At 43.3% G+C, this 70,980-nt stretch overlaps 5 protein-coding genes across 8 annotated transcripts; 3 read left to right on the top strand and 2 right to left on the bottom strand.

Annotated features, from left to right (window-relative positions):
- The first annotated feature begins 10,294 nt into the window (after positions 1–10,294).
- On the top strand, positions 10,295–14,269 carry LOC101778191 (glutathione S-transferase T3). Its single transcript, XM_004956506.3, has 3 exons — positions 10,295–10,523; positions 12,159–12,928; positions 13,005–14,269. Exons 2-3 carry the CDS (start codon positions 12,437–12,439, stop codon positions 14,121–14,123), a joined length of 1,611 nt encoding a protein of 536 aa, XP_004956563.1. The 5' UTR covers positions 10,295–10,523; positions 12,159–12,436; the 3' UTR covers positions 14,124–14,269.
- A 23,336-nt stretch (positions 14,270–37,605) lies between these two features.
- Positions 37,606–41,549, top strand: LOC101777782 (plant cysteine oxidase 5). The gene is made up of 6 exons (XM_004956505.3): positions 37,606–37,760; positions 38,281–38,497; positions 40,184–40,332; positions 40,472–40,619; positions 40,857–41,060; positions 41,169–41,549. The coding sequence occupies exons 2-6, from the start codon at positions 38,383–38,385 to the stop codon at positions 41,282–41,284; spliced, it is 732 nt and encodes a 243-aa protein (XP_004956562.1). The 5' UTR covers positions 37,606–37,760; positions 38,281–38,382; the 3' UTR covers positions 41,285–41,549.
- A 2,861-nt stretch (positions 41,550–44,410) lies between these two features.
- On the top strand, positions 44,411–50,016 carry LOC101777370 (rab3 GTPase-activating protein non-catalytic subunit). The gene is made up of 8 exons (XM_004956504.3): positions 44,411–44,932; positions 45,724–45,858; positions 45,987–46,175; positions 46,353–46,414; positions 46,671–46,828; positions 46,901–47,049; positions 49,335–49,478; positions 49,723–50,016. The coding sequence occupies exons 1-8, from the start codon at positions 44,546–44,548 to the stop codon at positions 49,894–49,896; spliced, it is 1,398 nt and encodes a 465-aa protein (XP_004956561.1). The 5' UTR covers positions 44,411–44,545; the 3' UTR covers positions 49,897–50,016.
- Positions 50,017–50,261: 245 nt separating this feature from the next.
- On the bottom strand, positions 50,262–53,668 carry LOC101777238 (pentatricopeptide repeat-containing protein At2g45350, chloroplastic). Of its 4 annotated transcripts, none has more exons than XM_022824516.1 (3): positions 51,249–53,668; positions 51,118–51,174; positions 50,262–50,707 (listed from the first exon to the last, which is right to left on the bottom strand). In XM_022824516.1, exon 1 carries the CDS (start codon positions 53,366–53,368, stop codon positions 51,581–51,583), a length of 1,788 nt encoding a protein of 595 aa, XP_022680251.1. In that variant the 5' UTR covers positions 53,369–53,668; the 3' UTR covers positions 50,262–50,707; positions 51,118–51,174; positions 51,249–51,580. The 4 variants fall into 4 exon arrangements, with proteins under 4 accessions (XP_022680251.1, XP_022680249.1, XP_022680250.1 ...); XM_022824514.1 differs by having other exon boundaries at positions 50,262–50,704; XM_022824515.1 differs by having other exon boundaries at positions 51,436–53,668.
- Positions 53,669–53,802: 134 nt separating this feature from the next.
- LOC101776962 (phosphatidate cytidylyltransferase 1) lies at positions 53,803–59,039 on the bottom strand. The gene is made up of 11 exons (XM_004956503.4): positions 58,609–59,039; positions 58,241–58,494; positions 58,012–58,163; positions 57,095–57,236; positions 56,205–56,361; positions 55,622–55,669; positions 55,296–55,382; positions 55,065–55,193; positions 54,925–54,981; positions 54,343–54,426; positions 53,803–54,258 (listed from the first exon to the last, which is right to left on the bottom strand). Exons 1-11 carry the CDS (start codon positions 58,699–58,701, stop codon positions 54,181–54,183), a joined length of 1,281 nt encoding a protein of 426 aa, XP_004956560.1. The 5' UTR covers positions 58,702–59,039; the 3' UTR covers positions 53,803–54,180.
- Positions 59,040–70,980: the final 11,941 nt, after the last annotated feature.

The following is a 70,980-nucleotide window of genomic DNA, read 5'->3' as shown; positions in this document are numbered from 1 at the left end:
AAGTATCAGTATTTGGTCTGAACTCAAACAACTACTAACCTCATTCTCGCAAAATAGGTTCCAGTTTGCATAACTAGGAAAACAAATCTAAAATACAAGAACTCAACTATTCATGGTGCTTGCAATCTAAGAATAGATCTCTGTTAGCTGTAAGGCCACGGATTAGAACCACAGCTAAAGCTGCGTGTTGGAGCTTGTACCGGCAATAACACCAACCGGTACCAAATGATATTGCCTGGTACTAAATGGTCAAGGACTTTTAGTACCGGGCAATAACACCGACCAGTACTCGGTGTTATTGCCCGGTACTAAAAGGTCTCCGAGGACTAAAAATTTCTACCCGGTACTAATTTCGCACGTTAGTACTGGATGAATGTCCGGTACTAACATCAAGACTGAATGTTCATATATTCTAGTAGTGATTATTAATCTACTAGGGATATGATATTGCCATCTATATAATAATATAGGTAAAATTTGATAGAGGATATGTATAGTGATGCTCGATGCTAAAATCACTCTTTCTTTGTGCCAATTTGTTGAAAGACACCAGCTTGATTTAAATAATATTTTTTAAGCAGAGGAGGAGAAAGAAATTAAGTGAAATGTCGTCTTCTTCTTCGCTCCTTCCTTCTCCCCTTTCTCCAATTAGGCCCTGTTTGTATACGCTTTTCTAGAACTCGCTTATCTGGCAAGCAAGCTTATTTGATAAGCCTGCTGCTTGGAGAATCTGCTGTCTGAATAAGCAGGGTGTTTGGCAATCCTGATTATTTTGTGTCGATTGTCTGTCCAGGTTGGTAAATTGACCTGAATGCCCCTAAGGCTGATAATAGCTCATTTTTATTGTGAATATGAGGGGCTAAGCCCGGCGGCGGGGGCTAAGCCTGGCGGCGAGGGCCAAGCCTCCAGGGGCCAAGGCCGGCGGTGGAGGCTAAGCCCGGCGGCGGCGGCCAAGCCCGGCGGCGGGGGCTAAGCCGCCAGGAGCCAAGCCCGGCGGCGGGGGCAAGCCCGGCGGACGGCACCTGCGTCGGTTGCAGGGGCGGCGGCGGTGGACGGGAGCCGGCGGCGGGGGCCAAGCCGCCAAGGGCCAAGCCCGGCGGCGGGGGCAAGCTCGGCGGACGGCACCTGCGTCGGTTGCAGGGGCGGCGGCGGTGGACGGAAGCCGGCGGCAGGGGCCAAGCCGCCAGGGGCCAAGCCCGGCGGTGGGGGCAAGCCCAGCGGACGGGAGCCGGCGGCGGTCGCGGGAGGCACGGGGGCGGCGGCGGTGGACGGGAACCGAGCGCCGGCGCCGGGATTTGCAGGCGGCGGGACCCGGCGATGGGATCTGGCGGCGGACGGGATCGGGCCCCGGACGGGAGCCGGCAGCGCTCGCAGGAGGCGCGGGAGCGGCGGCGGCGGACAGGAACCGAGCGACGGCGGCGGGCCAAGCCCGGCGGCGGGACCTGGCGATCGACGGGAGCTGGCGGCGGTTGGGAGGCGGCGGCGGTCGCGGGAGGCGCGGGGTGGACGACTGGAGCGTCGGTGGGTGAGGGGCAGCGGGGGGAAATTTCCTTCGCTTATTGGAGAAGCGTCTCCCGGCCCGCTTACACAATAAGCCGGATGCCAGTTGTTTCCCAGCTTGTGCACTAAGCGGCTTACGTAGCAAGCGGGAAATAATCAAAGCGTTTGGGTGAGCTTATGGCTTATTTCCACCGATAAGCAGGAAATAAGCGGATACAAACAGGACCTTAATCCTCTCACCTAGCCACATGCCTCGCACCACCCAAAAAAGACATGTCATTCCATTTCTCTCTCCTACTCCCCTTTCTCCAATTAATCCTCTCGCCTAGCCACATGCTCGCACCACCCAAAAAAGTCATGTCACTCCATTTCTCTCTCCTACTCGGACTTCAAATATTATATTAATCAAGACAATGTCTCGTAGAAAGTTGGCATAAAATAGAGTGTCTTGGAGCATCAAGCGTCACTTTACATGTTTGCCAGCAAATCACCATCACTTTGCATGTCCTCTATCAAATTTTCCCAATAATTTGTGTATCAATCGAGTTTTTGTTTGAATGCTAACAGAAATCGAAATTCTAGATATACATATAAAATTACAAATCTATTTTGGGATTTTAAGACCAGTTCTATATTCAGATTATAAGCTCAAGAAAGATAATTAATTGATTGGAGATTGGACTTAAGATCTGAGCATGGAGTTCAATTGATGCGTAACTTGAAAAAATTCTTCAGAAAAGGATTAAAGTGGGGATGAATATACGATTAAGGTTTAAATAATGAAAGTTAAAGTTTAAATTTAAACAGGGAAATATAAAATTTAGTTAAGCTCAAATGCACAATAATAAGAACCCAAACCGAAACGAACAATATACGTGATGCTTGAAGCCATATTTTAATTATGTGCTAACTCAATCACATACCTTTTATAGATAGCGACCAAATTTGATAGCAGCCAATTTTTAAAGTGTTCTAATTTCTGATTTTCTTTGTAATGCAAAGAGTTACCCTTGATTTCTTGATGCTTAAATGTAAACATACGAAGGGTAGAAGACTATGACCAGGGATCTAATTGAATAACATGGGTCCAATTTTCTACTCGAGCTAATGCGGTTTCATGGCTTCATGCCCTCAACGATTTTCAATACTGTAATGGCAAAGGACGGTAGATGAGGCACTAGGAAATAGGAAAGAAAGTGATGATGTTATCACACGAAAGATAAGTTATAATCCAGACCTCTTACAACAAAACTGAAAAGTACTTGCACCGATCCTCTTAGCCCAGAAAACTTATAAATTCCACTATATACCCTGGCATTTAGTTGAAAGGCTCAGAAATAAAGCGGCTATCAGTGTTCAATCCATGACCGTCAGGCTTGTGCCAATTTTCCAATACATACCCTGGCATTCACAGTTACACTAGGCCATTTTCCAATTTTCCAAAGTGAAGGTGTTCAGGGGGTGAAAGACATTTGTTATTGTACAATTCACTGTTTCCCAATGCCTCCAATGCCAAGCTCTCAGCATTTCTCTGTGGTGTCAGCTGCGTATCGAATAAGTAGGATATCAAGAAAAGCAGTTACAAACCCTACCTGTGAATCTGTGATGTGGTTGCCTGGAGTCCTATAGTTGTGAAACAGGGCAGGAAACTAGGAGTTCACTATATATGAAGACAAAGCGTACAAAATTACAGCTAAAACGTGGACTATGTAGATGCCGGACTGCCAAGGATATATATATGACAGAAAACCAAATCGAGACTGAAAGAAAACAAACAATGTTTTTATTTCACGACAATTACAAGATTGCGCTCAAGAGAAATTTGCAGTTGAGGCAATGCAAGTGGAGGTTTGTGCATGGCATTTAAACCTTTCTGGTTCAAAAAGATCTAAGCAATTAAGCAAATTGTTGCACACAAATTTATTTCACAAAGCATTATGAATCTTAGGCAATTTTGAGTTTTCTTTTTACAAAACATAGTACATATTCATAAGTGTTGTTTACAAACTATTAACCATAAGAATGCACGCATGCACTACTGAACACAAAGCATTATGCTTCACTATATGCAATCTCGAATTGATTCTACAAAACACGATACATACGCAATACAAAGACACAAATGCACTTCTAGTCACTACAAGTTTTAATCATCCATATAACACAAATGCAAGACATACTTATTAATTTACAACAAGTTATAACCGGCAAAATTGTGACTAAATTACTATCTCTTTCAAAAAGAATAAATTACTTTTGGTATTGTAAGTAGGTGTTGGTGCAAATTAATGTGAATTATCTTCTCTAGGCCGGTATTATAGTAAGCATTCCCATGATGCAACTTTTACTTTGTTGCCGGTTATGTCTTCTCTGACGTTCGCCTCATGGTGGTCACCGCCATCACCCTAATGAGGCCCGGAGATCATCTTAGTTGCATGCCCGTGGCCTTTCATTGTACCACATGCAAACCCACCCACAACGCGTCTGCACTGCTGGCTGGCCGCCACCAAAGAGCCTCCCTGCTCCCTCTATCGACCTGCTTTTCCGCTAGAGATCAGTCCCATCAGGAGCGGATCAGAACGAGCGTAAGACCCGGGTTGAATTTTTAGTTTGTACTCAACTGAAAATAGGCTATTAGCCAATAATGAAGCCAATGAGTCCCCCTCAATCTTTGGCGTCAGGAGCCTGAGCTAACGCTGGCATCTTGGGCCTCATTTTCTTTACCTTGAGATAATCTCATGTGCTTGGACTAGTGACTAGTGAGTGAATACTACCACACAATACAGGGTAGTACACGGGCTGGACCCAGGCTGCAGCCCCCAGTCCGGGTCCTAGACCCGCCCCTAAGTCCCATGCCTCCTTCAACCGAAACTCTTGGAACCCTAATCCTGATGCAGATGCGATGGTGCCAGTACAAGAAGAAGAAAAGGAAATGGAGCAGAGGAACAAACGAGTAAATGTTATGTTTGGTTCATGACCAAATATATAAACACATATTTAGTCTGGTATTTGGCTTAGCCACAACTACAGCTTGCCATGCCACATTTTTCATCCACCGGTCATAAATCCAATACTTTGCCAAATCATGCCTTAATAACCTTTGGTTAAACCTTTTCTATGAGGTACAAAAGTTTTAGACAAATTTAGGCAAACAGTTGTGCTAATGTTTTTTTTTTGACAAAAAGATGTGGAGACTTATACTTAATTTATTTTACATTAAAAAGATGAGCAATGAAAGATAAGATTGTATAAAAATTATAATCAAAATTGATAAAGTCTTTTTTCTCCGCTGCTTCCATTGTAAGACATGGATGATCTCCAATCGTAGGATAACTTTTGGAGACCATAATAGTCACTGCCTCACCGGTCGAAGAATACATTCATGATTAAGCCTGTTATTGTTGGGTATCCATAATTCATACCCAAATCACACCCACCTCAAATGGAGATGGTATGGATAGAAAATTATATACCCAATAGAAATAGAAATAGGGAGGATAGGGTATGGGGAGGGTATAATTTATACATTGGATATACATAGTATCTAGTACAAAATTAATTATCATTGGATATGGGTGAGGATGGAGAGGGTGAGAATTGGATAATATATATTTAGATTTGGGTATGAATAAGAGTGAGTTTGTCAATACCCTCGAGTGGCATACCCTGTTCAGGGAACTGTGTCTCGTGTGTCCACCTTGCCCTGTTGTCCTGGAAGGAAAAAAACTTGAGACGGCTTGGGCTCAGGACAGCCATGGGCCCGTGGCCCTTTACGACCTTCCCACTCATATCATCATGTGCTGCAGTCCGTCTTTTTTTTAATTTAGCCCTTTTCATGAAAAATTTTCACAAATAGATCCCTGGCGGAACTAATTCCAAAAATGGATCCTTAGCATGGCGCCAGGAGCTACAACGTCTTGCGCCAGCCTCCATGGCGCCAAGGTCCCCACCATGGCGTGGCCCTGTGGCGTGGCGTGGATTACGTGGCGAGCGGGTGGGATGGCTGGCGCCAAGGCTTCGCGCCACCGATCTTGGCGCCAAACCTTGGCGTCAGGGAGCCTAGCGCCAAGCCTTTTACCACAACACCCCGTCCCTTCCTTTTGCGCGTCGCTTTGTTTTTTTCATCTTCGTTCAAACCCGCGCCGCCGCCGCCATCGGATCCCGCCGAAGCCGCCGCCGCCCTCGGAGCCTGCCGCCGCCGCCCGGTGCCCGCGGCCACCCCGCCGGTGGCCCCCCTCCCGCCCGGGCCCCTGCACCTGCCCCACCCACAGGCCGCCCGCCCCGCCCGTAGGCCGCCTGCCCCGCCGGTGCCCCCCACCCGGGCCCCCGCGCCTACCTCGGTCGGAGGCCGCCCACCCCTCGCCTGGGCGCCCACAGCCGCCCCCACCGGTGGCCCACCGTCCGGCGCTCGCGCCCTCCCTGGCCGGAGGTCGCCCGACCCCCGCCCGGCGCCCGCCCCCACCCCTTGCCGCCAGTGTGCACCACTCAGGTATAACTCTAAGAAGAGTTATAGTTAACTAGATAGATAAAGAAGGTAGAATAGTTAGGTAGAATTGTTAGATAAAATAGTTAGATAGATAAATTGAGAGTTATATAGAATTGTTAGATATGAAAACTAATTTAATTTGGTAGTTTTTTGTATGAATTGCAGTGATAGAAGGAATAGAGAATACTCGTGACACTATTTAACTAGGTGGATGTGCAATTTTGTTTGCGTAGTTAGATGTATAGTTAGTTACATAGTAATATAGCTATTACGATATTTTGTTAAGTAGTTGTATAGTTAAGTACATAGGTACATATTAGGTGACATAGTTAGTTAGTTGTATTTAGTAGTTAGTAGTCAATTGATAGTATCTCATTTCATACTAGAGACCTTGTACTTAGAATGCTTCATTTATTATGGACTAAATGAATTGTTGTCTACGGCCAGCTTGCAAATAGCCTTAGTTAGGAGATTTTGTCATTTTTTGCATCATCGGCCGATTCCTTCCTTTCACAGCATATTTCCAAATTTTGGTGTTAACAATTGTGCATCGTTACATTGATGTACTAGATGGACAACGTAGTGAGCATATATTATGGAGGCACCGTGGAAAGGGATGACTATGGATGTGTTAAGTTTGTTGCCATGCAGTGCGAGGTTGTGATATTCGATGAGAAACCCTCGTTTAGTGAGTTGCTTGCAAGGGCTCGGGAGGAGCTACATTGTCATGGAGATGATGATATCATAGTCGAGGGCATATTTCACCTAGGTTCCCCTCTCAACATTCAAAGGAAGATGGTCCCAATTCGGTGTGCAGGCCAGTGGGAAAAATATGTGAGAATGGTTATGAACGGTCATTCCTCAAGTGTTGAAGTGGTTGTTCGTCGGGTGTTAGTTGATCCAAATCCTCGTCGGTTTTCCTGACCAATGGGTCAACGGGCACACTTCGATCCTCCGTCCCAGAACCTGTTATGGTCGTGGAGGTTGCACCTACGATTCCCGATGCTGAATCTGCCCCCAATGAAGTAGTTGGAGATGTTTTTCGGATTGTTGATTATGTGGCAGACTCTCCTAATGAGTTCTTTTTCACACAGAATGATCCAAGTAAGTGTCTTATCAGTTTCTATTGTTGGGATGTAACCCCCTTTATTCCATCAATTTGTTCTTTACTCATATTTGTACTTAATGTCGCATGAGACATTCCAGAAAATGTGGATGTGCCCCTAATTGCTGCGCAAGTGCAATGTGGAGATGGATTGCGTGGCTCCAATAGTGTTGAAATTATGAATGATGAAGATGCATATGAGATGGGAGTGGATCTTGATTCTGATGATGATCGCCCTACTGGAGAGATGACAGAGAGTGATATTGAGATGTTCAGGCGTATCTTCCCCGGACGTCGTGATCCGATAGTTCACGAGTTTAGCGATCTTACTCTTTCCAATCAGGCGTTTGCAAAAGGATGTGATGATGAGCTCCTAGAAGCTCCTGAGGCTGGTCCTAGTATGGTTATTGAGAAGGGAAGGGTATTTAAGGACCTTCCCGCATTGAAGAGGTGGTTGCAGGTGTTTGCGGTGATACGGAAGAGACCTTATAAAGTCTTGCATTCATATGCGGAGCACCGTTACACAGTTGTGTGTGACAAGGAACGGTGCCCATGGAGGGTTTGTGCAAGGAAGCAAAATATCACTGGGAAGTGGAAGATCATAAAAGTTGTCGGTCCACACAATTGTGCTGACCATGAGCTTACAGTGAGACATCGGCAGTTAACATCTACCCTAATTGCCAAGCGGATGATGGGAATATTCAAGAAACAATCCAACATGAAAGTTAGAACAATTATCATAACCGTTGAGAAGATTTATGGAGGTTATGTGATAACTTATGGTAAAGCTTGGAGAGCTAAGCAGCGAGCGTGGAGGATGATATATGGGGATTTGGAGTCTGGGTATAAGAAGCAACTATCAGTGCTTTTCAATGCAATAAAAGCGGTGAATCCAGGCATGCATTATGAGTACATCTCCAAACCAAATGCTTGGAAGGATGGGAGGCAGATATTCGGGCGTGCGTTCTGGTGCTTCCCTCAGTGTGTGGAAGCCTTTAGGCACTGTCATCCTGTGTTCTCTATTGATGGTACATTTTTGATTGGTAAATACAGGGGCACACTTCTTATTGGTTTAGTGACTTAGTGACTTCTGGAAATTTGTTGCAGGGCCGTACGCTGCAAAGCTCGGTTAGAGATATTGAGCATTTTCGTCCTAGAGTTACGGACCCTGAGACGCGAAGTTTTCTAGACTCAAATTATTCTTTCAAATACTTTGTTAATACGTTACATTATTTCATTTAACTAGTTTTTTCACAACAGCGACTGTCAAGTTGGCTTCGCCGTGCGGCTACTCGTTGTGATTGCAGGACTGCCACGACGCGAGACGTGCACGTTCCATCCCCACGCGAAGGAGGCGTTGGTTCGTCTAGGCAAGGCCCCTCAGGGTCGAAAGCAATTGTGTCCGAGGATGAGGATGATGACGACAACGATGATGACGATGACCAGAGGCCCGAGGAGCTTGGCCCGTCTCAGCTCCACGACGCTCCCTTGACTCAGCCTACACAGGTTGTAGGCACTAGACTACGTCACCCACGTTCTCCTTACACTCCAGGCACCGACGCCCTTGGTCACAAGGGTAAGGGTAAGACTAGGAGGTAGTGAGGGTACTTATTGCGAACTTTGTGGTATATGGACTTTGTGTTATATGGACTATTTGTGTATATGGACTTTCGTTCCGAACTATTGTGGATTTTATTATGAATGTGCCATATGCTTATATGTTTGTATTTATGTTAACTATTCATCTTGTAATTTTGTATGGATTGCATCAAAAAGTAGGAAAAATTCTGCCAAAATTTCACTATAGAGTACAACTTCGAAGTGCATTACGTCACAAAATAAACATAGGTCGTGTACCACTTGCATGCCCATACTTAAAGTGCATCATTACATGACAACATAATAAAAATCTCACAGTAGAAAATATTGTTCATAAATAAACCATAGAACTAGAAACTAATTATGACTAATGAGTGCAACAGGCCTCTTTCCCTTCCTCAAGGCATCAGGATCCTCCTCAATCGTTGCTTTCGCTCGGCGTGCACGCTCAAGCTTCTTCTCCCTCTCCTCCCTGTTCGCAGCAACACGCCTCCTTTCCTCCTCTTCCTTGTGCTCCTTTTCTGCAGCCTCCTCTCTGAGCCTCTTCTCCATCATCTCCTTCCTCTCTGCATCCCAGCGCAACATATACTCCATCATCTCCTTGTCTTCAGGATTAATCTCAGTGTCGATCCACTGCTCAAAATCACATAGCGTGGAGGGGTCTACAACAAATGCAATTGTTAGAAACAAAAAAAAATATGGACAATAATTATAAGAAAACAACAATTCCTTACCAACCTGTTAATGCGGCGCTGACGGAGTGTATGTTCAAACACAAAGTTGGAACACATCCAATACCTATGCCTATATGTGTCATGCTCATCGGACTTGACTACCTTGCAAGGATCGCCGCAAAAGCACATAGGCACTGGAACACCACTAGGCAGAGGCAATGGATCGAAGGCATTTCCGGTCAGCTTGGTGCCATAACTACAATTTAGTTTATTTCGTTGTAAGAACCAAACGCACTTAACAATAAACCTACAATTAAGATTTTTCATTTGATCCACAACAATGAGCACATAACATAACTACGTACGCTGGGGTTACCTTGGTTTCTTAGCTTTTCCACGCCTCGGCATCCTACAATTGCATGAAACCCTAAGTTAAAAAATGCAATTAAGATACAGTGAATTGATGTGAAAAAAAGCTACAATGGAGAGAGGATACCTTGGATCCACGGATCAAATGAAAGTTTCCTAAGCTAAAATGTCGATTCGTAGTATAGGGCGATAGGGAGAGTAAAAATCCGAGAGAGAGGAGAAGGATGAGGAGGAAGGTTTGGGCAGGTAGAAGGGGCGGGGGGTTTATGTTGGGAGGTTTGGCGCCATGCAGCATGGTGCCAAGCCTTGGCACCAAGATCTATGGCGCCTTCAAGCATCTGCCACGTCAACTGCTCGGTTAGCGGCGACCGTGGGGACCTTGGTGCCACGATGGCTGGCGCTAAGATATTGTAGGGTCCATTTTTTAAATTAGTTTCGCCTAATTTTTTGAAAAAGAGCTAAAATAAAAAAAAGACGGTGCTGCAGTCGTGTCCCGGCTGGGCCTGGACCCAACCATGTAACCAAACCAATCCCCCGGGTGCGTCCCCAAAACAGAAAAAAAAGACCTTGCTAAAAAAACAATACAAAAAAAAAACCCACACCGCAACCTGGTCTCCGCCCTCCGCCGGCGCCGGCTAGGCCCTCCACTGGGGCTAGGGCTACCCGCCTCTTCCAGGGCAACCGATTTGTCCGTGCCGCTCGCGCAGGCCTCTCACTACCTGGTGGCGCCGCGCAAGCTCACTCCGGTGGCACGGTGCCCTGCTTCTCCGGTCGCGTCGTCCCGCCTGTGGTATGGTTCTTCTTGGTTGTTGGATCAGCGTTCCCGTTCCGCGTTTCATGATTTGATTTACCTCTACAGATTGGAGTAAATAGGTCGTTTCTGTTGAATTTTTGTGTCATTAGGCCTCTGTATCTCCGGATTGTAGAGATTGGGGATAAGTTGTATTCAGGGACTGTGTTCATGTACTGTTCGAATCGCAATGTTACTCATAGCAGTTTGCCTTAAACAAACGATCTCGTAGGGATCACTAGGTTAATTTCGTCCATCCTTCTGTTGGAATGCTTACACACAGAGTATAGATGTTGAATATTTCTCCCTGTAATCTCTGTGAATGCCTTTTTCTTATCTTGCACTTTAGCCCCTGTCACCTCGAATGTTTGGACATTAATTAGGAGTATTAAACATAGGCTAATTACAAAACCAATTTCACAACCCCTAGGCTAAATCGTGAGACGAATCCATTAAGCCTAATTAGTCCATGATTTGACAATATGGTGCTACAGTAAATATTCGCTAATGATGGATTAATTAGGCTTAATAGATTCGTCTCGCGATTTAGCCTAGGGGTTCTGCAATTAGTTTTGTAATTAGCTCATGTTTAGTCCTCCTAATTAGCATCCGAATATTCGATGTGACACGGACTAAACTTTAGCTCCAGGATCCAAACACCCCCTAAATGGTGGAATTCACCAAGCTGATGGTAGAATTCACTTAGGGACTCATGCTGCCCTAAGTGCTGGGTTGATGTGAATCGTGGAATAGGAGCAGTCAGTCATGGATAAATTGGAGAAGTTCCAACTGGATTGATTGAATATTGCAGATTCCGTATATGATAAGTATCACACTGCTAATTAGTTGGAGAAGTTGAAGCTTTGCTAGTTTGCTGCTCTTTTTCTCGACCTCATTATTAGAACATCTTTGCTTCTCAGCTGATATTTATTTCTGTAGCCAGATGCATGTTACATGTGCAAATGCTATGACTTGTGGAACCATTTACCTTTTATATACAGATTATTATCTCCAAAGTAGTTGACCGAGGCCTTCAACAACTGTTTCTTTTGTTGTTCACCCAATAAAAGATGATGTTTATGACAATATCTGTAATCTATAATTAAAGTAAAATGCTTCAGAAATGTTGTACAAGAACCTGACGTAGAGTTTTTTTACAACATGAGTGAAAAATATTGTGCTATAATTGGGCAGTTCTTCGAAACCATTAGTACTACTGGAGTAGCTGCAAACCAGTTATGAATCTGGTCCTAGAAAAGGCATTTACAAAGCGCATAATGCATATTAATTGTCTACCTTCCAAGGAAGATATACCACACTCTGTTGGCATATAACAGTGCATTTTATTCACATATTTTACAAGTATGAAGAGTCAAAACACATTTGGTTCTGGTTTATTGTGTTAATTTTCCAATCCCTGGATCTGACTAAACTTTTTGTTCTTTTAAGTACTCTATGTTGCTGGAAAACAAGATTAGTGGTGGTCCAAGAAAACATGCTTAATTCAGTCTTACTTCAAATAGTTTTTCACATCTTAGAATAGTATAGCTTTTCATATTAGTATAATACAACTTCTTTACTATGTCTTGTTTACCAATCTAATATTCTTACAAAATTCAACATATTTTTGCCCAGGGATTTGGCATCTACCAACACACAGTTACCAGCAATACTACTGTTTTCTCCGAGCAGCTTTGGTTTAGCAGTCGTGGGTTCTGGATTAGAATAAGGAAATCTAGAGGTGAAAACCCTCCATTGCATATAGCCATTTCAAATATTTTATCTATACCTTGATGGAAATATCTGCAGAATGTAAGAGGCAAACAGTCCTATCTTCCTTATTTACCCTGGATTCCCCTGCCATTTGACCGCAGCAAGTTTACTTACTGCATAGCATTTCCCATTCATTTGGAATGGATCCTCGTCTTCCTAGTGGGTTTTCAAATTGTAAGAGTTACCCAAATGGACCACCAGGAATGCCCAATCCTGCGAACTTCCATCAACCTCAGTTTCCACAGCATGTCTCATTTTCCCATCCATCGTATGCCATGAGTGTTCCACACCAGCAATTTCCCCAGCAACACCTATACCCACCAAATATCCAGTATGTTGTTGTTCAGCCACAATATGCTCCATTCTCACTGCACCAACCACCACCTCAGCCTGCTGGGGCAATGTCAGCACCACCGCCTCCAACAACAGGAACTATGCCACTACCTGCACTACCACTTCAACCTCCACCTGCTGGAGTTGTGCCATTTATGTCTGTGTCATACTCGGGGACCCCACATTCTGTAACTGTTCCAGATGTTCAAGACACTGTTAGTGTAGACAATGATGAGAATGCTGAACCTGAAAGAACTGCTAGGAGACTGAACTGGTCAGAAGTGGAGGACTTAAGACTGGTAAGATTTTTTTAATCAGTTCATGATGTTTGGGCCCTGTCTCAGTTTTTTCTTACATATTTGTGTGGAACTGCAGATTCATGCTTGGTTGAATACTTCCAAGCCAAATGGTTCCAAGAAGAATGATGCACATTGGGGAAATGTTGCTAAGCTGTACAATAGCAGCACTCCAAAAGATCGGAGAAGGGCACGGAATCAATTGAAACTCCACTGGCATAAGATTAACAAGAAAACTTCCCACTTCTATGACTGTTGGTGCCGAGTTGAGGAGAAATATTCCAGTCTGCAGTCTGGCAAATTGAAACAGATGGACAAAACATGGTCAAAGTATGATGAGGAAGCAAGGGCAATGTACCTTGAGGAAGCAAAACATCGTTTCACTTTGAGCCATCTTTGGAAAGCTGTCTGGGACCAACCCAAGTGGAAAAATTATATCTCTTCATTATACTCCAAGGGTACCAAATTGTCTGAATCTGGGGACGGCACATCATCCTCTGAGGATGCCAGTGATACATCTGAAAAAGAAATGGATGAACAAGAAAGCATGCCTGCAAAAAAGAAATGGGAAGGTGAATGCAAGGTTGCCTCTCCTCCATTAGAGTTGCAACAAGATATTCGAAGCTCAGTGGATCCTCAAAACATGTTTGAGAAGAATCCTTTGATGGCAGACACTTCAAGGATACATGAGTTTCAGCATGGAAAGGAGAAACTGATGCCCGACACTTCAAGATTCAATGAATTTCACAATGAGAATGCAGTTAGGGACAATATGCCTGAAAAGGAAAGACATCCACAAGGTTGCAATGCAAGCACTGTGAGAAATAGTGCTCCTGAAAAAGAAACACGTCAACAAGGTTCCAAGATGGCAAAGTCCAAGAGGAAACGTAAAGGGAACGCATCAATTCCTTCCTCAGAGGTGCAGGAAGACATTAAACGTGCAATGGATCTGCAGAACATGCTTCAGAAGGATCGTGAGAAGATGTCAGAGGTACAACTCCGTCTCTCAAAAGAAAAGCTTGAGTTAGCAAGACTAAAGCAGCAGGAAGCGAAGGACAAAAAAGAAACAACACTCTATGAGAAGTACACCGAGCTATTGATGGCTGACACTCAGCGGTTCAACGATTTTCAGAATGAAGAGCATAAAAAGGCAGTGAAGCGCATGGGAGAGATGCTATTCGGTAAAGATGGCATGTAATTTTTTTGTAGCAGGCTCCTCTGCATGTAATGAATGTCTGAAACGTACCTTAGGTGGTTATACTCTGTTGGTTTCGTTGAGAACATTTACTAATTCGCTATCCTGAGAACCTGTCTCCTTGGTTAATATTTTCTGATTTTACTTTCCGAAGACTTATTACTGATGGTACTGGGAGAACATCATCAGTTTCTTTACGAATCTATCTATGCCATGTACAACTTTGACACCTGCAACAGTACACGTTCACTTGAAGAAAAATGGATATGATTGCTTCTGGTAATGTTCACAGGTCTAGCTGTTTCTTAAGCTGTACTGAGAACAAACAAATCCACGAGAGACGAGACATTTGAGAAAAAAAAAAGAGCAAAAATATGGTTACAAAGATATTAGTTACAAAGAATATGCGTGGTTCTTGTTAGTAAATTCAGCTGTATATCCTGGATAATCTTAAAGCAGCATGGGTGATTCTGCCTTCCTGAGTCACGAACAGAAAGCTTCACCGCCCTTAAATCAATCCTGCAGTCTCCATTCAAAACTCTATGCTGCTAAAAAAAATGTGCGATGGCTTTTATGATTATGACATTTTTCTGACTTTACATCTGTACCGAAAGTTTCATACCATGAATGCTGACATTGGTGGTGAAAGACCCATGGAAATTCAACAATGCAACTTCTTTGGAAATGTTCCACTGCATGAATGAGCTCCTACCATGTCTTAACTGCGAATTTGAAAGATTTTCCAAAGAGCTTTATACAAGCATGCCTTCTTTATTTTACAGTGAGTTTTGTCCAAGCATGCCTACTTTATTTCCCAAACGCCACCCAAATCAACCTACCACCCCTACAGACGTAGAATTAGTGAGAGTAGTAGTTCAGTTTGACATCAACTCATCTAGGGTTATGTTGCATTGATCAAAATATGCACCTTGAGCCCAAGATGCATCCATGCTCAAAGGGCTGAAGTACACAATCCTTGGCATGGCTGCTCCATCCTCAAGTTGTTATGAAGAACAATGCTGCATGCTGTTAGATCGTGATGCCAATACAAGACCATTAGGAAAATCAAAGCCCGGTATCCTAGGCGTCAAGGTGAAAGCAAAACTGACGCAGCAGTAACCAAGCTTATCATGGTTGACTGCCTTTTCCAGAGGCCTCCTACGCCACAATTTTTTTCAATGGTAGAGAAATATGTTTATGTGAGCCTATGCAATGCTTACTGGTCGTGGGAAAATATTGCGTATATTTGAACATCACCAATATATATACCCATGTGAAATGACTATGCCTCCGACCACAAGGTCCGGTTGCCATTGTGTATGACTGCCATAGACTTGCTTCTTGGAATGGGCCCGAGTGGATGATTTATGAGTACCATATGTGTCTGGCTGGTATGGGATAAATGATTAAATGGATCGGATGCAGGTTGTACCAATACATCGTAAGTATAGAATTATTCATACCCCCTTGTTTTTGTATTTGGGGAATACATATCAATATGGGAGTATGGGACCTTTTGAAGTTGATACGATTGACCGGCCTCTACAGCCAATTGTTATTAAAAAACTCAAATCGAGAGAGAGATCAGTGGTTTAGTGCTAGGTTCCAAATTGTAAGTTCCAACTTTCTTTGAAAGTCAAAGCATCTCAAGTTTGATCAAATTTATATAATAAAGCGCTACCATTTATGATATCAAATACGTACTATTACATTCTTTATTAAATATATTTTTTATAGTATATCTATTTGGTGTCATAAATCTTCGTAATCATCTTTATAATTTTGGTTAAACATAAAATACTTTGATTCTCTAAGAAAGATGGAATGACCTACAATTTGGAACGGAGAGAGTAGTCAATAACACTGAGGCACCATGTGTAGTTCAAAGTAAAACCGTTGGTGTCAAGAGGAGCTAACTTTGGGGGATGACGGCACTGCACCTGCAATAAAAGAGATTATAAAGAAGTTTATAACATCTGCTATAGATAGCCCTATAGATAACCTTTACAATGAACGAGCTATAGCACACTCAAAAGTTAATATGGACCTTTATGTAATTGGCGTGTTAAATGTTTCATATATAGTGCGCTGAAAACTAAGTATTTCATCTTCTGTACTTCTCTTTCACTGATAACATTTACTAATTCAGTATCCTGAGAACCTGTCTTGTTGCCTTGTTGGTTAGTATTTTCTTATTTTAGTTTCTGAAGACTTATTACTGAAGATACTGGAAGAACATAATCAGTTTCTATAATCAGTTTCTTTACTAAAATCTATCTATGCCATCAATAACTTTGACACCTACAATTATACGTGTTCACTTGAAGCAAAATGGATATGATTTGCTTCTGGTAATGTTCGTACGTCTAGCTGTTTCTTAAGGCATACTGAGTTGAGAACAAACAAATCCACGAGGAGTTTGAGACAAAAAAAAAGAAGCAAAAATATGGTTACAGAGATATTAGTTATACATTCTGAAAGCAATGCTATTACTTAGCTTCCTTAAACAAGTGACAAGAACATGCGTGGTTCTTCTTAGTAAATTAAGCTGTATATTCTCTTGATTATCTTAAAGCAGTATGGGCGATTCTGGCTTCCTGACTTACGAACAGAAAGCTTCTCCACCCTTAAATCAACCATGCAGTGTTTGTATAGTGCATTCAAAACTTGTATGTGGTAAGAGAAACATCTAATGCGCTGAGGAAAAAATGTGCGATCTCTTTTAAGTTAGCACATTTTTTCTGAATTTTGCATACCATAATTGGTCACAGTGGTTGCGAAAGAGACCCATGGAAAAGAGCTTCATCAGTGACATCTAGATGAAGGGGTGGTGGGAAAGCATAGTGGAACATAGATAAGGAGATAGGTTGGAATGACCCAGTATTGATAAAAGTGGTTGTAATGTTTTTATGCATCAAGTACTTCTTCACTGGTGTTATTCTTGTTGATGCCATACGTTTTTCAACTGAAGTTATTCATGTCTCATGCCATCTGTAAATGCTTCCACCATCCATGATCGACGCAGAGACTGTGTATACAAAACGAGACTGATTTCTTTCCAATCATCCATCTTCATTGCTTCGTATTCCTTTTTCTATTGCAGTATGAGTGTTATCAAATTAACATCACCAATTGTATAAACTTATTGCACCAGTTTACACAACCTAACATCAAAATTCTTCTGGCTTCATCTGTATGAATCATTTTCATTTGTCCCCTCTTTTTTCTCTGCTACAGCTTCACTGGTGAATTCAACATCAAAATACCTTTGGAAATCTTCCACGGCATGATTGAGTTCCTACCATGTCTTAACTGCCGAATTGAAAGAATTTGCTATCGAGCTCTATACAAGCATGCCATTCTTCCGGATGCTTGCTTCCTTTATTATCCAAACGCCTCACAAATAAACATAGCATCCGTACAAACAGTCGAATTACACGGTGGAAAAACGACCTTCCATCCTTAATAAAAATCTTGTTTTTGAACCCGGGACTAAAAAGACTTTAGTCCCGGGTCTAAATTTCGAAGTATGTGGAGACACCTTTAGTCCCGGTTAGTAATACCAACCGAGACTTACCACGAGTTATTACAAAAGGATTGCGTCCCCTAGTCAAGTTAGATGTGCTGTGTAGGTGAGATGCTAAAGAAGCTACACGTGAGGCTTGAGGTCGTGAGTTCAAATCCCACGCACGCGCATATTTCGCGTGAAAAAATTCGCGTGACTTGTAACTTGCGACCTCAAACCTCATAGATCTCGGTATTATCAACCGGAACTAAAGATGTGCGTTTAGTCCCGGGTGAAAGACCTGGGACTAAAAGTCAGATATTTGGTCCTGAATGATTAATCCCGGTTGGGAAAACTGAGATCTATGAGGTTTTCCAACCGGGACTACTGCTCGTTTCTCTACCAGTATTAGTGAGACTAGTAGTTCAGTTTTGATATCAAGGGTTATGTGACATTCATAAAAATACGCACCTTGAGCCGAATATGCATGCATGCAGCAAGTACTACTCAATTTGTCAAGAAGCATACTGAATGCTGTTGGATGGTGATGCTAATACAAGGCCACCATGAAAATCAAAGCCCGGTAGCCTAAGGATGAAGGTGAGTGGTAAGGATGAAGGTAGGGCAGCAATAACAAAGACTATACTAGTAGACTGCCTTTTCCCGAGGCCTCCTAAGCCACAACTCCTCCCATGGTACGTAGCGAAATACGTTTATGTGAGTCCATGCAACGCTTACCGGTCTTGGGGAAATATAGCGTATATTTGTTTGAACATGCAAAAGAGAGACGGGCTCTGTCACCAATATATAGCCATATGAAATTAATGGCTGTGCCCGACCGCAAGGTCCGACCATTGTATGACTGCCATAGACTTTGGTTCTTCGAGTGGGCCCACCTGGATGATTTCGAGCATCATGTGTGACTGGCTGGTATGGGCTAAATGCAGCGGATGCGGGTCGTACCAACGCATTTAGGTATCGTATTATTCATACCCAAATGCTATACGTAACAACCCCGTCTGCTTTTGTACTTGTGGAATACATGATATGGGACCTTGAAATCGTTATACGAAAGAAAATAACCAACAAATTGTCATTAAAAAAACTCAAATTCCTGTACAAGGTGAGAGGAAGAAATGAGAAAGAGGCAACACAGGCCTACATGGGAATTAATCAATGGTTTAGTGCCAGGTACTAGCAGTCAACAAGACACAGGCACCGTGCGAAGTTAAAAGTCAAACTGTTGGTGTCAAGAGGATCGCGGCACTGCACCTGCAACAAAGAGATTATATAAAGCAGTTTATAACATCTAAAACGCAGTTTGTAAAACCACTTCTAGTGCTGGTATAGATAGCGCTATAGATAACCTCTACAACGAACGAGCCATAGCACACTCAAAATGAATATAGATACTGAAGAGTGAAAAGGTTGGTCGGATTTAATTAATTGCTATGGGACCTGCCATTTGCAGTCAATACTGGATTCAATCTGCAAAAGTTGGTGACAATGGACAAGTGGCAGAAAGGAGAGGTGACTAATCGTTGTGATGAATATTGCACTATGCAGATGAAAAATGCACTACGATGGTGTGTCGGTACATAGGCTTATACCGACTCCAATGTAGTCGGTATAGAGGGGCTATGCTGTAGCGACGGTAGTACCTGGTGCACCGAAACATTTGCTATACTCAACATTTACAGAAATCAGCTACGTGGTAGCGCTGACAGGCTGAATGCATGGTTCTCGGAGCCCTGAGCTGGAGATGAAGCATGTGAGGTATGGCAAGTCCTTGACAGGGTTTGTGAATTGGGCGTGGCTCTGCAGTTCATTGTCAACGAGTCAGGAATGGAAATTGCATCCACTATTCTCCTAATGCCTCCGATTCCAATGCCATGTTTAGTTGTCAGAATTCCTTTTCCTCTAGTATTTGTAGGCGGAGCATTGTTCTTATGTTCACATGTGTACTCTAGGTTTGTTTTGCTTATTTTTCCAATGCTACTAGCATGAGTTTGAATGAGCTGAATGGGCTGTTATATGATGAGAGTAACTCGATCTAATGCACAAGTCTAACTGCATCCAAAATCACTCCCACATATAGGAATGGCCTCAGGCTATCCCCACAAGGATCATCACTACTGAAAAACCGGGACTACCTCTTTAGTCCCGGGTCATTCATCCAAGACTAAAGATCCCCTTTAGCTCCGGTTGGTAAAAAAAGTGCCCGCTCCGTGCTGGGCCCTCGCCTGCCAGCGCCGCTCTGCCCCGTGCTGGGCCCGTGCCCACCCACCGGGCGGTGTCGCTCCGGCCTGCGCTGCTCGTGCCCCCCGCGTGCCACTCCGCCTGGGCCTACGCGAGATAAAGAAGGAAGGCGAGAGGAGGAGAGAAGATAAGGGAGGAGAGAGGAGGAGATAAGGTGGGGGGAGAGAGGGGAGACTAAAGGCCCCGGATGCACCCCGTGCGCCGCTCCGCTTGGGCCTGCGCGAGATAAGGAACGAAGGGGAGAGGAGGAGATAAGGTGGGGAGAGAAAGGGGAGACTAAAGGCCCCGGGGAGGTGTTGGCCTTTAGTCCCGATTGATGTTTTCGACCGGGATAAAAAAACCCCTTATTCCACTAGCCGTTACAACCGGGACTAAAAGGGGGCCGTTAGTCTCCATGGATATTACCAACCGGGACTAAAGAGTCCCCCGTCGGTGGGCATTGGTGGTGGATTTTTGACATGGGACTAAAGGTCCTTTAGTCCCGGGTTCAAAGATAACCGGGAGAAAAACGTTGGATGGAAGATGGGTTTTGTAGTAGTGCATGTTGCATTAATTACTCTTCATTCTATTGTTTCCTAATCAGTGTAATATGTTGTACGCTATTTCTAAACCCATTTTACTCTAGCATCTTTCTCCGCTCTGAAATGTTGTCGTTTTTGGCAGCGTACATATAGCGAGATTTTAACTTTCGCGTCCTATTAGTCATATGATAAAAAATGGTATGGATTCGAGAGAAAATTATCTGTGTCCATATCCCTTGGAGCCTGGCAAGCCACCTTTGTTTCAATTTCAAGATCAAAAACATATTTGCAATCGCCTATTTCAAGTTTCTAACTGAAATACCACCAGCTGGAAACCCGAGTGGTGTGTGGATGAATCCGATGTGCGGCGTGTCCTTCAGTGCAGCATCCTGGAGTTTTGAGACATTTGTTGCCGATCGACGAATCTGATGTGAGGCACGAGTGGCCGCTGGCCGGTGTGCGGCCAGTGTGTGGGATAAGGTTTGACTCTTTTTTTTTCCTTTTGTGGGGGGAACATAGAGAGGTGTAGAGCCTGGACGATTCTCTTCCTTCGGTGCAATGGTGGCTTGAGTTGGAGCGTTTTGTGGGCTATCTCTCTTGGGGGCTTCTTGTTCCTAAGCATGACTGGACTGCTGAGCTAGTCAGCTCCTTGAACTCACGAGCAGCTCAAACCGGCTCGTTAAACCAAAACAAGCAATAACGCTGGCTCGGTTCGTGTTGATTTGGAATGTATTCCCTCCATTTTCCTTTCTTAGGTGTATCACGGTTTTCTGCTTTTGCGGATATGCAGAGCGCGCCCCCTCAGCACACAAGGAGAGGGCCACACTTTCCTTGATGAGATCACAGACTTGGCAATCTTTGGTGTTCCTGATGCCTCCAAATCCAACTTTTGCTACCAAATTCAACATTGCTAGTGATGCTACATGCCTTCGACTCAAATCCCCATCTTGCTCATGTAATAGCTTTTCCTAATACTGGTTCCTTGAGATATGATATGATGGATCGAGTTGCCCTGGGATGTCTATATAAAGAGGGAATTTAGATGGGCAAGCCATCACTGTTTACGGTACTAAAAGCAATCATGGTGTCACAACTTCCACGGAGGCGCGAGAATATTTTTATTTTGTGAAAGGATGTAGGTGTACGTCTTAGTACTCCTACAACAGAATCTATCCCCTTTTTCTTTTCCAGGGTGTGGCGGATGAGCTCTTCTATGCCTACCTACATGGCAACATGCAGCTCCAAAAGTGTCAGATGATGTAGCCCCATGCCAGAACTATGTAGGCTTGGGTTGATGTAGCTTTGATGTAACTAAGAAATCATGTAAAAGAAGCTCAATGTTCATAGGTAATTTTGATTGAATTGGGTAAAGCAAGAAGCTGATCAAGCGCAACTCCCATAACTTGTTCTGCAATCTATATGAAGAGGTTCGAGCACGACTATGCTGTTTGTGCCTAATGTCACGATGGTAAGCTACGAGCCATTAGCGTATGGCAATGGCCACCAACTACAGTCCGTGAATTGTGTGTTTTGTTGCCCTTTTGCCTATTGGAAATTAAATTTCGGTTTCTTTCCGTGGAGCAACAGCCGTGTCCTCCCGCTACGAATACAATCAAGTTTTTCCTCTTCGATCCACCAAGCTATATGCATTGCATCCTTCATTCAACGCGATGCAAGCTTAATTACAATGTCAATGCATTGCGACAAGGGCTCAAGATCTTCCCATAAATATAATTTGTGTTCGATAGCCTGGTACCTACGCTCCATATAAACCCTGTTTTAACAACCCGTCACTCTCATACCCCATTTTGCTTGAATTTAATTCATGGCTTATATATATCTTCACTTGTTAATATTTCAACCAGAGAATTTCAAATTTTCATCATGACCACTTTAATTTTTCGACACAAAACTCCAATCTATATTATTCAAATGTCAAGTTTGTAACCCAAATTTTCAAAACTTCTGACTCATCAAAAGGAATCAGATGTGGTTATTTCTTAAATGAAACAAGCATTCTAACTTCCCAGGGGCATAATCATTGGTTGGCAGTAGTACTGAGCCTGTCGTACATACATCTATGGACCCACCAGAAGGTTTGTACATTCTTAAATATAGGATTGGACACCAAGACGTATCTGATATGGAGACTATGACGCAGAACGACGTAGTCTACGTGGCAAGACAATTACTAGTCGAGGATTAGGAAAAGTACTTGTAACAATTAGAGTAGAACTCGCCTAGTCAAATCCGACTAGTATTCTTGTAAACAACTAACCTGTAACCCTGCCCCGGTAATATAAGGCGAGGCATGGACCCCCTCCAAAGCAATTCAATCCAACCAACACACAGGGCGTAGGGTATTACGCAATCTAGCGGCCCGAACCTATCTAAATTGTGTGTCTAATTAGAGTTCGTGATCTCGATGAGCCCCACAAACTAAAACACTACCTCGAGCACCCCTCTCGGTAGGTTGCCGGGTCTAAACACCGACAGGGCCTGCATGATGATGTATGCCACCGAATGTGAGACAGCTAGCTGCGCTAGTTGGTCACCTTGACCAACCAGAGTGTCACTGCAATCCACAATGTAAGCATGAAGATGGTGTCCATTGTGCTCCAGATGACTCTGACTCCAAGACCACACCGCTTCTATCTGTATTTTCCTGTTATAATCTAGTATTAGTTGTGTGGCCCTCATCTCTCATATGCTCTTCTGCATTTTTTGCTCTTTCACTTCATGGTGCTGATATAATAGCCACTCTTGTAGTTTCCCTCTTATAATAGCTCAGATCTTACAGTACCATTTGAGAGTAAAATTGTCTAGTGATTGTTAGTGGTACTATGAACTATTCAGATAGAATTGTATCTTTTACTTCTATGGCTCACAATTAATTGTAGTAAGGACTGGTTGAGTGCATGCCTCACACAGAGGCCAAAAAATTAGTGTACTCTTCAAATCATTCATAATGAATGCAGTATGTTCATGAACGCTGATTATGTTTTTATTTTCTTGTTGTTATACTTTGCTGCAGTGTTCCTTCTCCTAACCAGCAAAAGGATATGTCTACTTTCTACTGGAAAGATTTAGTTTCATTTGCAGGTAGGGAAGATGTGCACTGATTTTGCACATCTAAAAGTAATGGAAGGTGGTGTCCTGGTACCCATGCATGAATTTCGCAACTAAGTGAAATATTCACTTTGCTGTATGCCCCATACAGAACAGAACTGACAAATGGGAAGCTAGTGACATGTTACTCTGTTAGTACTACACTTACGAAGCACATAACATGTTTGCACAAAATAAAGCGATCACAATTTTTAATTAATTTCTTCTCAGTAACAGCGAAACTTAGCCATCAGTCTGATTGGCCATGGTATCTGGTGATTCCGCGTTGTCCTAGAGAAATCCCAGACGAGACTACAAAATCAGCGTATTTGGTGCTCCTGAAGCCTCCAAGTCCTAATTTTGTTGTCTAATTTTCAACACAGCTGGGCCTGAAATCCTACGAGCGAGGCTTCCTCTCCGTTCCGCTGGATGACCGGCTTATCTCTTTCTGGATGTGTTCCATCGGAAGTACGTATCTCCGGCATGGGAGCAAGCTAATAAATAGCGGTGGTAGCTGCCGTATTGCCGCTATCGCTACTAGGTAGCGGTCGACCTGTTGCGGTTTGAAACTTTGCGATCGTAATTGCGCTATAGCGGACCGCAATAGCGGTGGTAGCAGGAAGCAATAGCGGTGGAAGAAAAAACCCTAATAGCCCAGTGGTTCAGCCTATTCACACAAACTCCACCTGTCCTGTGTATTGCTGGCTCTGCCTGAACCTGCATGTGTTGCCCTGGGACTCTCTAGGAATGTCGCAGGATCACTACATATGCTTCTCTCTTTCTTTAATCTTCCAATCACAGCTTGATCGACATGCAAGCTTATCCTTGCTTTCCTTTTTTTCTCACGCCAGCAGGCAACCAGGGATATGCGTGCTCAAGCATCCAGTTTCCCTGCTGCAGTCCGAGATGAGCCCACAAATAACTCTGGAGAGGCCAGACATGTCTGTACCTTACCGAAAGGATCGAGTTAAAGCGCGACCTCCGCGAGCGCGCGACCCTACAGCTTACCGTGGTGTTGCGGCATTTTACCGACACGTATGCCAGGAGTCCATTATTGAACCAATCACGCGCAAGCTATGAGAGCTAACAACCCAAGTCACCCAACAGTTATGTGTTAGAACGTAAAATGCTAGCTATGAATGTATTAATGGGTTGTTTGGTCCGATTGAAAATAACATTTCTCTCACGTAAAAAGTCCGTTTTTAAATCTATTTGCATTATTATATTTTTTTCAATGAGATCTACAAAATAAGACCCATATTAGATATGTTTTAAGCCATTTTATGTAACTGTCAACTTATGTTGTATGTATGATAGCAACTTATGTAACGATTACATAGTTTATGTTGTATTTTGAATATAACAAATTCTCTTATATGTTTAGTAAAATTGTATGTGCTATCATAATTTGTTAGGTATAATGTAGAAGCTTGTATGTCTAGTAGCAGGTTTAACAATGTACATACAAGGTTTAATTTATATCGACTTATTCGAATTAATTTATATAGAGAATACTGTGACAACTTTGCAACTAGTGTAACAACTTGTATAAAGACAACGTGTCAACTTATGCAGAGACTCTGTATGTATACTAGCAAGTTTATGTATAGATCATCGAACAATCTATATCATTATAATGTGTAACTTCTGTAGAGACTCAAGAGTAGCAACTTATATTGAATTAAATGCTGAAACTTTTGTACAAGGATACTTAGCAACTTATGTTGTGTAAATATTTTTAAAATATATGCAAAAATCAAGTTATATAGAGACCATATGATATTTATAGGTCTTGGATATGTTGTAGCAATTTGTGCCCTATACTTACGCTTATTTTTTTTATAGACTGATTCTTTTGATCAAAATGGTCATTACGTATAGGGGTGGCTCATTAATAACTGGCTTCCTATAAGTAATGTAATCTGGAAGGAAATATCTAGGAGGAGACGGTATACACAAATTATAAGACCATGGAAGACAAGAATAATGTATATTAAAATAAGCTTCCCATGGCACATGTAAAGGTGATCCATATGATGGAAACGACATTGATATGTGAGAATTATTCCATTGCTGATTCTGATTATGAAACTTATGTTTTGCTGTAGATTTTGAGTGCTTGGAATTTTTAGACCGACTAGCATATTTGATATCCTTCTATTTTGAGGATTTAGCCAGAAGCTTCTTATTTGGCTTCAGGTTTTCCTTTTCATGCTTATGATAGCCTTTTGATTCAATAATTTTCCAAACATCAATCGTGGGTTTCTTGATTTAACCATCTTTGATTTTGATTTATTTTGCGAAACCCCAGAAGAAGCAGTTAGACTAGTTTGCAAACCGGTCGGACTGGTTGCGGCACAACCGGCACCTTTGCCTTTGTTTTGTTGCCTCCCGTTAGGTCAACAACTTCGGCTTGAGACTGCCGACTTGTTTCTTGACCAACAACATCACAAGTTAGCAAATTTTTGCAAGGATTAGGCATAACTGTAGCCAGCTTTTCACTAACCAACTCTTGATTAATAGGAATCAGATCTACACTATTCTTTTTATTAATTAAGTCATCCACAAATCTAAGCAAACCACTTATAAAATTAGCTGTGGCCTTACTAATCTTTAGTAGATCGTACCTCCTCAACTCGCTGATGATAGATATCTTCATCATGATGACGCCTTGTTCTGCTACTTGATAACATTGAGGCAACAATATCTCATTGACGCCTTTGAGGAGTTCTTCAGATAATCCTTCTAGTGCCATCATATTGCTGGAGTTTGATGGATCAGCAATGATAGCCAGATTCATGTTCCCCAGCGAAGTCGCTAAAATGTGTTGGCACTAAAATTAGACCAACACACGAATGCACTTGAACGTGCGGTGGGTGGAGAGGCTCCTTGCTGCTCCTCTGCACAGGCCGGTCAGACTGGTTTTGCTGGTGAGCCCGGCAAAGGAACCAACGAACGCCCGTTCGGGAGGGACCCCATCCGGGCAGGCGCACCTTGGGTTGCCCTAGGCTTGGCAGGTGAGCTACGGCGCCTCCTCATACCATGAAGACAGAAGAAGCACATGGGGTTGGAAAAGGAGGGGAAATAGGAAAAGTTTTGGACAAAAAGTAATAGACTGATTTGTGATTGATTGTAATACCCTTAATCGGTCATGACCCTTTATATTCATAGGGAGGGGAGGTCTTGCTCTTAATGGGGTCAAAACCCTAACAAATCTCGTGCAAAAATACAACTCCTACTCAGACTCTATAGATTCAAACCGGTCCGACCAGTTGTGCAAATATGTTTGACCTATCTCCTCAGGGGCAGATCTTCCCAAGGTCATAACTCTCTCATCTGAACTCCAAATTAGATGTTCCATATATGAATTTTGATCTACTCGATGAGAGCTACGTAATGGTGAAGTCCTATTTAGATTTGGAGTACTTTGACCAAACTGGTCTGACCAGTTGGGAGGCCGGTTCAGAGACCTAATCGTCCATATCTACCAATTTTGACCTCGAATAGTTACCTTTCCTTCTGCCTCCAAAGCCAAATTTGCATTCTCTATATCTAGGGTTTGAGCAGAGTATCTGAATTGATAGATTTGAGCTCAGCTCAGATGAGATTTCATGATAGAATGCAACTATTTGCTTCCATTTCTTCTGAGCTAGAACCGATGACTATGGCACGCCAGATGTCTTGAGCTGAAGAAACTTTCAATAGCACTAGCATAAAGGATGGACATGGGTAAGAAAGTAGACAGTGCGGTCAGATAATGTAGTGTACAAGATCCAAAAATAAAGTAGGAGAGCAAATTACGGTTATAAATGGAGCCAGCAGGGGACCGAACACAGAAGTAATTAACTGCAGTTCGTGAGTATGAACTATATAAATATAATAGATTAGGTCGACTTTGTATTGATTGTTATCACTGTCAACTTTTTCATGGTGATACTTGTTGTACAGAAGATATAAATAATCATAGCTGTGGCGGATCCACTTCGGATTTGCTTGATTAAACATGATTAAGCCGCCTAATATGCGACACTCATGCCTTAACCAAGTAAACACGAAGTGCCATCGGATTTCATCCGATTTAACCACTTGAACAGGACCGAATAGCAAACCCACACGAGGGTGAGCGGTTCCAGAGAATACAACAAGTCCACTGAGTTATCAAATTAACCATTTAGTTTGGCCATGAAACAACATCAGAGTTTACAAGGTTCAGAAGAAAAAACAATAGAAGGTAAAACAACAAGCGGAAGCTACTTCGTCGGGGTCGGACATCCCTGGTGAGGCCATCCGGGACGTCAGTGATCCCTCTCCTCGCCGTCCGAGGAGGGATCCCACTCAACCGTCCAACCTGGAGGGAGTTGGGGCGGCCAAGTGCCAACAGAGGAGGGCTCAGAGGAAGCAACTTCACCTGAAAAGAGAAGCCACAACAAGGCTGAGCTGCTAAGCTCAACAAGACTTAACCGACAGGAGTACTACTTACTCCACCACTCTAGACATGCAAGGCTCTTTGGCTGAAGGGTTTATTTGCCAAAAGCACTAGGTGTATCCCTACTTTCAAGTTTTAGCTCCGGTTCTGAGTTCATTATCCGGTCTAAGTTTGCAACCTATTCTAAGCAACCATGGAACCAACCAAAAGGTATAGATATATCATCATCAAGACCATGTCATCATCAGATTCCTTTATTACTCAGGGTGACATAGCGATCAAGCAGTCTCAAACTGTGAGAGGCAGACGAATCGATTCGAGTTTCTTAACCATGCATGGCGAACCTAATCTCACGACATCTGCGCACCACAAGGGTCGCTTCCTGTGTCGGCCGTCCCCATCAATTCCCAGGCGCGTGTCAGGTCCAAACTTCCCTTGGCATGCAATGCTCCACAGTCCCGGTCTCTACCGTACTGTGACCGCACTTGCACCCACATGATGCACCATGGGAACCTCGTTCCAGGGACAGCAGGGGTATAAGCCACGTCCTAGTTCAATCAGGTATTAGGCTTCCCCATCCCATACTAGGTATGAGATTAGTACATTTTCAAGCACTTGATCACGAACACCACCACTGTCGGGCCTTAGCAAGTTTCATAGACAGACAGGGCGATCAACCGACCACCAAAGAGCTAACCAGAACCCTGCCCTGTCGATCGTCCTTATAGTTGTAACAGAAGAGGAACAACCAACTCCTACAACTCGCGAGTGACAGAAAATCACTCGACTTTTACCGTTCCCTATTTAAGCAAAGCATCTACTCGGTCCAACAGCTAGTGATCAGATCAAGGGTTCTAAGTCATGCATCTATGGTTCCAAACAACTCCTATACATAAATGCACAAGCATGATAAAAAAGGCATGCGCAAGTTTGGTAAAACACAGGGGGATTCATGCATCCGGGGCTTGCCTTCGATCAAGGAGGAGGAAAACTGCTCTTCTGCTTGGACGACTTCGGCTTCTGGAGGCGAGAGCTCGACCACACCTTCGTCTTCTGGTGCCGGGTGCAGCTCGTAGAAGCCGTCGGCGAGGCGCAGCTCTACACGAATGCAATGCATTGGTTAGCATTTAGACAGTTATTTCAACAGCAACACTTGCAAGTTTGAGCCCAGAAACTTGCGGCAAGTTACAGGAGGGTGGGGAGGTTCGCTTGAGTTGGTGGAGATCAAGATATAAAGCTTGGATAGGAAGAGACTTATGATCAGACCCTTAATCTAGAGGAATAGATGTGCTAGGGGTCCTCAGACTTAACGCTGAAAAGTCTCCAAGTTTTACACATACACCCTCGGTTCAAGGAAAAAGATACAGCCAAGCCCTCGGGCGAGGCGAAGAAAGGTCGGCGGAACAGACAGGGTCGGGCGAGATGGAACCAGGGTCGGACGAGACGAACAAAGGGTCGGCAGCTTACCTTCATCTTACAGATGAGGCTTGGGGTCGGGAAGGAGCAGACTCGGGCGGAAAGACTAAGGCTTGGGACAGCAAGCGTTTGCGCAGCGCGGAGGAGCAAGTGGCTGGGTGGATTGAGAGGGCGGTGTGGAGCGGAGAGGAGAGTTCCTCAGAACTTAGGCGGTGGCGCTATGAGCACGAACAGGGAGCAAAGCGGGAGGGCAGCGATGGCGAAGGGGAACTCCGGCGGGGCTCCGGCATTCCCTTTTATAGCTGTGCGGAAGAGAGAAGGGGGAGCGGCGTGAAGGCCGGGAAAGAAACGATGGAGTGCTCTGTCGGGGCGGCGATTGAGCGACGAGGGCGGTGGAGCAGGACTTCGGGGATGGCACCGGTGGTCATTGGGTACCAGAGGCGGGGCGGCGCAGGCGCGGTTTTGCCGGTGGTTGAGATTTGGCGAAGGCGGGCGTCGCCGTGCGGTGGATTTGATGGAAGTGACTGGGGAAACGGCGCTAGAAACAAGGGCGCACAGGCAAGAAGACAGGCGGCTGCGGTCGCGCGGGCGAGCGCGGAGCAACAGATTGTCGGGGGCGAAGCTCTGACAGGGTGGAAAAGGAGCTGTCGCTGCCGTGGTCTGGGTTGGCGGAGGACGAATCGTCGTGTAGCGCGGACCGGGACGGCGCGACTGTGGAGGGGCGACGGAAAAGACGGGCGGCATCAGGCTCTGCAGCCGGGGTCTGGCGAGGTGATGATGGGCGCGGGCGGCGAGGTGCTGCAGAAAGGGTAGCAGAGGAGCTTCCGCTGCGATTGGGGAAGGGGGCGCGAGAAACCATCCGGTCGTGGCCGGCGACGAGGCGGAGCGGCGGGCATCGGAGAAGTTGAGCCACGCGGCAAGGGGACTCTAAAGCGGGCATGCAACTCGAGTGCGTCTGTCGCGGGAGATCTGGGAGAAAGATCTCGTGGGTCCACCGATCAGTCTCGGTGGTCCACGGCTCAGATCGAAGGGAGGCGTTGTGGGAGGACTTAGAAAGATCCGGCGGGCGAGTTGGGGTCGGCAGGGTCGGAACTGGGGGAAAACGGCGAGGGGTCGGATCACAGGAGTCGGGACCGAACTGGAGGTTGAGCACTTAGACTTGGTAAAGCTGAGACAGGGGATCAGGGACTCGGATTAAGATTAACGTGAAGGATTTCAACCGAGGTCGTTACAATAGCTCACATAAAACGAATGTTGCTCAGGTGGTCAGGTTGTGTCAACTCTGAGGTCAAGCAAGTTGTTGATCCATGTCCAATTTGGTTCAAGTTAATTGAAGGTGACTAGATTGATTATAACGCCCGTAAAAATCTACCAATTAAATCACTCGTTAAAAATGCATTCCGAATTTTTTTTCCCGACCGTTGAGTTCCGTCAAATCTCCTTCTTCCTGTCGGATCCGTCGTTCCGGCCCCGACTCATCAAACCTCTTTTTCCGCTCCCCGTAAATTTTGCCGCGTGCCCATCCAATCCATCACCCACGCCGGTCAAGTCCCGAATCTTTCGCCACCTTTTTCCCCCTTTTTCTTCTTCTTTCTTCCTCCCTTTCTCTTTCTCCTTTTCCTTTGTTTCTTTTTTTTCCTTCTTCCTCTTCTTCTCCCTCCACCTTCCCTCCTCCTCTCTCTCCTCCTTTTCCCTCTCAGGCGCCGGCTCTCTTTTTCTAGCGCCGCCCGAGCGCTGCCCCCTCCTCTGCGCGCGCATAGCACCCGCACGCGCGCTAGGCCCGCGCTGCACCCGCACGCGCGCGGGGCCCACGGCGCGCCGCTGTGGCCGTGCCGCGCCGCGCCGCGCCGCCTGCACCGCGCCGCCTGCCCCGCCCGCCGAGCCGCACGTGCCGCGCCGAGCGCCGCCGGCCGCGCCGGGTCGCCCACCGCACACCCCCCCCTCCCCGGCGTGCCTCCCCGCGCAAGTTGCCACCCCTGTGCGCCCTCGGCAACCGCACCTCCCCTCCACGCCAACCACGTGCACATTCACTCCGGCACGCCACCAGGACGGGTTCGGCCGCCGTCCCATCGCCGGCCCCACCGCCTCGGGCGCCGACGCCCTCCCCGCCGCTTATAAAAGGGGAGGCCGAGCCCTGCCACCTCCCCCACGCCACCAACACCATCCCCAAGCCGTCGGCCTCCTCCTTCCGCCTCCTCGGCGCCAACCGCCGCCGCCGCCCGAGTTCCCACCGCCGCCTCCTTGCCGGCGCCACCCCTTGGGTACAGCCCCCAATCGCCCAAGGTAAGGGGTCAAATGGACCCCCTTACCCTCTCTCTACCTGCCCCCCCCCACCCGCCGTTCGGCCTTGCCGCCGGTAGGCCGAGCCGGCCGGGATGCCGCCGGCCGTGCGCCCCCCCCCACCCCCCTTCTCTGTTCTGGAACAGAGGGAAGAAGAAGAAAGAAAGGGATGGATTTCCGATCTACCCCTCTGTTTCCTTTTAATTGCAATCTGGCCCCTCCACCTCTCTGCAAGGACTTTCACAACTCAGCCCTTCCACCTTTTAAAGTAATTACAAATAGGCCCTCGGTTCTTACAATCCAGTCCTAAGCCTTGTTTTAAAGCCCTTAACCTCCCCTTTACCCGTCATTTCATGCGCCAAATTTCCTCTAATCGATCCCAAATTCAACCACGACCTCCTCTCATATATTTCCGCCGAGGCATATCCAAAGTTTATGAAAATACCCTTCCTACCTATTTTCCGTTCATATTTCCTGTTCGGAGCTCAACGGGTAAAATCTTTTTCCTTTTTATTTATTGTGTGCTCGTTTGTGTGTGTCGTAGATCGCGGAGTAACCGAGGAGGAGCGCGAGGAGGAGTTCGACCGTGAGCCCGAGCCCGAGGACCAGTACCGCGAGCAGGAGCTCCCGGAAGGCTTTGAGAACAGCAAGTCCAATCTCACCCTTGATGCATATTTAATACCCAGTTTTTCAGACACAACCTATTGTCCTGTTTTATAAAATGCATGTTGTTTTATCGCAAGACATGGTTGGATAGCCACCCCTTGATTGTTATGACTATTCCTTGTCGTCCTATATTTATCTCTAAATATGAGTTGCTCTGTTTAGATGATAAATGCTGCTAGAATGCTTAGGAACTCATTATTTAAATTCAATCATGACTACATCTGTTTATTCGGAAAATAAATGTGTGAGTGTGTTCAACTGAGGAATTGGGTTTTCGGGTGTAAAGGGAGGTGGTGGATGAGATGGATGGGCATTTCTTGTGTGGAATGCCGGATTGTTAAGCTCGTACCTTAGTGGTTGAGCAGAGTTGGGAGATATCCATCTTGTCATGGCTAAGGACCGAGTTGATGTGTCATCTTGCCTAATTCCATCATCGTGCAACTACTCGACCGTTGTATGGGCAACGGCTTAGCATAAACCCCACTAGCTAAACTGCTAGGCTTCAGGTGTGCTGGTGAGCAACGGGAGCCCTTGGAAAAGGACTAAGCTCTTGGTGACTTAGGTCCCGGTTTCGGCCCCGTGGATGGGTTGCTAACCCCTTGGGTGCTTCTATGTTGACTAGTCGGTGTTGGCTAAGGTGGGTAATGGCTTTGTTAGGATCCGTACCATCACTAAGGTGATCGTGATACGGTACCCTACTTGTGGGAAAAGTGTACAACCTCTGCAGAGTTAAAACCTATCCGGGTAGCCGTGTCCACGGCATTGGACGAGTTACGGCTCGGTCACACAACTAGCTTTTGGGAGATGATTGGTTTTTACGGTGTGTGTGTGGGATTTTGGAAGTGTCTGGTAGTTGTGCCGCGCGCTACGACGGACGGGGAGTCCGGTAGTGATAAAACTTGGATCCTTTGTGTAGGATCAACCCCACTTGATATATCGTTTATTAAAGAAAATACTTTAGGAAAATCCTTTGAAATGAAACCCTGCATATGTCAAAAATCTAGCTTTATTGCAAATAAACCTTAACCATATCCTTGTTGAATCCTATGCATATTCTTGTTGCATCCCCCTCCGTGGATGGGGTTGGACTTGTTGAGTACTTTTGTACTCACCTTTGTGTTGTTGCTTCAGAGGAGGATCCGGACTTCGTCGCCGAGGACTTCGAGTAGGAGGTTGTGTCTACACCCAACGCTGCCTGCGGTGTTGGCCCTTTTGCAGGATGCTTCCGCTGACGCATAGTTCCGATTGCAGTCCGGAGTCCGACCGGACTGCAACTTGGATTTGTATTGTTATCGCTTTAGTCTTTCTTTGGGTGTGGCTTGCCCGCCCGCTCCTCCGGGAGTTGTACGGTTTCTGAACTATCTATTGAATAAATGTGTTATCAGCCTCATGAGACTGATAATTGGATCACATTTAGTCTCTACTCATGTGGGGACGCTTCATTGATCATCAACCAAGAATTGCTGCAACAGGTGCTCAAAAAATGTATTATATTTCAACAAGATTGCAGTACATTACCATACAATAATCAACCTGACTAAAAGAAGCTGTGACATACATACCAGGTATTGCAAAGAAGAAGCTACTATTGGAATTAGAGGCATTTTGCATTTTATTTTAATCCAAAATATAGAACAAAACATGACAATTAAGATACCATAAACAGGAACATGATCTATTATAATTGCAGTAAACATAAAGCATCCAACAGATACTATGAAGCATAGGAATTGAAGAAGTTCAAAAGAAAGTACCTTGAGGCAGGGCTAGTTCCGGAGAAACCGGATGCACCATTACCCAACATTGTTAGTTGAGCTTGTTCGATGTAGTTGATCAGAAGTCGATGCCGTGCAGATGATCGCAGTGCAATTGCGTCTTTAGGAAGTAGTTGTGCACAGCGAGCAGTCACGCAGACGCGCTCCCCAAAAACTTGATCGCCCTTCTATTCCTCAAGTGCAGAGTCTCTGGTGAAGAGCGTAGCTTTGGAGGCCTGCTCTTCCGGCAAAATTCGTACACACAGATCGTCGGAACGGAGATAGCGAAAGCGCAGCGCAACAGTGGAGAAAAGCTCTGGTAGTTACTGATCATTTGTATCGTCAGTTACTAGTCACTAAAAGAGTATTCAGTTACTAGTCATCAACTGTGATAAAAAACTGCAAAACCTAACGCCCAGCCCACACATCATGCCGCCACACCGTGCCGCGACGCGACGCAAGGCGAGGCGAGCAAGCGCGCGCGCGAGTGGCATCCTGCTATCCCTCTCTCAACTTCTCAACAGGTGCAGCACAACTCCACCCTATAAGTTGGTTAGAGACCCTCTCAACTTCCAATATGGTTTTATTCTATTTGTAACTACCACAACTAATGGGTCTTGGAATTTATTTGATTAATTAAATAATTGGGCCAGCCCAATTATTCTAACAATCCCCACCAAATTCCAACTCTCATTTGGGAATTTGTTCCACTGCTGTTGGATATACCAATGTTTCGATAGGAGACCTGAATAAGGTTGAACATCCACCTAGAACATAAGCTACATTTGTCCACAACTAAACAATGGACTATGCCTTGAATTGTCAGTTTTGTGCAAACAAGTTTCACTTAAATCCTTTACCGATACTAGGCTGCAAAATGCATCTCCTCTGGTTGAAGCATATAGGTCATACTTCTTGGCCTTTCATGAGTCTTTAGAGATTACCCAATCTCATAGATTGTGACTAGCAGTCAAACTCATATAGGTGTGTTCCTCAAAAGATGTTTCTGCATGTTAACATCTTTGCCTAAGCCACTCGGATCACATTAAACCTGCTATGCAGATTTAGGAGAGATTGCATCTCCAACGGAGTGGGTTAGTACAATAGTACTCTCCTTCTCAGTTAGTCAAATAGCTTGTTTCACCACTCTAGTTCATGGGATCTCCGATCAAATAGAATAGGTTACCACTATGACTTAACTCTCATGTGGGTCTCATTCCATCTCCCTTGATGCCTCGTCTATCACATTTCGTGAAAGACCCTTGGATGTATGTGTTTTTCGCATGTGAAAGAATGAGAGGTAGCACCTCTCTTATAGGCACCAGAAGACCCTTGGATGCTCAGGTTAATGCAGCAATCAAATGGTCAGTCTCTGGTAATTGATAGCCATTAGCAATTGTCAGTTAATTATCATTTGTATCGTCAGTTACTATTCATCAACTGTGATAAAAAAAACTGCAAAACCTAACAACACCTAGCCCACACATCGCGTCGCCACGTGGCACAGCGAGGCGAGCGTGCGCGCGTGGCATCCTGCTATCCCTCTCTCAACTTCTCAACGGGTGCAGCACAACTCCACCTTATAAGTTGGTTCAACTTCCAAATTGGTTCTATTCTATTTGTAACTACCACCACTGATGGACTTTGGAATTTATTTGATTAATTAAATAATTGGGCCAGCCCTATTATTCTAACAGCTACTCCTTTCCACTGGCATGTTTCCCACTATCAGGATTGTAGGTCCTGGTTTAATCGCTCTGTGCAACACCTTATACGTAGTCAGTTCAGTAATCAGAAGTTCCAGTTGTCAAAATGCTCAAAGATGTCCACGTACACTACTCTTTACTCCAACACGTAAATTTTCCCGTTGCCTCCAAAGCCTAAATCACATTTTCTATATGTGGGGAGATAAATATAGTGCCTTCAGTGGTGTTAGAACTAACATGAGATCTACGCAAGAAAGGATGGGAGACACCTAAAAATAGCATCTACGACGGTGGTGTACACAGCATGGGGGAGCATAACGAATGGAAGCAATGGGAGATCTATATTGGAAGCAAATGGGAGATATATGTTGCTCATTTGGAATACGTTAGCTGGACAGCAAGGCGATAGGACCCACATGTGGTATTTAATGTCTTGGCTCAAGTAAACAAGTTACTGGACTGGTGACCTAACTCATCAGTTGTCAGGTTCAGGACCCAAATGCTATTCAGGGGGTGTTTGATACGCCTCCTAATACTCGTCACATCGGATGTTTGATACTAAATAGGAGTATTAAATATAGACTACTTACAAAACTCATTGCACAGATGGAGTCTAATTCGCGAGACGAATCTATTAAGTCTAATTAGTCCATAATTTGACAATGTGCTGCTACAGTAAACATGTGCTAATCATGGATTAATTAGGCTCAATAGATTCATCTCGCGAATTAGTATAAGGGTTCTACAATTAGTTTTATAATTAGCTCATGTTTAGCCCTTCTAATTAGCATCCAAATATCCGATGTGTTTAGCAGCTCATATCCAAACACCCCTCGAACTGTTCTGAAGCAGAGAGTTCCTTCCGCGCTTCAGTAGATATATCCCTCTCGACTTCTATTCATGAGCCAGTTCACCTAAAATCTTGGGCCATTAGTGAACGTATGGCACATAATTAAACAAACAAAAAGTTGAATAATCTAGAAAGCATGACCCACGTATTGCAAGACATGAAAGCAGGGAAAAGACGTGGAAGAGACGATGGCGACGGCAGAACCATTGCTTTGGCCTTGCTTAAAAAGGTGTTTTCTTAGACAACACTCTCTGTGAAGACCAAGGTAAGGAGATGAGACGTCACATGTTCTTTAATTTACAGGGCAAGCCATTAGTGGTGCGGCTACTCCACTTCTTCCACCGACTTCTTCCACCGATAAAGAGCATCTAAATGTTTAGTCACGATTGGTAACACCAACTGGAACTAGTTGTGATGTCTTTAGTCCCGGTTGGTGTTACCAACCGAACACCAACCGGGACTAAACGCTCCACCAGATTCCCCTCGATGCTTCTAGCTTTACTAGCCGTTACAACATGAACTAAAGGGGGCTCTTTAGTCCCAGTTGATATTACCAACCGGGATAAAGAGCCTGTCGGAGGTGGCCGTCGGTGGTGGGAATTCGACCCAGAACAACTAAAGCTCTTTTAGTCCCGGGTCAAAAAACGATCGAGATATATGTCCAAGAATCGAAAGTCGTTTCTCTACCGGAATTTGATTTTTTTTATTTGTACTCCAAGCATGGTACTGCTGGAATTGAAAGATTAAGACGAACTCTACCAACTGCAAGCCTGCAAAGTGCGTGTGCACGGATGACATTTTCCTGAAAAAATCTCTGAAAAGAGAACAAAGACAATCATGACAAATGACAGGAATAAGTTCCAGAAGACTTTGAGCCCTGTTTAGACCTACATTTTCGTTCCAAGAACAAAAAGGCAAACATCAAACTTGTCACTGCCTGTCTCTTTCGGTCCTCTTCTAGAGATGGAAGGGAGAAGGTCATCTTCCAGCGTTGCAGCAAAATTCAACAACGCCCATTCGCGCTGATGTCCCCATTGTACACCAACCGACCGGGCATCAGAGTACAAGATGGGGGGTCACTACTGGAGCTCGTGAGATGAGGTCTCAGGACCCTCCTCCTCTGGCGTCGCCCCCTTCCGAGAACCCGAGGTATCCCCTTGCATCGCCTCTGTTTCCTGGTTCAATCTGATCCGAAGTTTTTTTGTCTACAAGTTCTCTCATGGCCCTGGGAGGTGTCTACTTTTAGTTTTACTGGTTTTAGTCCGGTGTTTGTAAAGATGTCCTAGTCCTAGATTTCTATGTAGTTTTTGTGTGAAATAGATTCTAGATGAAACTATGTTGCTTTTTAGGTGAACACAAACTCTTTTGTGTCAACTTGTTTTTCGTATGATACCAGTAACTTCAATTTTGTATACACTTTTTGTGTGAAGTAGTTCCTTCTTTTTAGATGAAGCGTTGTTCCTTTTTTTAGATCAACACAAACTCTTTTGTGTAGTGCCAGTAGCTTGAGTCACAGTTTTTCTGTTTGGTGATACTAGTAGAATATGGATCCTTCTTTTGGGAACCATCAATCATGATGCTAGATCGATGCACGCGTGTTCCTATGTTGATTTTTCTCAGTGCCCTACATACCCTGTATATATAATCAACTCATTTCTCATCGACACAGGCTCTAAAGGAAACCTCAGTGTGACTTGAAGACAACTTCTGTTGAAGTGAACTTGTATACATCTAAGGTTTGAAACTTCTAAGTCTAGTTCTTAAGTTATAAATGCCTTCCACGACTATGGATGCAATCCAGAAGCTTTATGAGGTTTGTAAAGTATCATTATCTGAAAAGGGGCCTCCATCTTCTGAAGCCATTGATAAAGTCCGCGTTGTATTAGGTACGAGCTACCTACCTTCTACTACCTACCTTCTACTGTTGACATGATATTATAGGGAATCGGTGCTCGTAGCATAACAGGGAGGAGTGAATTAGGAAACTTAAAACCTTAACCTATGACTTTCACTACTTTGCATAAACATAAACTAGATCATTCTAACCTAGATGTGTTGACCTAGTATGAAACCCTCATCCTAAAACAAGTTTTGCAACCTAGAACCAATCCTAGCAAGATACTACACAAAGAAAGTAAAGGCATACAAGTTGCAAGTATTGAATGCGGAAACGTAAGAGGGGGATGAGGAGAAGCAAACTCTTGACACGAAAATTTATCCCGTGGTATCGGTAGGCACTAAGCCACCACTAGTCCACGTTATTGAAACACTCACACAAGAAGAGTATTGCTTCCCGGTCACCAAATCTCTTCCGGGACACCCCTTGACTTGCCAGTTTGGCTCGGCCACTAAGTCTCACGCCAAGTTCCCCGGTCACCTTGATGTTGTCTCCACTAAGGAAGGGGGTCTCCATGTCCCCCGCACACGGTCGTCGACGCCGCTCCACATCAAGCCGAAGGGTCGAAGACTTGTCGGCGAGCCACCAAGGCTCCAAGGTGCCGGCATACCTTGTACAACTATGGTTCACTCCTAGAACCGATCACAAGGTAGGCACACCTTGCACTCTCCCTCTCTCTAGGCCTATCCTAGTACTAATCACTCTCCTAAACTTGTGCTAAGCTTTGAATAATCACTTCAGCACTTTTGGTGGCTTGAATGTGTTCTTGATGAGTCTTGATCTCCAATGAACTTCTGCACACTCCAGCATCATCAAATGGACGAGTGGAGGGGGTATAAATAGCCCAAGAGCTCAAAGAGCCGTTGCTCCAACGGCTTGTTAAAGTATACCGTCGGACGTTCCGATGGTCTGTTTTGGCATGCATCGAAACATCCGGTGCAACTAGCCGTTGGCCTTCCCACGCCCAAGTTCTTCACTAACTCATCCAAAATTCATCCGACGCTTCATCCGATGGCACCGTCGGAACATCCGGTGCTGAAGAGTTTTTTGCCCAAAACCTCTCTGGAAGTTTCTGAAGTAAATATGTTTCATCTGACGCTTCCCTTGACCTAGCATCGGAACATCCGATGGTCTAGGGTTTCCTCCCTTCACTTCTGGCGATTGCTCCGACGCTACTAAAAAGAGGCCATCGGAACATCCGATGGTCTGTGTTTGACTCAGCTTCTTTGTAGCGTATCAATTGCTCTCCGACGCTATTCTGGAGGCCATCAGAACATCCAATGGTGCCTGTTTTTCTGGATTTCTTAGTTCTTTGCTTGTCTTTGGTTGTGGTTGCTTACTTAGGACCTATAATACCTTCAAAGCATGTTGGGGTTAATGATCATGTTGTCACATTAATCACCAAAATTACAAAGTAATGGTCTATATTTGAGGCCATGATCGCTACAGATATTCAGAACATCAAAGCTGGAGGAGACAAAATCGATAAGAACCAAGCAAACTTCTACTGACAGAATAAAATTTGCGCAATGTGTTTTTCTGCCACTGAAATTGTATATCGAATTATCGATTGTGAATTTTAAAGACCGTGTTAGAAATTTAAAAGACAAATGAGATACTTGTAGCGCGGTATTGTTCTGGGCTTCTGTTCACATTGTTCAAAACTTCCTGCCAGACAAGATCACACCTTCGGATGTTGGACTAGAGTGTGAAGCTCAAGCTGCACGTGTTTGGCGGAGTCCACAAGCCCTGAGTAAGAAAAGAGTTTTTCCTTCCAGCCCTGCGATCAGATACCGTCACATATATGAGTGCAAAAGCTTCTCAGTAAGCATTAACATCTTTACCCATACATCTTTTTCTGCATTGCAGCATCCAAGTGTTCCGTGTTCGGCAGTCATCCTTCATTTTTTGCCTGCAGGTTTTGGTTGTTAGTGCTCATGTGGAATGTACGTTGTCTTTGCAGATTGGGATATTTTGCATACCAGCATCATCCATCATTCCACTCCACAATCATCCTGGCATGACTGTGCTCAGCAAAGTTTTATACGGCACAGTGCATGTCAAATCATATGATTGGATTGATAAAGCTGAACCTCTTAATTTATTGAAAGGTAAGGTTTTCTTAATCATGACTACTGATGAATTTTGATAACGGATTAATTTAACCTTTTCAGTTGTTTAAACCTGTATAGAAGTCATGCTCTTGATATGGTACCCAAACTAGCTTGTTTGGATGTTAAACCTGCCCAGTGCCCTCTGATATAACAGTATTCAGATATAGCACATGACTCTGACCGTGCAGTGCTTTTTATCAATTGATGCACACTACTTTCTTTTGTAAATTGCAGTGAGGCCTGCGAAGGTTGTAAGAGATGGTGAAATGTCGGCGCCTTGTGGAGCGATGGTTCTTCATCCCGAAGAAGGCGGCAACATACATGCTTTCAAAGCCATCACTCCCTGTGCTATCCTGGACATTTTAACACCTCCTTACTCTTCAGAAGCCGGGAGGCACTGCTCCTACTTCCGGAGATGCCCAAAGTCGGACCCATCGGGTTAGTCTAACAACCTTTCAGCATGAACATGTATAGAACACTTGGTCTACTGGTTGTGATATGGATTCAGGTTCTAACTCATCTTCTGGATTGCTACTGTTTCTCCAGGTGTTTTGTTGAACCGAACAAAGGGATCTGAATTTGTTTGGCTGGAAGAATACCAGCCCCGTGACAGCTTTGTCATTAGAAGGGACCTGTACACAGGACCTGCTTTAGAGTTATGAGGATCATGCTTGGAGGTCATGCTCAGCACAATAATTATGCTTTCTTTAGCTTCTTAAGTTATAAAGAAGTACACAGCCATGCAGAGCATTCCGTTTCCCCTTTTAGCTTTGCACTTTTATTTATAGGAACTTAATTATTCAATACAGTCTGGTGTATGTATTTTTAAGATAATTTTATTGTATATTTCATATATATGTAACTTGCTGACAGAATATTTATATAATTATATGAAAGTGGAAGGTATTTTTGAGCCTTCATTGAATACAGGCCTCTCTTGGAAAAACTGTTAACAGTGAACTTGAGAAACTTTATGATTAGAAAGGTACGGTATTTTTCATTTTTGTTCATCGTATTGCTTGACTTAGCAATTTGCCATATGCTACTATTTCTTTTTTTTCTGTTCAATTCTTGCTCTGTGCATATCTTGCATGTGGGCCGGTGGTAACTCAAGGGTGGGACTTCACCGTCGGCGGTTTGAACCCCCATCTCGGGCAGGCCTCTGATGAAGGCCGCCGTCGAAGCGCCGTTCAAAGAAAATATTGCTGAGGCTCCGTTTGGATTCTTGAAATTAAATTCCATTTTAATAATTATAATTTAGACACAAATTAATTAAGTTAATATAGTTGGATGTGGAATATATTTGTATATTATTATTGACCATATGGGAGAGATAATTATGTGTTGCACTTCTGCTACAGGGAAGCGAGTCGAAGAGCATCTATAAGTTGCACATTAGAAACATATCATGAGGATCTATCGAATCAATTTCCATCTTCTAACCCCATCATTTAAGATAGACTTATATCTAAACTTTAGAAAGTTGTGGAATGCACATTCCAAGACAAATGGCATACTCCATTAAATAGATTCCAATTCCTTCAAAATAAAGGGATCCAAATGGGACCTAAGTATAATTGGGTGGCCTATTAGCAAATTCTACTTAACAAAGGAAGGATTTACCATCATCACTTTCTTCGTACGTTTCACCTTCTTCTTACTAAGTCCACCACATCCCTCCTACCCCATGACCCACCCACCTCTCTCTATGGCCAATGGCCGCCATCGGCTACCAAGTCACTTTACTAATGCCCACTTCTAGCAACTGCGGTTAGTGGTTACCTCGCCATGCCCACCATCTCCCACCACATCCACCTCCCCACCCCAGCTATTCCTAATCATAGCAACTGCTTGCCCCATTCCTGACCCTGTGTGCTAGTTCTCCCCCAATTACAGCGGCCTTTAGAAGTATTCCACACCACCCTATCAGCGGTGCCCTGGCTGCCTTGCCTCGCCACCTGTCATCATTGCTTGGCTAAATGCCATTGATAGCCATCCGCCTATCTGATTCCGGTACCCTCAATCCGAACCATAAACCTCAAAACGATAATCTTTCTTGTCCGACTGACCGGCTACATGATGTTGGCGGCTAGCAACGACCACTAATAGATTAGGGAGAAAAAGAGTGAGAATCGGCACTCTTTTCCCACGCATCACTAGCACTGGCAAAAGACGACGAGAGAGAAAGAGGGGGGAGCCAGAGCAAAATTAGGGAAGACTAAGCAACTTGTCCACTTTGTGGAGATAACAAGTGTAGCACAAGATCTTATGTCTTCATTTGCTGCTATAAAAAAGGAGAGACTAGGCATTGTATAATTTTTTTTCCTCCATATCTAGCTCCATAAATTCTTGGAGCTACCAAAAGAGTAAAGGCCTGTTTGGGTCATTTGAATTGGAATTTCATTCCAGCAATTTCGTTCTTCATGATTTAAAGTGAATTGAGTTGGCTAGAATCTGATTCAAATCAAATGTTTTTTTGATATGCATGGATTTGGTTTCTATGAATTAAATTTGTATTGTTGTTTAGGTATTCAACATATATAATCAAATCAGCATGTACTTGGGCATCCACATCTCGACTTTAATAACAATTATCTAATCAAAAGATCCGACTTGTTGGTGATGGTCGGAGATTGCTTGAGCGGAGTGGAGGAGTGATAAGGGGACCGGCGCCTCGTCTCGATCTAGTGGGAGGTGGGCAGCACTACGAAACCCAAGCTAAATTAGCTGCCCATGGAGTCGAGGGAGAGAAGAGTGGCGAGTCGAGAGGAGCTCCTGTACGGCTTATGATAGGTTGTCAAGGGTGGTTGTAGCTTTAAAGCACATTAGACCCATCTAACTTTAACCCATTGCAGCTCATCGACCATCCATCGCAGACGTCTTTTAATGTTATAACTTGATTCAACAATATGTGAACTTTATGTCAACATTTTAAATAGACTAATTCAACATTTCATGCAGAATAAAAGTGCATTGCAATGCTTCTCACTATCACCTCACTCGAGTTGCGTACTCCTGATACATACTTTAATATTTTTTTACAACTGATTCAACCTATCATCGAATCCTGACTCAACATTTCGCATTGACTGACTCGACATTTTAAGAGGATCAAATAACAGTTATGGTTAGCTTGCTCCTCACCTCATCTTAACCATCCATCTAGTATAGCACAGACATCCAAAACACAATAAGTTTCATAAGAGAAAAAATTGCGGAATTTATATAGAAATCTCAAGTCGAGGACAAGACATAGAGGTGATGGAATCACTTTCCATACTTTAGCCCATTAGTGTATTTTAGCCCGAGAATGTAGGGCAGGCCAGCATTTCAAACCCTGGACAGGCTTCAAATATCCCGTTTCAATTCTTGAAGGCAGTAAACAAACTAGTCTAGAAGCCATTACAATTCAGCTCAATTCCGACATCCAAAATGCCATTTATATGAAACGGGAACAGGAGCATTTATATGAATCAATTTGTTCATAATTTAGACCAAATACAGATATTTAAACTATTTTATTTTAGTCTTCAAATTACAGATTCAATCTGGATCACACAGAGCGTATAATTAAGTTAAACAGGGTCTTAGTTGAGCTCTTTTATTCTTATTTTACATCAATCATTTAAGTTAAATACTTTTTATCATTTTATTATTTAAACTCTAAATCGTAGCGTACAATTAATTCTTCGGCACATGCTCACTTCGTTTGAGACAGGAATTGTTCTGAAGCAACGATAATGAAAACCTCGAGCAAGCGCTTCCTTTCATTACTAACCGCAAATCCGAGGTTAGCCAAAAGGTAAGGGGTGTATCTGCAAAAACCACGCGCGCGTCTCCTCCTCCTTCCTCCTCGTGCCGCGCGCATCTGCGCGGCCCCAACCTTCTAGAAGCTTCCGCGGGATCTCCCCTCGCCTCCCTCCATGGCGCCGCGGGGCCACCACCTGACGGAGGTGGCCCTCCTCGCGTCCGCCTCGGCGGACCTCGCCGCCGCGGGTGCCGGCGAGCGGGAGGGGTGGCTGGACGACCCCGCCGTGCTCCCCTCGCTCGGGCCCCGCGCGCGCGCCCTCGCCGTGGCCAGTGCGGCGCGGTCCGTGCTCGTGATCGTCCCGGTCACCGAAGGTGGAGGCGGCGGGGTCACGGTGGAGCCCGCGCTGGGGCCCGAGGAGGGCCGGATCTCAGCCGTGGAGTGGGTCCCGCTGACCGCGGAGGAGGACGGCGATGGGGAGGAGGGGGTGGCAGTGGCGATCGGCACGGACACCGGGTGGCTGCTGTTCTACTCGCTAGCCGGCGATCTACTGCACAAGCAGGTCGCTGATATGATCCATCCAGTTCCTTCTCTGTAGATATGCTAGTTTGAGAAATTTTCAGATTATCAGGCCTACGTTTTAGAATAGATTATCATATTATATAGGCTAGGTTTTGTACGATATTTTAGGATTCACATTCCCGAATGCTCTTACTAGGGTCAATAAGATGCAAGGATTTGCTTGAAATATGGGCTTGATTTTAGTGGCTAATAATAAGCAGTGCTTGGAATGTGGTGTGGCACATGTTCTGTTGAGTTGCTTGATGTTGGGAAGTTGTTTCTGTTGGTTTTATTGCCCATTCTGAGTTTTCATCTTCTTTTTAATATAATAATTGGCAGCTCTCCTGCTTGGTTCATGTCAAAAAAACAAAAACTCCAGTCATCACTTTTGGATGGCATTAAAATGAGCATGGGACTTCTCAGTTAGTTGAAAAAATTATATCAATAGAAATCCTCACTAAAAGATGGTTCACAAGCACTATTTCTTTTTTAAGAGTTAGCTTTTTCTTTAAATAAATTGCATACCCTTTGTTAGGTTACTTCAAATCTGATGCATTTGGTATGATACAACCATGTGTTTCTTACTTCACACATAGTATTGTATGACTAAATAACATTGTTGTGTAAGAAAACAGAATGCTTTGTAATGTAGACAGCACATGTATTGTAGTGCAAACAGAAGATACTCTATTTGATTGCTCCTACTATCATTAATTATGTTATTTATCTCCGATCTTTATCAAACATGCTTTTTTTGTTTTTTCACTGTCTTCCTTGATGTGCTTATTTCAGAGTATATATCCTGCAAAGATACTGAAACTCAACTTTCGTGAGCGGAAGGAGAACGCTTGGGAAGATTCAGGTTCAAATGAACTTTCTGTAGTTTTTCCTGGTGTTATCGCACGCTTCGATGGTGCTGACCTTCAGGTTTGTGTGAAAACCTCATTTATTTCTCTATTGGAAACAGAGAGTTTGGTGCTTAGTTGCCAGCATCACAATGATCAGGCTTTCTGTGTATGTTCAATAATAGTAATTGATTTTTTGGTTGCTCACAGAGCATTCTTCAAAAATCATTTCAAGATGTAAAATCCCGTCTGTGGAAAGATAAGTTTGAAGAGGAAGATGCTAGTGATGAAGGTTCCTTTGGAAGGATACCCTTTCGGATTTGGAATGTAAGCAAGTTTGGTTCTTGTGCTGATGCTGCAATTGTTGGTCTGATGCCACCTCCCTTGTTAGAACTTCAGGTGACTTGCTCGCGCATCATTCTTCTACTGTTGTTAGATATCACTCTTACATGAATTCATTACACCTTTACCGTTATTATTATTTTAGTTTTATCATATCCTGTTTTGCTACCTTTAGTGGAAGTTTTCTGAAGCCACGATTATATTGAATTCAGCTGCTTTTATATTGCTGGGCAGTCAAGTCAGCGCCACTATTGTGCCATCACAGTTGGAGAGGATGCTGTAGTTTCAGCATATAGGTGAGTTTCACTACGCAGTGGCTTTTGCATTTCTGATTGAGGTGATCATGATACTAGCTCTGACATAGTGACATTATTTGTCAGTCATTTCGTTATGATTTCTGTGGATATAGTTTATACATTCAATTATATTACAAGTTGGCAACAGGAAACTTGTTGTGATAGCTTCCATTCAAATATGAACCGCAATCAGTTCAAACTAATGTCCATCTGTTCTGGATGTTGGAGGAAAGTTAACACATTATTGGCTCTGCAGGCTATCAGAAGATAGAGGCAGGTCAATTGTTGGAGCAATTTTGTCAAGAGGTGTAGCTGCAACATTTTCGACAATATCATCTTTGTCGAAAATATTATGGCGGAGTGAGCCATCACCACCTAAAAAGTCACGGCCAAAGCCTCAATCATTTGCAAAAAGTAATGCTAGTAGTTGAAATTCAATATCTTTTAAAAATACTGAATTTACTCCTCACAGCACATATGCTGCAGCTTCACCCCTAACTTGCTTGAAAGACTCGCCAAGGAAGGGAGAACGGCTTACACTCTCCCCAAGTGGTACATTGGCTGCCATAACTGATTCACTTGGGCGGATTCTACTGCTGGACACTCATGCCCTTGTGGCTGTGCGGTTATGGAAGGTAAACTTATTGAGTTTATTCTTGAATAATCTAATCTAAAAGAAATAATGAATTATTGAGTAATATATAACTTTCAATAGTTAAGATTATTGTCTTCTGGTGTCATTGTTAGTTCAGTTTTACTGTCCCCAACAGTTGGGCTTCCTTTCTCCGTCCATGTATGATTTGTGTTTTAAGTTGAAATTTTATGGGATGATTGATGACATCATACCTTTGATGCAAAAGTGTTTTAAGAATTTCTTTGTTTATTTCATAGGTTTGGAGAATCTGGATTGGATTAATCTTAAGATATGAAACTGCATAAGTATAATCAAGAAATAACTTAAAAATATTTTGTAACATAGAATTTGATGCCATTTATCACCCAACAATAATTGAACTTAAAACACAACATGTATGATGAGAATTGCGAAACAAAAAAGGCTTAAGTTTGAGGTAATATAATGGCCTTTTCCCTTTTGAACTATGTTTGTTTTGATTTGAGAGAGAGACAAGACAGGGAGATGGAGGGGAAAGGGAGCTTGATTTGAAATAGATGTCCATTGGTTCTTGTGGTTTCCCAAACCTTGAACTCGAAAATAAAAGCATAAAAAAATAAAGGGAGAAATTATGTCATCAAGATTTAAGGGCAGTTAGAGCCTGTAAGATTTTCTTCTTAATGAAATGGCCCGCAGCTCTCCTGCGTGTTCTAGAAAAAAACTATGTCATGAAGAGCATCAAGCTGTAGAAAGTATCACCTGATAGATTTTATATGCCATTTTTTTGAACAAATATGTTATTGATTGCAGTAGTGGACAGAACTTCTGTGCCATGCTGGCATCAACTTTTTAGGTTGCTGGGCTGTATCCATGGTTTTTGAGGTGTTGTGGTGTCCTGTGGTGTTCGGGCACTCTTGGATTCCTAGGCGTTGCCTAGTCAACAAGGCATAACTAGGACCTTGCGATGTCCAGTGATGCCATGTGGCGTTGGGAGCAAGCCTGCATGCCTAAGGCGACAACTCAAAAACCATGGCTGTACCATCCTTTGCTAGTTGTAAATCATGGTAGGATCAGGAGGGTGCACATAGAAACTATGGTGGTTCAACTGTACTCTCACGTCCCATCCCTCGGAGCAAGTCTGCAATTGTGAGAGTAGCAAACCAGGGTAATCATGTGCAGTCTTCTGATCATGCCACCATTTACCACTAGGTAGCATGGTACTATCACATGCCACTGCAACTCAAGTGCTTGTATTTCTAGGGCATCATGAGATCTTTAAGTGACTAAGACCCAGTACTTTGAGATTGCATGTTAATATTTATCTGAACCTAGATAGCAAAAGTGTAGACAGTAAGGGAGAGAAGTGTACACAGCAAGGGAGAGAAATGTCATGTAGAAAATCTAGTTATAGAAACTATCACTTCTGCCTAATGGCTTTTACATACCATTTCAGTCAAATATTTGATTGGTTGCAGCAGTTGGTAAAACTTGTTTGCCATGCTGGCATCATTTTTTAGGTTGATGGGTTGCACTGTCCTACAGTAGTTGAAAATCGTGGTAGGATAAGGAAGGTGCATATAGAAAATATTGTGATTTAACTCATACTCTCACATCTCATGCCATTGAGCACAAGTTTGCAATGGATACGAAATTGCTGTTGTGGGTTTGACCAGGGAAACCATGTGCACACGCCACCATTTACCACAATGAAGGATGGCACTACCCCATAGCATTGCAAGATTATATTTAAGAATGTTGTGCCTATTTTCTTGACCTTCCTGATTTTACTTTTGTTTTAGCATGGCAATCTATAATTGTCTATTAGGTTTGTGTTTAGATTTTTGTTAGCAATTTCATAGGCTGCTCTTTTAAGAGTAGCTTGGGTACTAATGAGTGATTACTCGGTGACCTTGCAAAATTCAAGCTCGTGCTTCTATGGCATACTGAGCTATCTACTTCTGCTGCAACCAATCTTTAAGTGGCCAACTGTATTTGATTATATATCAGTATAACCACTCAAGTATTTGATTTGGATTTTTTGGATAAATAAATTGTTATCAAATTCCAAAAATGGATCAAAGAGTAGCCAAGGAGTACTATAGCTGATTTTTTTTATCTATGTTAATTTTGGCTTGTGCCTAAATGATTGGAATCAATTGCTTCACACCAGAGCCCAGCACAGGTCATTGGCACTAAGAACATTGGCAATGCAGCTGAGTAGCTCTTTTTGCAAAATCATGAAATCAGACTGCTTTTTGGATTGTCATTTTTATATCTTTTATCATTTCCAATGTAATAATTTTATAGGGCTATCGTGATGCTTCATGTCTATTTGTGGAGATGCTTCTAAATAAAGACAAGGCTTCATCAAGTTCAATGCATATAGAATATACAAAGAGTGACTACTGTTTGTGCCTAGCAATCCATGCCCCACGGAAAGGCATAATAGAGGTAAGTCTCATGGTTGCCTCATTGTTGATTTCGTGTTTACAAATCATCTTTTGGTTCTACCAGTGCTGAACGATGACATTCTGGGGTGGTTTGATTTTTCTGTTGGTCTTCAGCCACTTAGAAGATTTTAGCAATAAATTACATGTTTTATTCTGAGAGTGATAAACAAGTGTTGTGAGGTCGGTTAAAGGACTGTTTACTTTTTAGTGGAGACCTATAATTTATTGCCGTATGTGTTTGTCAGGTTTGGAAGATGCGGACTGGGTCACGCCTCCTAACTATCCCATGCCCCAAAGGGAGCAGAATCTTGCAACCCTCAGCGAGGCTCTCATCAACATACTCGTATACCCCACTGGAGGTTTACTTGTTCAATGGAGACTCTGGACAGTTGTCAGTTTTGAATAGTCACGTTGGATGACTATTGTCTGTTCTTTTGTGGTATTAAATTGTTACTGCAAGTGTTGTACAGAAATATTTGTTGACAGTGCTTACAATTTTGCCGATCAAGAAAATGAATAAAGCTGTGTTTTGTGTGACATGTTTCGTTTATTGCATTACATCATCATGGAGTATGATAATCTTGTTCAGTTGGACTTTTGTCAGGAATTTTAGCATAACTGTGCTTCTTTTCATTTAGCTTGCAAATAGAAATATCAAAAGTTTTCCTTCAGATATGTTGCAGTCTTCACTGGGGCTGCGTCTAAGTGGTCCTGAGCGAAACACCAACAAAAGAACACGTCATGGCAATCTTTCAAACAACGATTTGTCAACAACATACCATAGTGAAGAAAACATTGGCTATATTTGAAAACAACGTTTGCTGGTTTTTGAGTCAGTAACAAACACGACAACACAAGAAGCAAAAACAAAAAAGGTGACAACAAATCATCCCTGAAATTTGCGAGAGCTCAATGCTTCAATGTCAAATTCATGCTGCGTTGTGTTTCTGTTCAGCGATGTTGATATTCTGCTGTGTTCTTAGGGTGTTAGTGCTGTACATGTGGATTATAGACCATGCTGTTACACGAACAAGGAATTCCCAAGTATCTCCATTATAGAGTGGTACTTAACAGCTAAATTTCTTTATGGTGCTGAACTGCTGCTGCTGGTGAGCTTTGTTTAGCGTACAAGTATGGTGAGCCCAATTTACCTGCTAGGTAATCCCAACAGACGTCTTGTACCATCACATATTGGCAGTAGATGTTCACAACGACAGCCATGATCATCTGCTGCATCAACGGAAGTTGCTCAGCACAAAGCATTATATACTGTAAACTATAAGCTTCATATTGCAAAGCATACAAACGAAACACAGTTGAACTATGAACTGCACATGACTATCAGTTCTTGCATTGCATGGCATATACAGCATGAACAACACAGCTGAGATCTGAACTGTGGATTCTGATATTGTAGACTACCAGCTCTTGCATTGCATAGCATAGCATACACAGCATGAAAAACACCGCATGAAAAACACATTTGAAATATAGCATTATCTTTGAATCGACAACAGTTCGCACCAAAAGTGGAAAAGAGCATGCACTAGGAGCACACTAGCAGATAGATTTAACTCATAAAAAGTTCACCACTAACAAACATGTACATTTTGGAAACATATCAAGTTCAAAGTACGTACCTGGTAGTCCACCTTATCGGTAAATCCACCATGGCTGGGTATGATCTCCATGGAATCCTGACACACAGAAATCAGGATGAGCTTCCTAGAATGAGATATCTTTCCAACAGGTAATATCAAACACAAAGCACCTTAAATGCCCCTTGAATCCACTAGCAAAAATCCCTCCAAATTGTACTATTGAGCACCTAAAGTAGCACATGTTTAATTCAAAACTGAACTGTGTCCGAGAACAAAGATTTCCCTTGTATTAACAGTTAAATACCAGTGATGTACATGAAAAAGAAATGTTTGCAAACTCTGAACCGACTGACTTACTGCAATTGCCCAACTATCAGCAACCATGAGGTATTGAAACATAAGCATTGCCACTTGGCATTTATCTTCCCAAATATGAGTGAAATAGAATCCATAAGCTCTGTTGGACGTGTCATGCGACAACTAATAAGCTTCCCTCCTAGAGTTACACTTGAGATGGTTGTTTCACATGCACACCCATGTAACCCAACATCGAAAGCATCACAGAATTCTTTTGAAACGAAAAGCCATCGTCAGCAATTTGATGAGGCTCACTTGATCCTACAAGGCTCATTCCTACATCTTTTTCCACCACATTCTCCTTCATCACCTTCCTTACTTTTTCGACTTCATCCCATCTGCCTTCCGCAGCATAAATGTTTGACAGAAGCACGTAGGAGCTGAACTCTGTTGGCTTCATTTCAATCAACTTCTTTCCAACAAACTCTCCAAGTTTGGAGCTGTCCTGAGTTCGAGAGGCTGCTATTAGGGCGCCCCATAATGCAGGTGACACCTTCGCCTGCAAATTCTTGATGAGCTCCTCAGAGTCTCTGAGCAGTCCAGCACGACCAAGGAGGTCCATCATACAGCCAAAGTGCTCAGCCTTCGGCTCAATATTGTAGAACCTGACCATCCTATCGAAACACCACCAGCCTTCAAGCACCAAGCCTCCATGAGCACATGAGCTCAAGATGCAGATGAAAGTTGTCTCATTTGGCTGAGGCCCGCTTTTCTCCATCTCCGTGAACAACTCGAGAGCTTTCTCACTATGCCCATGCAATCCGTACCCAATGATCATTGAGTTCCAGGATGCAACACTCCATTCACTCATCGAATCAAATATCTCCTTTGCTGTCCCCATCACCCCACACTTGGCATACATTGTAAGAAGTGCTGTAAGCAGTAGTACATCTGGCACAAGTCTCTCCCACCTCTCGCAGACCAAGCTATGCACCCATTTCCCCCTCTCAAGATCACCCAAATTACCACAGGCTGTCAGAACACTCACAAACGTCTTCTCATTTGGAATGTTTTCCCCCACAGCCATCAGCGCATCAAACAGCCTCAAACACTCACACCAGTCCTTCACCTTTGCATATAACGCAAGAACAACATTCCACGACACGATACTCCTCCTTGGCATGCCATCGAAAACCATCCTCGCCATCTTGACGTCCCCGGCCTGGGCGTACCCATCCAGCACCGAGTTCCATGACACAACATCCCTCACTGGCATCGCATCAAACATCTTCTTGGCGCTCTCCATGTCCCCGCGCCGAGTATAACCAGCAAGCATTGAGTTCCACGTAACCACGTCCCTCTCCGGCATTTCATCGAAGAGCTCCCGGGCGCCGACCATGTCCCCCTCGGCCGCGTACCCAGCCAGCATGGAATTGTACGAGACGAGGTCCCGCTCCGGCATTTCGTCGAACAGGCGGCGCGCGGCAGGGAGGATGCCCATGCGGAGGCAGGCGCGGAGGAGGGTGTTCCAGGTGACGGTGTCGGGGCGGGGGATGTCGGCGAGGAGGCGGCGCGCGGAGCCCGGTGAGCCGAGGGAGAGGTAGAGCGAGAGGAGGGAGTTGGCGAGGCGGAGGTCGGAGGGGAGGTGGCCGGAGGCGACGGCGAGGCCGTGGAGCGCGCAAGCGGCGGGGAGGGAGTGGGCGTGGTGGTGCTTGACGGAGGAGAGGAGCAGGAGCGTGAGGTGGTCGCGCGGGAGGAGGCGGAGGAGGGCGGGGAGGCGGTGGCACGGGACGTGCGGGAGGAGGGAGTTGAGGAGGCGGGAGGCCAGGGCCGGGTGGGAGGAGGAGAGGCCGGAGGTGAGGACGAGCGCCATGGACCGGAGGAGGAGGTGGCGGGGAGAGTTCGGTCCGGCGGCGGCGCGGAGACGCGATAGCAGGGCTGTGGCCGCCGCCGGCGAGCGGCGGCGCGGGAGGCCCGGTGGAGGGGAAGGCATCGGAGGTTATGGCGGGAATCGGGGTTTTCTGCATTCGAGCTCTTGGCACACGTGAATAAGCAGAACATCAGCTTGATTGTTGCAAATAAACAAGAAACACTATTTAACCTGAAAAAATGAATGCATATTTCTTTTGGGAAAAAATGATCAGCGTTTCCTGAAAAAAAATTGAATAGGCTGGTCTTTTCTGTTAAAACGATCAATATACTAGATTTAATATATATTGAATAGGCCGATCTCACCTGATTTGTAATGAATTGACTGTCAGGTGGATACAATAACCCCAGAGGTTGCTATTGAGCGACGGGACATTATATTAACCTGTGTGTAGCCCTCCTCTGTCTACTATCTACTGGCTAGTTGCAAATCTGAAACAGTACCACGCCCAGGTCGTCAGTAGCAAAACAATTACCAACAAAGAACACAGCGTTCCAGGCATTCTTTCAAACCAGTATTTATCATAAATAACTACCACTGAAGAAAACTTTGACAGGAAAATACCTTCTACACATGGTCAATGTCAACTAACTTTTACACAAGGAAACAACGTTAGCCGGATTTGAGGCAGCAACAAACATAACACAACACCAGAGGCAAAACAAAAAAGGCGATGGCAAACCATCTCAGAAGAACGCTCTGTATGCTCCGAAACATCATACAGCGGTGCAATTCCTGTGAAGTGTTGTGGTTCTCTCATTTTGTTCTTAGGGGGTGTTAGGGCTGTACAAGCAGATTAACTAAAACACAGGCTTGGAAGAAGCACGGCACATTATCCTTTTGGATTTGGTGCATGCACACTGTCTATGTTAGCATCAGTTTGCTCTCGCCAGTAACTTGCCTAGCTGTTCATAGAGATCATGCTGCTCCTCGACTGTGAGATTCCTTAGTATCTGCATTGAACAAAATGGTGTTAATAACAGCTACATTTCTTTATTGCACTGGAGTTGGGGATAAATATGGTGAATCCAAATTACCTGCTCCAGGATTGTCTCAACAGACAAGTCTTGTACCATCACAAAGGATTGGTAATAGATGTATGCAAAGACAGCCATGACCATCTGCAAGAAATGAATTTTGGAGTTGCTTAGAATATAACATTTAGTACTGTAAACTACCAGCTTTCATATGGCAAACCATACACGGAATGGAAAAGCAAAGTTGAAGCCTGAACTGCGGACTTTAATGTTGTAGACAATCAGCTTGCATTGCAAAGCATATACACAATAAAAAACACAGTTGAAGTCTGAACTGCATGTGTTATTTAATTTGACATTGAAAAGTGCACCATACAGAGAGAAACATAACTATATAGTTTTCTTAAGATCAGAAGCTATCAGCAAGCCTGACTCCACAACAATTAAAACCAGTATCTATGAGCAATCATAAATGAGCCAAACATAAGGAACAGATGCAGGTATCCTCTTTGAATCGACATCGTCACACCAAATATGGAACAGAACATACATTAGTCTACTAGATGCACGCTAGCAGAACTCATAAAAACCCACTGACAAATGCCTACATCTAAGAAAAAAATGAAGTTCAAAAGTGCGTACTTGGCAGTCCATCCTATCTGTAAACCCACCATGGCCAGGTATGCTGTCGCCAAAATCCTAAAATAGTATGCACAGAAATCAGGATAAGATTTCGAGAATGAAATATCTTTCTGACAAGTAAATGCAAACAAAATAAGCACCTTAAATTTGAATGCCCTCTTGAAGCCACTTGCAAAAAAACCTCCAAATGGTGCTATTATTGAAGCAAACAAGCCAAGAGCTAAGGCATGCCATTGAACAGGCATAATTGCAACTTCTCTCCAGGGAAACTGTAAAGTACAAATAAACTAATTGGAACTCTAACTAGAGGAGATGGAATTTGAGCTACTATCAATTGAAGAATTTGAGTTATATTCAAATTGCTTGCTCACGCATTGTGGCATCCATCCTCGTAAATTATAAATTTCTGGTGTAAACATGGGACCTGGGTCACAATGAAGCCATCCAGTTGACAAGTCCTACAGAGAGAGTAATGAAATAAGATAAAGCTCAGTAGCTATACATTTCAAACAAATTAGAACGGGTGCTCCTCTCCGACAGGGTGTTTTTGACACTCTCACAATTGTTCAATCTCTTATTTGCCATTGGTCTGCCTATGACATGTGGGCCCAGGCCCCACATCATAGAAATAGCTAATAGCAAACATGGAGAAATTTTGCAATAGCGTCTGAAGAACTTATTCAAGGAGAAACTATACCTTTCTAGGGCATGTCAACCACTGGAAATGGCCCATGAAATTAGCAAGCTGCCAAAACACAAAAAAGTAAATAATGACAGTAGATCCAACAATACAGAAGCTTAAATTTAGAAAGTATTAGCAAACATGTAAAAAACCAAGAAGTTCAAATGCACTTTTGGTGTTTCAGTCACCTGTCAAAAAGTCTCAAACACCACTACAATGAAATCAGCCCAGAGATTCATTCATTCTAAGAGGATCAGTAGTTGCTCTCTAGAACACAAGGCCTGGAGCATTTTAATGACCATAAGCATAAATTTTTTTATGACTAAGTTTGCAGAAAGTAGTCAATTGCAATATAGCACACGGTGGCACCGACCAAACAATCCCCCACCATTTTTTGGCCCATCCTTGGTACAAAATATATTGTTACCACGGGACAGGTGAATATTGAAAATTAGCCATGCCCACATTTGCAGAAGAAGGCCACCAAAAAAAACAATTGAACAAAGATGGAGTATATGTACACATAAATCAGTTACATGGCCATCAGTTAGCAATGGGAACCAATGATAATATAGAAGGCCAGTAAGTATTTACTGACCACAAATGCAGAAAGCATGGTTGTCACTGAAGCACCTATAAAGCCTTCCCATGTTTTCTTCGGAGAGAGCTTAATCAAGGGTGTTTTTCCAAAGAAGAATCCAAAGAAATATGCGGCAACATCATTGATCGCAATTAATGAAGCTGGTAGGAGGAACCTACAAGAGCATCATCTTTGTGTTAGCCTTACATTAATCAATTAGGGCCCAGCTGCCTGAGATAATCTGAATCAGATATTGAACATATAGTAACAATTCCCAGAGAAATCCCCCACATCCAGACATAGTTAGCTGCAAAAGCTTTATCAATACCAATTGTGTAGTTTGCCAGGCACACCCTTACTTCATACTATGCAAACTAAATAAAGATAAATGGAGTAGGGCACAAATCAATAGGTATGAAGATCAAAAAAACAAAAAGGTACAGAGGTGAGTAAAATTATTTCGCCTTTTCTTTACCTAAGCTAAGTTGATGCTCCACAAAATTGACACGTGAGAGATTGCAAGACTTGAAAGTTACATAAAAAGAATAGCCTGTTTTTACTATCGTTTTGAATTCATACAGCATGAAGAAAATTAATGTAATCATTCAACTATAGCTTGGTTCAAACACTCTTTGAACTTCTTTAATGAACTAGCACTTTTTAAACCAGTAACTCTGGAGCTAATCTATTGCGAAGTTTAAACCACTGACAAAATTTTACAGCAAAATTACCAAAACAAGCATAAAGTAGTAATTGGTAAAGAAAATAAGCTCATAAACTGGTGTGGAAAATAGGCTCATAAACTGGTATGCATATCTGCCATATCTACACTGTTCAAACAGAGCACTGGCATCCATATTATCTTATTGGATCGAAGCATCAGAACATGCTGTAAGATAGGAACTTACCAGAATATTCCATCATATATGTTTGCCACAGTGAAAGATGACTGCGCAAATACCGTCAGAAGGATCATGTGAGTCCATGCATACTGACTAAACTGGTACTTGTATGCCTTTTTCTTTAGCGTGACAATAAACCAGACAAAACCTGGATGACATATCAATTAATATGGTGGCAACAAGCAAGCGATTTTTCAAAATTTATGAGTGCATTTGCCATTTCTATGTCAACAACAACACTTGCAATTATTCAATTTGACAGTTAAGGATTTACTCCCTCCGTTTCAAATTGTAGGTCATTTTGGCTTTTCTAGATACATGATTTTTGCTATGCACCTAGATATATATCATGTCAAAATCAATGTATCTAGAAAAGCCAAAACAACCTATAATTTGGAACAGGGAGCATGTGCTATAAAAGCTTAAGTGCTCAACTACCAAAAATTAAACCAAATTGACAGTTAATGATTTATGTGCTATAAAAGCTTAAGTGCTCAACTACCAAAACTTAAAGATGCCAACATTGAGAACTAAATTGCATTGTACAGTCATTTATAAATAACCTACCCAACCACCTTTACTCAATAACAAATATAAACTCAAACAACCACAACTTACCATGGAAAATTAAATTTTATAAAGCAAAGAAGACTAATATGGTAAACTTTAAGCAAACAAGACTGAACCAGAGAACAAAGGAAAACTATTTTTTGATATTTGACAACACTACTTTGTCTGCCTATAGTCCTAGAGTCCTAGACACATCCACCTAAAAGCAAATGGACCAAATTTTCTTGACAGCCTGAACACATCACGTCTAAGGCCTGCCTATCCAAATAAGCACTAAAACATTAAAGTCACCCCTATGTTGTAATTGGCATGACCCTTATTTGGGAACACACGCAAAAGATGGTCACAGCTACCTGCTATGTAGAGGAAGTAGCATATAAACATCTGGTACTTGATGAGCCCGCTCACCAGCTTGTAAAGCAACTTATCTGAAGTGACAGTGTTGACAAGCTGCCGGCTAAGAAACCGGCCATACGTAAATAGCATCGCAGTAAAGAAAAAATGCCTGTCACAACACAGATTAAATATCAACGTCAGATCATACAACACATCAATCAGCCATATATCCTACCACCACCTCACCAGTTCAGCATCCTGAACCCCGGGAGCTGCCGGTCCTCATTGGCCTTCCTGAGTAGGTTGAACAGCTCCTTGGCCATGAAGATTTGGATGACCACCACCATGGCCCAGATGTAGAGATGCCCCATATATATCAAGAAGACGAACCCGGCCATCATCCACAGCGAGGAGTAGGTCCGGACGAGCATCGACTTGTACTTGTTCTGGTCGTTCAAGAGCAGGTTGGCGCCATTGGTCTTGTTCACATCGCTGAGAACCTAAACAATAACAACGATGCGCAAAGATTTTCAAAGATCGCGACCATGAGTCCTATACTGACCCAAGAACCGGAGTCATTCTCTGTATAAAGTATGGACAGGTAGAAGGATCACCTCGCTGGAGCGCTTCCGGTGCCTGAGGCGGCCGCCGTGCGTCGGGCTCGGGGTGCCCGGCGTCCCGTCGCCACCGCCGGTGTCCCTCTGCATTTCTTGGGCCCTGCAGCGGTTCCTCCGAGCAAGCTTGGGTTAGTCGCCAAGAATTGGAGAGATCGATCCAGGACCGTACGGGAGGGTGGACGGATCTCCACTCCGCGCCGGCGCAATGCCAGCAGCAGAGGAGGAGGAGGGGGCGGCGCCACTCGGTGATAGAGGCCTGGATGCGAGGAGGGCTGGTTGTCGTGTGCCGTCGCCGGCGGTGAGGTCGCCGGCGGTGAGGCGCAGCAAATGGTGGCGGCGGTAGGAGAGAGAGAAAGGAACAGGGAGCGCCGAAAGGAAACCCTGGGGTCCCCCTCAATTTTGCGGCGTGTCAGTTTTGCCCCTGGTCATTGCAGAACCAATTCGTTCGGAATTTGACGGATCTGAATCAGAATTGGAGGGCAATTATTGACTATCAACTTTCAACTAGAATAGAATGTGCATTCGTGCATTTTGCACGGTGCACAATGTTTTTAAATAGCGACCAAAAAGCATTTAGCGGAGCATACGCTGCTACAACTCGTTATCTAAGGTAAAATAGCCATCTTCGTCCCTCAACTTTGGCTCCAGGATCAAGTTCGTCTCTCAACTTTAAAATTAGCTAATCTAGTTTCTCAAATTTCACACTTGGGCCAAACTCACCCCTCAACTTTCAAAACCGGCCAATATAGTCCCTCAAATTTATTTTTTGGGGTCAGACCCATCCTTGAGAGCTCAATTTTTTTATATTTGAATATCTTAGTTATCTTGGTATACTTTTATGTTTGCTATAAAGATCACCTCCAACTTTTTCTTCAGCTAGATGGTAAGTCTCAGTAAATATAAAAATTTAGTTTGCCAAGAATAATTAGCCTTTAAGGGTATGTTTGGGAGCACTTCACTCCACCAACTCAAAAAAATCGCAGCCAAATACGTCCGGCTTCAGAGGAAAAACGTGGAGCAGGGGGGTAGATCCACGTTTTTTTTGGAGTACCTCAATCCAAAAAATCCCTTTTCAAATCTTCTCATGGAGTTGGTGGGTATTTACCCACTATTGCCACTGGTTACACATACCAATTCGTTAAAAAAAAACATATCGTTCTTTCTCCCATCGCCTCGCCCCCTTTCTTTCTGCCATCATTCTTGTTGTTCCGCCGCACCAAAACCTAGCCTCCCCTTCCTTCCCCGGCTGCCGCCGGCGGTCTTTCCGGGCGAGATGGATATGGCCGACGACCTCACGTACTCGGAGAAGGCGGCGCTGAAATCCTCCATCTCCTCCCTCGCCCACCGGAGGAGCTGAGGGGGGGTGGGTGCCCGTGCAGCGCCCACCGTCGTTGTTTGCGTCGTCGTCCATGTCCATGTCCATGTCTGGCTCCTCATCGACCTTGGTACCGGAACCGGCACCATCCTCATCATCCAGGCCACCGCCGCAGTTGCTGCTGCTCAGATGCTGGATGAGCCGCCTGTATGCCATGGCCTGACGTTTCAGGCGGTGGACGTGCTTGTCCAGATCACCAGCTTCGTGGAACATCCTAGCAAAGGAGAGGTAGCTGAGGTAGACATTAGCGCGCAAGTCTTCCTCCGAGGCTTTCTTGATCTCCAAGAGCTCGGAGCACAGGTGTTGTATGCCCTGGAATGAAGGAATTGCTTCAAACACGTCAGGAATCCATCGATCATCCGTGCATCATGTTACTGTAGCGTCTTGTTACTGCATTGACTACTATAGCACGGCAAGATAAAAAATCCCTTCACATTGCTAAAAACATAACCAGCTATCCACCATGGGTAAAATAGAACTTTCCCACCAAATCCTTGTGTTTCTGGTGCTGAAGCGCTACAAACAGTCAAACACGTACAACTGCTCTATTATTTTCTATTGTTGGTGGAGTGGAGCAGGGAATATGTGGAGCTGGTGGAGTGGAGCTGGTTTTTGGGAGGTGGAGTGCTCCCAAACAAACCCTTAAGTCTGGCTAAGCATTCATATTACCTCCATACGACAACGTAGGGAAATTTTCTAAGAATAACCGGTCTAAACCAATGAGTACAGCGGATGGTTTGGCAAAAAGTAGTGACCCATAGCACCTGTTGCGCATAAAAAAGATTGAGTTATGCACATGATCCACCATAGATATATGTATAAGAATTGGACATTATATATTGTGCATATGAAAAGGTGGTGCTAAGGAAGGGTGAAATGAATAGAAAAATGATATTTGAGGGACGAGTTTGATAAAAACGAAACATGGAGGATCAGATTGGCTTACTCAAAAGTTGAGGGCGGAAAACGAAACTTGAGGGACTAGATTAACCAATTTGAAAGTTGGGGGACGAACTTGACCTTTGAACCAAAGTTGAGGGATAAAGATGGCTATTTTGCCATATTATATTAGGGGATGTCTATGGGCCACCTGAGTTTTTTAGGCCCATATGGCACTCGATTTTGGAGCCGTTGGATGAGCCATCCAGTGGTCCAAAAACAACCCAGCAAACCTATCGTCTTCTATCCCGCGGACTTGAATTGGTCTCCGCTACTCCAGTCTCACCCGCCACCGCCACCACCCAACACGCTCCTGCCGTCGGCTAGCATTGGGAGACGCTAACGAGCCACCGCGACGACCCCAGGTGCCCTCTCCCGCATCCGTCATCTCATTTTTGAACTTCAACAAGCTTCTTCATCGCGCTCACCCCCACCCTTCCCTTCTACCCTGTCTCCGGCGGCTCTCTACCACCGAATCCGCCCCTACCTACCACCAACACACTAATCCATTGACTCATGATGCCCCCGCTCCTACCCTGCCCAACCGACCTCCTCCACCTGCCGCGATTGGCGGCTCCTGCCACCTCACCACCCCGCCCTGTGCCCGCCACCTCCGCCAGGCCAGCCTACTACTAGCAGCCATCTACCATTCCCGGCAAGGAACCCAACTCCCCAAAACCGAAACCCCGAACACTAACCTGACCAAAGAGCAGCTGGAGTTGGGGAAGAAGACGTGGACGCGGCATTCGTTGATTGCTCAAAAAATTCAGGTGTTGCGCGTGGCTAAAACACTCGAGTGTGTTCTAGCTTTCCCCTTATATTAGTATAGTGCTATGAGTATGGTAGTTAGCGTCAACCGCTATAATACGCTCCATATTTAAAACACTAGCTGGGCATATACTCATTAAGGAGGAATCCATAAGATTAGAATTGTAAAGTTAAAACATAAGCACCAAGATGTCGCACACAAGATGGAAGACGGAAAAAAAAAGTATAACTACTACTTATTCAGTCGGACATTTCTATCTTTAACTATTAATTTTTAAAATTCATATATTATAACATCATCTGAACTATATACTGTGAAAGTATTTCTCATGGTAAATTTAAAGATGTATGTCGACCTTATCATGTTAAACGATACGAATTTCTAGAAATTGATGGCTAAAGATAGAAAAATTTAACTTAGAAAAAACTACTCCATCCATTCTAAATTGTAGGTCGTTCTAGATTCATATCTTTTATTATATATCTAGACATTGTGTATGTATAAGTGCATAGCAAAAACTATGAACCTATAAATGCTAAAATGATCTGCAATTTGGGACTGAGGACTAGAATAGCAATTGCTGTAACTAAGATTGAGACAGTACTCACAGTATAGAAATGACTAACGACGTACTCCCTCTATCCCAAAATACTATTCATTTTGGTCTTTCTAGAATCTAGTTGCATATCAAAAATTATGTATCTAGAAAAGTCAAAACGAACACGGACTTGGAGCGTGAAGCGATTACCGGATGATCACTTTTGCGTCCATAAAAAAGTCCATGCAGAGAACCGAGCAGCGCTCCGGTGGCTAGCACAGCCGGTGAGTGTGGAGCCATAGAGGGAATGCGACGCGTCCATCGCCTACGGAGTCATGGATGGACCCGGTGATTCATTGTCCGTGGAGCCACAAAGGGAATGCGACGCGTCCGTCGCCTACGGAGTCATGGATGGACCCGGTGATCTCACGAAGGACGTGATCTTCTAATTTGAGTGTAGTTGTAGGTTTGTTTGTATACGCATGGTGTGAGTGTGGTGTGCGTGTGTAGGGTCGGGTATGAGTTGTACATGAGAAAATGCTACAGTTGTACCTAGGAAAAAAAAAGTCCATGCACGAACCATCGAGCTGCCCCGATGTCAGCCCAAAGCCCCTTGTTTTTTCATAGACTGTAAGCCCACACTTGCAAGTTGTGGCCCACTCAATTTTGGCCTCTCAGTCTAGACTGTAAGCCCACACTTGCAAGTTGTGGCTCACTCAATTTTAGCCTCTCAGTCTGTTGCCGACTTACATTTGCCTACCTAAGAAAAAGTTAACTGAATTAAAAACACTAAAGAAAACATACTGTGGCATGACTATATATAACACCAAGCTTTAACTGCTTCAAATTTTTATCAACATACTATGACGTCCTGATTGCTACGCGCATTGTATTACAGCTATCTAACATTACTGAAAAACTGAGCATTCGTCCAACGTGCTAGTACCGAACGTATTTTCATCCGGTACTAACACTGCGCATTAGTACCAATCGTCACGCACAGTGCCACCGGAGCCCCTGTAGTACCAATTGGAGCCTCAGCCGATACTAAATGGTGGCACATGGACCGCGTGGCCGACAGCTAGATTCCTCATGAAACCATTTAGTACCGGCTGGTAGCTTCAGCCGGTACTAAATGGTTACAATTAGTACCGGTTGAAGCCACCTGCTGGTACTAATCATTTGCTCTATAAATCAATTGTTTCCTTCGTCCCCAAGTAAGCTCAACCATTTGCTTGGGTTTCGTTTTTCTTCACTCGACCTGCTTCTTCACTAGACCGGTTAGCAACTTCATTCTCTCTACTCTAGTCATAGTATTCTAGATTTTTTTTGAATGAGCTAGTTTTATGTTACAAATGGAATACTTGTTGGTTTATTAGAGTGAGGAGAATGGAGAGTTTTTTAGAATGAGTTTTATGTTACAAATGGAGTACTTGTTGATCTTTTAGAATGAGGAGAATGAAGAGTTTTTTAGAGTGAGGAGAATGGAGAGTTTTTTAGAATGAGTTTTATGTTACAAATGGAGTACTTGTTGATCTTTTAGAACAAGGATAATGGAAAGTTTTTTAGAGTGAGGAGAATGCAAAATTTTTAGAATGGGTTTTATGTTACAAATGGAGTACTTGTTGAATTTTTAGAACAAGGAGAATGGAGAGTTTTTTAGAGTGAGGAGGATGCAGAGTTTTTTAGAATGAGTTTTATGTTACAAATGGAGTACTTGTTGATCTTTTAGAACAAGGAGAATGGAGAGTTTTTTAGAGTCAGGAGGATGCAGAGTTTTTTAGAATGAGTTTTATGTTACAAATGGAGTACTTGTTGATCTTTTTAGAATGAGTTTTATATTACAAATGGAGTACTTGTTGATCTTTTAGAATGAGGAGAATGGATAGCTTTTTTAGAGTGAGGAGAATGGAGAGTTTTTTAGAATGAGTTTTATGTTACAAATGGAGTACTTGTTGATCTTTTAGAACGAGAAGAATGAAGAGTTTTTTTAGAGTGAGGAGAATGAAGAGTTTTTTAGAATGAGTTTTTTTAGAGTGAGGAGAATGGAGAGTTTTTTAGAGTGAGGACTAAATATTATAAACACATTTACTCTACCTTTTCCCTACCTAATATTGATCAAGTTTTTTATCTAATACGAAGCTCTCTGTCCATTTTTCACGTAATACGATGCAGATGGACCACCAATGGATGTAACACCTCCGCTTCTCCAATATCAGAAAATAGAAGAACTTCGAGTCCACAAACTCTGGCTGAACTTAATAAAAGAATCTTGAAATAGTTTTCCACACACCTTTTGGAGCTAGAGTTTCATAATAGAAGTATGGTGGCCAATAGCCAGTTCAGGCAGAGATTTGTTCATTAACCTTGACCCATCAGCTTTTGGTTGGTTTTGGATTGCCAAAACGGGCCATACTTAGCGAACAGGTCTTTTGCTTGGATAGGCTATTGGGCCACCATACTTCTATTATGAAAATGTGGCATTTGCTCCAAAAGATGTTTGGACAATTATATCAAGATTCCTATGATATTAATTCAGCCAGAGTAGGTGGACTCGTAGATCTCATGTTGTACCATTATTTTAGGATTGGTGCATCTTTTTTGTCCCAAATTAACAGTCGTGATGTGGACGATCCTAGATTCTAAGTATCTCATTTATGTAAGACTTAATATGTATATATGATGAATTTTTATCTCTTTACTCTAGTTAATACTCTACATGTGTCATGAGGATTAGAGTGAGGATAATGGAGAGTTTTTTAGAATAAGTGAAAGGAAACTTTGGAAAATAAAAACAATGTGCGTGGGAAAGGAAAATTAGGAAAATAAAAGATAGTGCATGCCATTTTAGTAGTCCTGCCCGGTACTAAATGGAGCAATTTAGTACTGAGCAGGGTTTCCAACTGGTACTAAATGTACTAAATGGAGCAATTTAGTACCAGGCATGTCTTCCAACCAGTACTAAACTTTCGCACCTACGTATGCTTCGTCTTCTCCAAACACTTAGTAGTTCCCAACTTCGTCGGCCCCGTCGCCCCCATCCCGGTCGCCGTCGTCATCGTCCCGTCCCCAGTCTGTTGCCCGTCACCCCCATTCCCATAACCATCGCCCCGTCCCTGACCGCCACCACCCCATCCTAGGCTCCGTCGCCCCTGTCCCCGTCGTCATCGCCCCCATCCCCGACCGTCGCCGTCACCGTTACCACCCGCGGGCCACCGTCGTCGCCTCCCCCTCAGGCCGTCGTCGTGCCTCTCCCTCCCACGCCTCCCCCGCTCGCCCTCCCCGGTTAGTTTTTCTTTTTTTTCTGATAATTTTGATTTTGATGCATTAAAATGGCTATGATTTTGTTTGAATCAGATGCTAAGTAATTATTTTTTTGTGGCATAAGGCTATATTTATTTCAATGTATATGATGTGCGTATATGATAATGTATTATTGGTGGCAAAGTTGACTAGTTAAGAAAAATGGTGGCAAATTATCTTATCACAATATTATTTGGACAGTTTGGGCTAACTAGGGTAAGTGGAAGTTCTTCTCGCCGTGATTGTGGCGGCCGTGGAGGTTGCCGCCGTGGTGGTGGTGGCCGTGGACACTACATTTTCGAGAAGCCACCGTTGGCTCGTCCTTCAGGAATTCACTTCCCTAATCACGTCATTGACTTGCCAAAAGGTGATCAAAATAAATGAGCAATTTCCAACATTGTAATTGATTTTTTTACTACACACAAATAATTCCTAAATTTACTTGCATACAATGTAGCTTATCGACAATATTAGATGGCGGAAATATGTTATTGAAGCTCTAGGTGGTACTTCTCCTTTAGTGCAATCCGAGATAGTTGGTCCACAGAATTTTAAAAGAGTAAAAAGCTCTTTTCAAGTACCTGTTCGAGAAACACATGCCAACTAGATGAGAGTATCAGGATAACCCATCCCGTTGGTTTCAATTGCCCCATGGGGTCAATTAGCACCAAGTAAAGTAACTTTTGAAAGGATTACCGTGGAGGTCTGCCTACAACAGCTTATGGATCATGGGTACTTTGTGCCATACTTCTCATATTTTCGAATAAAGATGCTCGAGGAGGGAGAAAGCAATGTGACTAGGACTACTAAGAGGCTTTATCAGCTGAATTAACATGATATGGTACGGAACATATCAAATATCAAATCATCCTAGGTACCGGTCTTAATCACCGTAACCTCTCTATCTTTTTCTTTGCGACGTTAATTCTCTGTCTTAATCACCATAACAGGCAGAAAATTGCAGTCAGCTATACCTTTTTACCCTATCCTATGAAATTACTCCCTCTGTTGTTAAATATATGACGATGTTTCGAATAAGCAAACTAGTTTATTTTTGAACTAATTAGTTTGTCCTATTTAAGGATGGAGGTAGTAGTTGATAAAAAAAAATAACAAGAACTAAGAGCAAGACTGGTTTAACATCTTTTGCCTCGTTTGACCAATTAGCCCTGCTATGTATAACAACTTATCTCTTTGATATGATAAGCAGCCATGTGGAGCAAGAACCTCTCACCTCAATTATTTGAGTTAACAAGGTGACAATGATGCGACACTTGTTTTGTTAGAATGTTAGTCAAGTCATCTCCGGTCACGCAACGCCAAAGGGCATATAATCGTAGATATGGGCACTTGTTTCAACATGGCATCTTTGAAGGAAGCTACAACGATGACCTCATCAAGTCTCTGGGATGAAAAAAGATGCCTTGGATATTCTCTCCTCTCAAAAGCTGCACCAGGAGAGGGACGGTAAGAATAATGCATGTTTATTTGCAAGGTCACAGTTGGCACACATTGCTTAAAATAGCTGACCTTTTTGACCATTTTCATATGCATAGTGCCTGTATAATCTCTTACCTAACAGTTGTGTGCGTTGTCTACCAACGATCAACTTGGTTCTGCTAATAATGCTTTTGTTTACTAGATATCTGCTATAATTAGAAGCATAACAATATCTTCAAGTACCTACTATACCGTGCTGTATTATACTCTTTCCAGATAATAATTGTTGCTCTAAAAATTGCAACCATTTCAGTTGCAGAAAGTGATTGTAAGGGAGGGAAACAGTGGAGTGCATGATTATTTTATCTTCCCCACAAAATAAGTAGCGCATATGGTTCCAGAAGTTTCAATGAAGTTTCTGTCTTCCAATTTGTTTGACTTCAGCAACGCCGTCCAAGCCACCAATGTCCATCAAATTAATTCAGTAAAAGTACTCTCTGGTCAGTGGTGGAGCCAGCGGTGGGTTGGGGGGCTCAAGCCCCTCTACCCACCCAAAAATAATGGAGCCCCCCTAAATCCCCCATCCATTTTTGAGGAGAAAGGAGGAAGAGGAAAAGAGGGAAAGAAGAAGAAAAGTTCCACTGTCTTTGGTCGCCTTCTGAGACTTCCAAGGATAGAATTCCGAGAAGAAAAGTTCATTATTGCCTAGTTCTTCTAAAAGGAAACATAGTTTGACTTGCAACCAACTTCATTATAAGCTATCACTTGATACGATAAGAAGCCATGCGAAATATGTCATAGGATAGGAAAACTACTCGAAATATTGTGGCCAAATTCCTCAACTGCGGACTTTTTTTGGTTAGAAGACTTGTGTAAGAGTAGTGACTGGTTTATTCTTTTTACTCAATGTGATATGCTCAATGCAGCTCAAGTAAAGAATAGATTAACATTGTGCGTTTGTCCGAAAAGGGGCAAAGAGATGCTTGGAGTATCCTTTTTCAGCACCATTAGCCCTCGAATGATTTTTAAATTAAATCCATTTGTAGAATATAATTCCATTAGGGACCACACACCATATGGCAGTGAACATAGCCCCATAAATTGGAATCGATACCTTAGCAAAGTTGGCCTATAAGCAAAAGGAAACACTTATTTTAATTTTAAAGCAAATCTTTATACATCTCTAGCCGATCGTTGTTAAACATGTGGTGTGGCATATTACAAGTTGCAAGGTGTGCATCCTTGTTTATGTTGTACCTAAGAATTAAAGAACATTATTCCCTTTTATCTTTGTTTGCCACCAAAGTTTACTTTATCCAAGGGCATATATGAGTATATGACCAGATGTGCTTTGCCATTGGGTTATGTTCTTATCAACTTATCTTATCAAGAGCATCTTACAGAACAACTTTATGTCAAAAAAAAAGATATTTGGTTTAAAGAGCACTATAGTAGACAGATAATGCTTCTATTGTATTCTAGCACCGTATATGTTAGGTTAGCGCAGTGTAAGGCCTCGGATCAAGGGAAGCTTTACACCTAAGCCTGTGGCTCTTCTCGAATTCTGCAATTATGTGAATATTTTATTTCTCCTGAATATGTTAAGTCTACTTCGAGTACCTAGACAAAATAATAAGTTACTCCCTTCACCCATCCCACAAATAGTGTCCCTTTATTTCTGTCCTAAGTTAAATCATTTTATGTTTCACCAAATTTATATAAAAATATATCAATATCTTTGATGTCAAGCAAGTTTCGTTAGATTCGTTATTAAATATATTTTCATAACGTACCTATTTAGTGTTATAAATATTGATACTCTTCATTGCAAACTTGGTCAAATCTTAAGACAAACCTAAAGGGACACTCTTTGCGGGACGGAGGGAGTATTGTAAGGACAAAAATAGTAATTGCAGAAACTCCTTCACCCTCTCTCCGTTTGATTGGGAGACAATCACAATCACTTCGATTTTGTGATTCAGAACCCTTGTGTTTCAATTCCAACTCCCATCAAGCACAGGACTTGAGAAAACCAATGAAGCCTCTCTTTTTGAAAGCCCCTTTTCTGATACACTGAAAAGTGAATGCTATACTAGCTAGTAGCGAGAGACAGCAGCCAGAGACCGGAAGATCGACCTGGAAGTCTGATGTGCTTTTCCTTTCATTATCTGGACGGACAGTTCATTGCACCGTCTTAGACTTCTGGTGTATCCTAGCTAGAATTCAGTCATAGCCGGTAGCAGCCCCCATCTTCCGTCATTCACGTCTGTCCTTCTGAACATCCATACAATCATGTGTGTTTGCCTTGGATCATAATTTTTGAACCGGTTCATAGATATAGCCTGCAACAATTTGATGTCACATATTATATTAGCTATAATATATAAAATCGGGGTTGAAATCTATAAATGGGAATCATGTCCCTCTCTCCTTCTCTTCTTTCTCCTATAGGACCTGGTTCCATACATGCGAGCTGGTTCATATGGAATCAAGCTCACAATGTATATGTGCTGGCTAGAGAGAAATCTATAGATCCTTCTCTTCTTTCTCCTATAGGACCTGGTTCCATACATGCGAGCTAGTTCATATGGAATCAAGCTCACAATGTATAGGTGCTGGCTAGAGAGAAATCTATAGATCCAACTTAGGACCTCCTATTGGAGAGGCCCCATGCCAGACTAAATATGAATTTTGTTAATTAAAAAATCATTTCAGTGCAACAAACTTATACTATCAGTTATCTAAATACTTAGTAAAACCTTCTAGCTAGGAAACATACATCTATTTGAGAAGCAAGGAGGTAAAAGTGGTGCACAGAAAGCTTTCATGCGCATCTTTACTTTGAAGAGAGGTGGAAAAGAAAAGGAGAAGGATTATTATTTTTACATTCATATCATCACAATTTGACTGGTTTCTTGTATCGAATTCAAAGAACACCACCGGAAGTCTTGTACTCCCTCCATCCCAAATTACTATTCGTTTTGTATTTTCTAGGTGCATAACTTTTGATATATACCTAGATATATACTATGTCTAGATAGAAAATCCAAAACGATAAATTTTGGAATGGAGGGAGTATGCAACAAAGTATAAAATTCAAAGAACGCCACTGATGGATGTACCTCTTGTACCGCCTTGCTTCTCAAGTAATTACTTCTTTTCTTTGTAACTTACTACTTTGCTGTCAGTTATGCTCTAATCAGCTTATCCGCATTTTCTTTTCTGGTAAGCTTATCCACATTATGATAAGCATTTTACCAGCCTGATTAATTACTGCTAATAATTGGACTGTTGGTGAAGATTGATAATGCACATGCTTACCATTTCCTAGTGTTGTGATTGTCTGCGGCTGTGACTACTACTCTAGAGAATTAGGAAAATAGGTATTAAACTTATTATATCGTACATTGTGGTTGGATCTAAAGAGTCACCGAGATAGAGAAACTAATCTTATGTACTCTACCATAACAATGACATAGCTAAAGAGTCATAGAGATAGAGAAACTAAAGCCTATAGATTCCAAACATTCACGCGAGAAGATGATGTATATATAGCTAAATAGTTCATTATTCAGAATTAAAATTCTGCATAATCTATTTCTGGTAAAGGCCCTTCATTCCAAAATGTAGGCCATGTTAGTTCTATCCTATGTCAAGCTTTCTCAAATTTGACAAAGTTTATACTAAATAGATACATTAACTTAAAAAAACTAAAATGATTGATATTTTGGAGTGGACGAGCAAATAAAAAGAAGTACCGTACAATTATACTCTTAGATTCAATAACAACTGCCAAAAAGACATTATTTGTTCAGGTCGATTTTTTTTTTATTTACGGAGTCAAACTACTACAGCTCCACACAGCGAGTCCCAACAAAAGTGGGAGATAGCAAATGATATACGGGCACGCATGCTGTTGGTCGTCACATGTGGTCATCTTACTGAATCTGATGCAGACCACTCTTTTATTGTATCTTAGTTCAATAGCTGATCTAAAATACTGTT

This window comes from Setaria italica, chromosome II (assembly GCF_000263155.2).
Source record: "Setaria italica strain Yugu1 chromosome II, Setaria_italica_v2.0, whole genome shotgun sequence".
NCBI classification, from domain to species: Eukaryota; Viridiplantae; Streptophyta; class Magnoliopsida; order Poales; family Poaceae; genus Setaria; species Setaria italica.
This window is presented reverse-complemented; position numbering and strand designations above follow the sequence as displayed.

Bases quoted from the DNA above. Each gene is read 5' to 3' on its own strand.
- LOC101778191 (XM_004956506.3), top strand. From the start codon at position 12,437: ATGGATCCTCGTCTTCCTAGTGGGTTTTCAAATTGTAAGAGTTACCCA. The intron at 12,929-13,004 runs GTAAGATTTTTT...GTGGAACTGCAG, and splicing joins AAGTGGAGGACTTAAGACTG to ATTCATGCTTGGTTGAATAC.
- LOC101777782 (XM_004956505.3), top strand. From the start codon at position 38,383: ATGCCTTCCACGACTATGGATGCAATCCAGAAGCTTTATGAGGTTTGT. The intron at 40,620-40,856 runs GTAAGGTTTTCT...TGTAAATTGCAG, and splicing joins ACCTCTTAATTTATTGAAAG to TGAGGCCTGCGAAGGTTGTA. The intron at 41,061-41,168 runs GTTAGTCTAACA...CTGTTTCTCCAG, and splicing joins CCCAAAGTCGGACCCATCGG to GTGTTTTGTTGAACCGAACA.
- LOC101777370 (XM_004956504.3), top strand. From the start codon at position 44,546: ATGGCGCCGCGGGGCCACCACCTGACGGAGGTGGCCCTCCTCGCGTCC. The intron at 46,176-46,352 runs GTGACTTGCTCG...ATTGCTGGGCAG, and splicing joins CTCCCTTGTTAGAACTTCAG to TCAAGTCAGCGCCACTATTG. The intron at 47,050-49,334 runs GTAAACTTATTG...ATAATTTTATAG, and splicing joins TGGCTGTGCGGTTATGGAAG to GGCTATCGTGATGCTTCATG.
- LOC101777238 (XM_022824516.1), bottom strand. From the start codon at position 53,368: ATGCCTTCCCCTCCACCGGGCCTCCCGCGCCGCCGCTCGCCGGCGGCG.
- LOC101776962 (XM_004956503.4), bottom strand. From the start codon at position 58,701: ATGCAGAGGGACACCGGCGGTGGCGACGGGACGCCGGGCACCCCGAGC. The intron at 58,164-58,240 runs GTGAGGTGGTGG...GTGTTGTGACAG, and splicing joins GGGTTCAGGATGCTGAACTG to GCATTTTTTCTTTACTGCGA. The intron at 55,194-55,295 runs GTGAGCAAGCAA...TGTACTTTACAG, and splicing joins GAGGATGGATGCCACAATGC to TTTCCCTGGAGAGAAGTTGC.